The sequence below is a fragment of the Amblyraja radiata genome, chromosome 38 (genome assembly GCF_010909765.2).
Source record: "Amblyraja radiata isolate CabotCenter1 chromosome 38, sAmbRad1.1.pri, whole genome shotgun sequence".
In the NCBI taxonomy this organism is placed as follows: domain Eukaryota; kingdom Metazoa; phylum Chordata; class Chondrichthyes; order Rajiformes; family Rajidae; genus Amblyraja; species Amblyraja radiata.
In genome coordinates, this window is record NC_045993.1 from 9,690,229 (window position 1) to 9,761,706 (window position 71,478).

A 71,478-nucleotide genomic window follows, 5' to 3' on the forward strand; every position below is an offset into this window, starting at 1 on the left:
TCAAGATTGAGCCACTTGATTGTAATCATGTACAGTCTTTCCACTGACTGTATTGCACGCAACAAAAAAGCCTTTCACTGTAATAAACTACACTAGTCTGTCAAACGTTGGGCAACACAGTGGTGCAGCTTGTCAACAGACAGCTCCATGGACTCATTTTAAATCTGTGAACCTGCCCACGCCCGTTTTCCATTTTATAATCAGAGCCCCGTTCCCATTTCAGATTCCAAGGAGAGCGGGGAGACGGAAATCAAAGTGCTGGGATCCAGAGATGATGACGGTGGGTGGACCCGTGTGTCTGGGGATTGTTGGTCGGGCCGCTGTTGAACCGATGTCCTCTGGTCCTCCATGCCCCTACTCTGGGCAAAAAGATTGTGCGTCTACACGACTGTTGAATTGAGGAGTAGCTTTGTCACACAGAGGGTGGTGGGTGTGTGGGACGAGGTGCCAGAGGAGGTCATTGAGGCTGGGACTATAATAACATTGAAATTACACTTGGACTGGTGCGTGGATAAGGCAGGTTTGGAGGGATATGGGCCAAACACAGGCAGGTGGGACTAGTGTAGATGGGGCATATTGGTCGGGATAGATCCCGGGTCTCTGGCGCTGTGAGGCAGCAACTCTACCGCTGCGCCACCTTAGTTAGAATCTACCTGGCGTAGTCACCTGTCCTTATCCTGAGTGTGTGGGGGTTCGGACGGAGTTTGGGATCTTGCTGTGCCCTTTCGGTAACTGACCATGTGGTCGGCAAACTGAAACCCTCTTCCTTCTGTTTCAGACTCAGCGGAGAACGAGAGTGGGCCCGATACTAAAGGTAGTTCTCCTGATCTTTTTAACCTTTAGAGATACAGCGCGGAAACAGGCCCTTCGGCCCACCGAGTCCGTGCCGACCAACGATCGCCCCGTACACTAGCACTATCCTACACACTAGGGACAATTTAAAAATATACAGAAGCCAATTAACTTACAGCCCTGCACGTCTTTGGAGCGTGGGAGGAAACCGGAGCACCCGGAGAAAACACAAGCTGTCACTGGGAGAAGGTGCAAATTCCGTAGAGATTGAACCCGGGTGCCTGGCGCTGTGAGGCAGCAACTCTACTTCTGCTCCACCGTGCTGCCCTAGTGTAATCATGTATTCTCTTTCCACTGACTGGATAGCACGCAACAAAAAAGCTTTTCACTGTACCATAGAGAATAGGTGCAGGGAGTAGGCCATTCGGCCCTTCGAGCCAGCACCTCAGTACACGTGACAATAAACTGAACCAAACGAAAACAACCTAAACCCAACCACACTAAACTAGACTAGCAAAACTCAACTGGAGTGGTGATTCTGTCAAACGTTGGGCAACACAGTGGTGCAGCTTGTGAACAGACAGCTCCATCGACTCATTTTAAATCTGTGAACCTGCCCACGCCCGTTTTCCATTTTATAATCAGAGCCCCGTTCCCATTTCAGATTCCAAGGAGAGCGGGGAGACGGAAATCAAAGTGCTGGGATCCAGAGATGATGACGGTGGGTGGACCTGTGTGTCTGGGGATTGTTGGTCGGGAGCTGGGTCTGTGAGGATGAACAAAGTGAAGGGTCTTGACCCGAATTGTAACTGTGCGTTTACCCGATTGTTGTGTTGAGCGGTGACGTTTTCACACAGGCGGTGGTGGGTGTACGGTATACGTTGCTGGAGGGGGAAGTTGGTGCAGGTAGTTGCTGCGTGGATAGGCCAGGTTTGGTGGGATATGGGCCAAATGCAGGCAGGTGGGACTAGTGTAGATGGGGCATATTGGTCGGGATCAAACCCAGGTCTCTGGCGCTGTGAGGCAGCAACTCTACCGCTGCACCACCTTAGTTAGAATCTCCCTGGCGTAGTCACCTGTCCTTATCCTGAGTGTGTGGGGGTTCGGACGGAGTTTGGGATCTTGCTGTGCCCTTTCGGTAACTGACCATGTGGTCGGCAAACTGAAACCCTCTTCCTTCTGTTTCAGACTCAGCGGAGAACGAGAGTGGGCCCGATACTAAAGGTAGTTCTCCTGATCTTTTTAACCTTTAGAGATACAGCGCGGAAAATTATAAAAGGACTGCACAAGCTAGATGCAGGAAAAATGTTGGGCGAGTCCAGAACCAGGGGCCACAGCCTTAGAATAAAGGGGAGGCCATTTAAAGCGGAGGTGAAAAAAAACTTTTTCACCCAGAGAGTTGTGAATTTGTGGAATTCCCTGCCACAGAGGGCAGTGGAGGCCAAGTCACTGGATGGATTTAAGAGAGAGTTAGATGGAGCTCTAGGGGCTAGTGGAGTCAAGGGATATGGGGAGAAGGCAGGCATGAGTTATTGATTGGGGACGATCAGTCATGATCACAATGAATGGCGGTGCTGGCTCGAAGGGCCGAATGGTCTCCTCCTGCAACTATTTTTTATGTTTCTATGTTTCTAACAGGCCCTTCGGCCCACCGAGTCCGCGCCGACCAACGATCACCCCGTACGCTAGTACTATCCTACACACTAGGAACAATTTTAAAATATACAGAAGCCAATTAACTTACAGCTCTGTACGTCTTTGGAGTGTGGGAGGAAACCAGAGCACCCGGAGAAAACACAAGCAGTCACTGTGTGAACATGCAAACTCCGTAGAGACAGCACCCGTAGTCAGGATGGAACCCGGGTCTCTGGCGCTGTGAGGCAGCAACTATACCGCTGTGCCACCGTGTAATTCAACTCTTTTTTTAATTCCAGATTCTGCAGAAAAGGAGAGTCACTCTGCTGCTCGAGGTACCGAGATTTTTGTTTACTGATTTTAAAAATATCCATCCATGTAAAATTAGTGAACGGATTGAAAGCAGTTGGCAGATGAACCATGAGTAGTCCTTAATACCGCAATATGCAGCCAGGGGCCTATAAGGTCACCAGGTCATCAGATCATAGGTCATAAGGAATAGGAGTAGAATTAGGCCATTTGGCCCAGCAAGTCTACTCCGCCATTCAATCATGGCTGATCTATCTCTCCCTCCTAACCCCATTCTCCTGCCTTCTCCCCATAACCTATGACACCCGTACTAATCAAGAATTTATCTATATCTGCCTTAAATATATCCACTGACTTGGCCTCCACAGCCATCTGTGGCAAAGAATTCCAGATTCACCGCCCTCTGACGAAACAAATTCCTCCTCATCTCCTTCCTAAAAGAACGTCATTTAATTCTGAGGCTGTGACCTCTAGTTCCAGACACGTCCTCTCCACATCCAGTTCTGGAATGTTCTTAGGGGGTTGGACAGGCTAGATGCAGGAAGATTGTTCCCGATGTTGGGGAAGTCCAGGATACTGAGTTGGATGATCAGCCATGATCATATTGAATGGCGGTGCAGGCTCGAAGGGCCGAATGGCCTACTCCTGCACCTATTTTCTATGTTTCTATGTTCTGGAACAGACAGACTAGACCAACTGGAGTAACCAAATCATGCCGGGATGAGAGGAAAGAGTTCTTTGACAATCATTCTGCTAGCTGCACAAGAAACTAAAGTTATTTCCCTTCTGTTTCAGACTCCGCGGAGAACGAGAGTGGGCCGGATACTAAAGGTAGTTCTGATCTGTGCGTCATCGGGATAGAGTGAACTGTATTAAAATGGGAGGGAGAGTTTAGAATCCATTGCAACAACACGGCAAAGAGGATTTATTAATCAAAATTATTTTGTTTAATTTCCAGATTCGGCTGAGAAAGAGTCTCACTCTGCAGAAGGAGGTAGAGGTTGTTTTGTTTATTACAATGCTTAAGTGAATGACTCTTTTTAAAAAAAACATTGGCGGCATGTTAGTGCAGCGGTAGAGTTGCTGCCTCACAGCGCCAGAGATCTGGGTTCGATCCTGACTACGGGTGCTGTCTGTATGGAGTTTGCACGTTCTCCCCGTGACCGCGTGGGTTTTCTCCGAGATCTTCGGTTTCCTCCCACACTCCAAAGACGTGCAGGTTTGTAGGTTGATTGGCTTTCTACAAGTGTAAATTGTCCTTAGTGTGTGTAGGATAGTGTTAGTGTGCGGGGATCGCTGGTCGGCGCGGACTCGGTGAGCCGAAGCTTCTGTTTCTGCGCTGTATCTCTAGACTAAACTAGACTAAACTAAATATCTCTAAGCTAAAAAAAAACTAAAAAGGCTCGGGCTTCTAATAGCGTCTGGTTTGGGTCTGAGAGTCAACATCTGGTCCCCAGCTGTTGGTACCTTGGCTACAAAGGCCCAAAAACATCGATAGGAGGAAAGTCGGCCAAGCAGGATCTTTCATCCATAACGAGAGAGCGAAGAGTAGACGAGGGAAGAGAACGACATTGTCTGCTACATTGCAGCTAACCTGACCACCAAATCAGAAGCCTAAGGCCTACACTTGGTTGCAGTCTGTCCAAGTAGCGGGAGAATAGCCAGGCCCAGGAGAGTCATGGTGTCATTCGGCACGGAAACAGGCCCTTCGACCCAACTTGCCCATGCCGACCATCGTGCCTCACCTGCACTAGTCCCACCTGCCCGCTTTCAGCCCATTTCACCCTAACTCTAAGAGAGACACAAAATGCTGGAGTAACTCAGCGGCTCAGACAACATCTCTGGAGAGAAGGAACAGGTGACGTTTCAGGTCGAGACCCTTCTGCAGACCTCAACCTATCAGACTAACTTTAAAATGTTGTCATGTACCAGCCTCAACTGCCTCCTCTGGCAGCTCGTTCCGTATACCCACTGTATGTGCCACCCTGTGTGGAACAAGTTACCCCTCGGGTCCCTGTTAAATCTTCCTCCTAAAGGGCCTGTCCCACTTTCACGACCTCTGCCGAGTTTGCCCTTGACTCATACCCGCAGCATGGTCGTCACGAGGTCATAGGCAGGCCGTGATGCTAGTCGTAGGTACTCGTGGCATCAAGTAGGCCGGGGCGTTTTTCTAGCCTGATGAAAAATGTCCACGAGTAAAAAAGGTCATGAATTATGTTGTGGAAGTGGGACAGGCCCTTAAGTCTATCCATCTCACTTCATTCCAGGTCCCTTCCTTGGGAAGCAGAAATCCGACTCCGTCGTGAAGAGGCCCGGACGATCAATTCGGGAATTTTATGAGAGGTGAGAGGCCCAGATTCCGCCATTTTGTTTTCATTACCTTCTGGAGAACGGGTCGACTGGGCTTATATTCACTGGAATTTAGAAGCATGAGAGGGGATCTTATAGAAACATATAGAATTCTTAAGGGATTGGACAGGCTAAATGTTCCCTATGTTGGGGGAGTCCAGAACCCGGGGTCACAGTTTAAGAAGAAGGGGCAGGCCATTTAGGACTGAGTTGAGGAAAAACTTTTCACCCAGAGAGTTGTGAATCTGTGGAATTCTCAGCCACAGAAGGCAGTGGAGGCCAATTCATTGGATGTTTTCGAGAGGGAGTTCAATATAGCTATTCGGGCTAACGGAATCAAGGGGTATGGGGAGAAATCAAGAATGGGGCACTGGTTTTGGATGATCAGCCATGATCATATTGAATGGCGGTGCTGGCTCGAAGGGCTGAATGGCCTACTCCTGCACCTATTGTCTATGTTTCCAGCAGCTGCCGTTCACTGCCCCAAATAGTGAAAGGCGTGGATAGTGTGTAAATTGTCTCTAGTGTGTAGCGCTCGTGTACGGGGTGATCTCTGGTCAGCACGGACTCACGAAGGGCCTGTTCCCGTGCTGTATCGCTGACGTCGTAGAAATCACCTATTCCGTTTCCCCCAGATATGCTGCCTGGCCCGCTGAGTTACTCCAACATTATGTGCCCATCTTTGGTACAAACTAGCATCTGCAGTTCTTTATTTCTACGACTGCAAGGTTGAATTTGGTCCATTGGTGGACAAACCAACACTTCCTCCATTCCTCCCTCCCTCCCTCCCTCCCCATCCCAGTTCTCAGACGTCTCACTGTCTCCAACTACATTTTATCTCTGTTTGCTTTTGTTGTTACCTTCTCCCAACTACCAATGATCCATTCTACATTTTCCTTGAACTCCATTCCCTTTGTCCTATTTTCACACCTTACACCTCCTTATCTCTGTATCTCCCTCTCCCCTGACTCTCAGTCTGAAGAAGGGTCTCGGCCCGAAACGTCATCCGTTCCTTCTCTCCAGAGATGCTGCCTGTCCCGCTGAGTTACTCCAGCATTCGTCCTAGCCCCCACACCATCCACCCCTCGCACTGAAACCGCAGTTTTTGGCCACCGTGTTATAGGAAAGATGTTGTCAAGCTTGAAAGGGTTCAGAGAAGATTTACCAGGATGTTGCCAGCACTCGAGGGCCTGAGCTACAGGGAGAGGTTGAGCAGGTTGAGCTTTATTCCTTGGAGCGCAGGAGGATGAGGAGAGATCTTATAGAGGTGTACAAAATCATGATCGGGTAAACGCACGGTCTTTTGCCCAGAGAAGGGGAATCGAGAACCAGAGGACAAAGGCTTAAGGCGAAGGGGGAAAGATTTAACAGGAACCTGAAGTAAAACTTTTTCACAAAGGGTAGTAGGTGTATGGAACGAGCTTCTAGGGGAGGTGGTAGAGGCTGGTACTATCGCAACCTTTAAGAAACATGTTGACAGGTACATGGATAAGACAGGTTTAGAGGGATATGGGCCAAACTAGTGTAGATGGGGCATGTTGGTCGGCTTGGGCAAGTTTCTATGAACATTTAGATGGGTGGGCTAGGTTTAGAGAGATTTGCAATTAAAGGCAAGTAGGTAGGTGTGACTAGTGTAGATGGGGCATGTTGGTCGGCGTGGGCAAGTTAGGCCGAAGGGCCTGTTTCCACACTGTAAAACTTGTCTATATAAGGTCCCGCAGTTGACAGTGCTTGTTAGAGCAAAAACCAAGCCATAAAGATGAAGAAATAGTCTGTAAACCTCCAAGACAGGATTGTGTCGAGACACAGATCCTCTACACACACTACTCATAATAAAAAAAGCAAAAATGGGTGTTTAGAAATTTTTGCAAATTAAAAAGAAATAACTGAGATATCACATTTGCTTAAGTATTCAGACCCTTTGCTATGCCACTCAAAATTGAGCTTTATGCATCCTGTTTCCATTGACTATCCTTGAGATGTTTCTACAATTTGATTGGAGTCCACCAGTGGTAAATTAAATTGATTGGACATGATTTGGAAAGGTACACACCTGTCTATATAAGGTCCCGCAGTTGACAGTGCATGTCAGAGCAAAAACCAGGTTTAACCAGGGACTAGTATAGATGGTACACAAAAAAAAAAGCTGGAGAAACTCAGCGGGTGCAGCAGCATCTATGGAGCGAAGGAAAAAGGCAACGTTTCGGCACGAAACGTTGCCTTTTTCCTTCGCTCCATAGATGCTGCTGCACCCGCTGAGTTTCTCCAGCTTTTTTTTTTGTGTACCTTCGATTTTCCAGCATCTGCAGTTCCTTCTTAAACAGTAGTGTAGATGGGGCATGTTGGTCGGTGTGGGATGGGGAGTTGGGCCGAAGGGTTGTTTCCACGCTGTATCTATGACTGGCAAACCTCAGATCAAAGGAGGCAATTCTTAACACGAGTCTACCTTAATTCCAGACACCGCGAGCATTACTACAAGACACCTTCGGAGCGTCGCAAAGGACTATGCGAGTCCTTCTCCCCATGCCACCACCTGGCCAACAGGGTTGGATACCAGAACGCCTATCAACAATACTTTGGAAACCTTTATCAATAGACTGGAGCCCAAATATCAGTAACGTCGCAGTACTTTATATCACACACAATGCCTAACGTAGAGGATTAGACCTCGTTCATTGAAATGCCACAAATGGTTTCCATCAGAGTATTTGAACCTAGTTCTGCTGGTCACAACTTTGCCCATTAAGGGTCCTTCGCTGAGCCCATTGTCCCATTAACCTGTGCAAGGATCCTCCTGGCAATCTTCTCTTCTTTCAAATGTTGTCTGAAGAAGGGTTTCGGCCCGAAACGTTGCCTATTTCCTTCGCTCCATAGATGCTGCCGCACCCGCTGAGTTTCTCCAGCACTTTTGTCTACTTTCAAATGTTGTCGTTGTCCGTCCTGAAAGGGGACGCAGGCTTCCGGCGACACTCAGTGGGAAGCCATCACTTGTCGCAATAGATGATGGTGGCAGCAAGTTCAGCTTGGGGTACCTCCAGTTCCCAGCCCCACGATGTGGACGCTTCTCCTGTGGGGCCTCCTGGTAATAATGTGTAGGAAAGAACTGCAGGTCGACACAAGATGCCGAGTAACTCAACGGGTCGGGCAGCATCTCTGGAGATGTTTCGGGTCGAGACCCTTCTTCAGACCTGCTGATTTACTCCAGCATTTTGTGACTCGTTTAAACCAGCATCTGCACGTCCTTCCTTCAGAAAGAACTGCAGATGTCGGCCATTTTGAGTCCTCTTAGTAATAATTTGAACACAAGAGGTAGAAGGAAGGGGGGTGCTTCCGAATGAACCAATCCCTTCTTCCACACTGTTGTATTCGGGGGCACTAGATCCCCCCTGGGACCCTCCCTGAGGAAACCTTCATTTGGAGACAGAGCCCTCTAGTCATGACTGCAGGACACAACACACACATCAACAAACTGAGTTTCCAGCCGTAAACAATGAACCGATTTTGCCCAAATCTTTTCCATATCTCTCCAGAATAAATCAGTTTATTTTCTCCCTACCCCTCTCCCTCAATAGTCACTCCTTTTTCCATTTAAGCTGCTATTTTTTTCAAATGGATTAAATGTTCCTAAGTGAACATGGGAGTTTTGTAATCTTGGTTGAACTTCACCTGAATGTATCTGCACTCGTTGCCCTTTTAAAGAAAGAGGGAGAGAGAGGGGGCGGGGGGAAGATACATGTTACATGGTGTAAAGATTTCTTTCCCAAAAATATGATGTTGCGCAGCGGTAGAGTTGCTGCCTTTCAGGGTTTACAACGCCAGAGACCCGGGTTCGAACGTTCTCCCCGTGACCCGCGTGGGTTTTCTCCGGGTGCTCCGGTTTCCTCCCGCACTCCAGGTCTGGGAACTTCGGTAAAATTGTAAATTGTCCCTAGTGCGTGTGGGATTGCGGGGATCGCTGGTCGGCGCGGACTCTGCGGAGGGAGGGCCTGTTTCCCCGCTGTATCTCGAAACTAAACTAAACTAGATTATGATTCCTCCTCCCCCCCCCCCCCCCCCCACCCCATTTCCAGATAAATCTGGCAGATTTGGAGAGCGGTGTTCCAGATCGGAATCTTAAACACACTGGTCCCGGCCAAGCAAGGCTGGTGAAGTATTTGCCCGAGGCTACAATGGGCTATGTATTATTGTCCCTGATCTGCCCCCAACTTTCCCTGCCGCAGAGCAGTTGATGTTGGAGGTGAAGGCGTTGTGTGCGGTTGGCCGGGTGTGTTATTGAGGGTAGATATAGAGTCATTGTGTGACTCACTCCTCTCACCCCTGCAAATGCCCGCTGCCAACACTGAATGGCCGGAAAGGAGAGAGTTCCCCTGCCAACTAAAACAGCTTTCAACTTCAACACGTCCACCAGACGGTTTAATGACTGCTTGCTTTTCTCACTCAAACCTTTCTTCGGTTTAAAAATAAAAAATAAAATGATCTGCGGCACAGCCAATGTCAAACTCACAATGTCAAACTCACAGCGGGGGGGGGGGTGGATTAAATAAGGCGACACAATGGGCAAGAGAAGGTCTCCACTTCCCCTCAGTTAACAGTGATCCATTCCACTGAAGATAGACACACAAAATGCTGGAGTAACTCAGCGGGGCAGGCAGCATCTCTGGAGAGGAGGGATGGGTGACATTTCAGGTCGACTCAATCCTTCTCTCCGGAGATGCTGCCTGTCCCGCTGAGTTACTCCAGCTTTTTGTGGCTATCTTCGGTTTAAACCAGCATCAGTGGTTTTCCTGCCCAAACAATGATCCATTCCACATCTTCCTTGGACTTCTTCCCTTTTGATCTCTCATCTTCACACCTCGCCCTTCCATATCTCCACGTCTTCCCCCCCCCCCCCCCCCCCCCCCCCCCCCCGACTGTCAGTGTCAGTCTCGACCTCGAAACGTTGCCCGTTCCTTCTCTCCAGGGATGCTGCCTGTCCCCCGCTGGGTTACTCCAGTATTTCGTGTCTCCGCCCACATATCAAAGCAAAAGACAAATTATTGCTTTGAAAAAAGACAAAAGACAAATTGAAAAAAGCAAAAGACAAATTAGTGCTTTGAAAAAAACCAGGCAGGTCAAATGACAGCGGAAGCATTGTGTGTGGTATAACTGTGTGATGTTATAAGCAAGTGGGTTACTAGTCAACACTAGAGATTAGGGAAACATATACTCTGGTATATAATGCTGCACTACACTACTGCACCGGAGATATTATAAGCATCTGTGTAGGAAAGAACTGCAGATGCTGAAGAAAACTGAAGATAGACACAAATAGCTGGAGGAACTCAGCGGGTCAGGCAGCATCTCTGGACAAAAGGAACAGGTGACCTTTCAGTTCGAGACCTTTCTTCGGACTGAAGGTCGGGGGAGGTTCAGAACAAATCAGACGGCCAAAGAGCTCACAATGGTCCATTGTTGGCTGTCGTCAGAGGTAATAACAAAGGGATGTATGGATGTATGACCCGCTGAGTTGCTGTTTCTATCTTCACGTTATAAGCATCTGTTGGCTGCTTCGTGGAAACGGGTAACCCCTTCCCACCATCGCAGTCAAGTGATCTATATACTAGCAATTTGTGCGGTTGCAGCATGCCAAGTTGACGTATAATACTGTATCTTCAACACGGGACATTTCCCCAAAGGTCGAGGTTATGTGCAATATAATGCAGACCAATATTTAGTCTAATACTCAGAAGTAGTGCACTTTGCTTCAGCTGGGTCTTGTGCTGAGACCTTTATATATTTTAAGCACCAATGTTTACTTCAATGTCTTAAGGCACAAATGTACCATAATTTAAACATCGGAAGACCCTTGGTCACCCTTCCCCCAACAAGCCCGAATACTACTGTACAGTTAGTTGTACATAGCTGAAACAGATGGCGTTAAAAGGATTTGTAAATTATTTGTTTAGACCAACGCCGTAAATTGGCTCCACAGTGTGGAACAGAATTGGAAAAGTTGCTTGAGGGCAGGAAGGGGACAATTATTTCAGAGCAAACTGTTTGGCTGACTTTCAATTAATTCTGTGTTGATATAAAAGTTTAGCGGGAAATAAAATGTTTAGAGATCGGAGCTGCTTCCTCTCAAAAAAACCCCACCTTGAGCCCCAAAGACATTCGGCCACTCCATCTTTCAGAGCAAACAAACTCGGGCGGCGCGGTGGTACAGTCGCTGCCTCACAGCTCCGCAGACCCGGGTTCGATCCTGGCCACGTGCGCTGTCGGTGTGGAGTTCGCACGTTCTCCCCGTGACCGCCTGGGTTTTCTCCGGGTGCTCCGGTTTCCACCCACACTCCAAAGACGTGCAGGTTCGCAGGTTAATTGGCTTGGGTAAAAATTGTAAATGGTCCCGGAGTGTGTGTGTGTGTGTGTGTGTGTGTAGGATAGTGTTAATGTGCGGAGATTATTGCAGGTCGGTGTGGATTCAAGGGCCTGTTTCCGCTCAGTATCTCTAATCTAAACTGGGCTAAAAAGAAAGGGGATTAATCTTGTGTTGAGTAAACCGTGAGTTAGGACCGATTCCCAACAGGTTTGCAAGAGTTCAGATGAGATAATAGACTAGAACAAACACAAAAGACAATACCTTGATTTGAAACAAAAACATTCCAGCAAAATCTTCGGTTTCCTCTCACTCCAAAGACGTACAGGTTTGCAGGTTAATTGGCTTGGTATAAAATTGTCCCTAGTGTGTGTAGGATAGTGTTAGGTGTGCGTGGATCGCTGGTCGGCGCGGACTCGGTGGGCTGAAGGGCCTGTTTCCCCGCTGTATCTCTAAACTAAACTGCTCCGGGGTTGAAGGACGACTAGTGGTGTCTTCCATTAGATGTTTTACAATCTTTCACTGCTTTATTGCACAAGCTGAAAATATGCACACTTAAATTCATTGCATTGTATTTTCTTATTTTAATTCAGCTGAAATCCTATAGTTTGATGTCTGCATTTTATGAATATAATAATAAATATTAAATTAATCATATTTGGTTGTGTCTTAGTAAAAGAGTGATTCTTCAGAGTTCTTCGTATCCCGACTGTCTCTAATCAAACAGAAGGTTGTGGAGGCCAAGTCAATGGATATTCTTAAGGCAGAGATAGATTCTTGATTAGTACGGGCATCAGGGGTTATGGGGAGAAGGCAGGAGAATGGGGTTAGGAGGGAGAGATAGATCAGCCATGATTGAATGGCGGAGTAGACTTGATGATAAATCATGTAGATAAATGCGAGGTTATTCACTTTGGCGGCAGGAACAAGGAGGCAGACTATTACAGACTATTATCTCAATGGTGTCAGATTAGGAAAAAGAGACCTGGGTGTCCATGTACACCAGTCACTGAAAGTCGGGGAGACTAAGCGTAGGTTGGGCGATCGTTTCGCCGAACACCTCCGCTCAGTCCGCAATAACCTACCTGAACTCCCGGTGGCTCAGCACTTCAACTCCCCCTCCCATTCCCAATCCGACCTCTCTGTCCTGGGTCTCCTCCATTGCCAGAGTGAGCAACAGCGGAAATTGGAGGAACAGCACCTCATATTCCGTCTGGGGACCTTGCGTCCGGATGGCATTAACATTGAATTCTCCCAATTTTGCTAGCCCTTGCTGTCTCCTCCCCTTCCTTAACCCTCTAGCTGTCTTCTCCCACCCTACCATCCGCCCACCCTCGGGCTCCTCCTCCTCCTCCCTCCTCCCTTTTCCTTCCTTCTCCCCCCCCCCCCCACCCCCCATCAGTCTGAAGAAGGGTTTCGGCCCGAAACGTCGCCTATTTCCTTCGCTCCATAGATGCTGCTGCACCCGCTGAGTTTCCCCAGCAATTTTGTGTACCTTCGATATTCCAGCATCTGCAATTCCTTTTTGAACACTGAAAGTAAACATGCAGGTACTGCAGGCAGTGAAGAAAGCTAATGGCATGTTGGGCTTCATAACAGGATTTGAGGATAGGAGTAAAGAGGTTGTACAGGGCCCTGATGAGACAACATCTGGAGTATTGTGTGAAGTTTTGGTCTCCTAATTTGAGGAAGGACTTGAAGAAGTGTTTCAACCCGAAATGCTGCCTATTTCCTTCGCTCCAAAGATGCTGCCTCACCCTCTACCTTGAGGGACATCCTTGCTCTTGAGGCAATGCAGTGTAGGTTTACGAGGTTAATCCCCGGGATGGCGGCACTGTCATATGAGGAAAGATTGGAAAGACTGGGCTTGTGTTCACTGGAATTTAGAAGGATGAGGGGATATCTTATAGAAACATAAAAATGTTCCCAATGTTGGGGGAAGTCCAGAACCAGGGGCCACAGTCTAAGAATAAAGTGGAGGCCATTTAAAACTGAGATGAGAAAAAACTTTTCACACAGAGTTGTAAATTTGTGACATTTAAGCTTCTATATGAGTGGTGTCCATCAAGGGCTTTTTAAAAGGTATTTAGACCAGAGAATTTGGATTTTAGAGGTTCAGTGCAGAAACAGGCCCTTCGGCCCATCTTGATTGATGGGCGGGGGGCCTGACCCAGTGGGCCAGTCTCCATGCAATATCTTTAGGGGGGCATGGTGGCGCAGCGGAAGAGTTGCTGCCTTACAGTTGCAGAGACCTGGGTTCGATTCTGAGTCTGTACGTTCTCCCTGTGACCGCGTGGGTTTATCCGGGTGCTCCGGTTTCCTCCCACACTTCTGTAAATTGCAAATGGTCCCAAGTATGTGGGATAGTGCACAGGGTGAACGCTGGTCGTCAGGGACTCGGTGGGCTGGAGGGGGCCTGTTTCCACGGAGTACCTCTAATGTCCAAACCGTCTTTGTCACATTTCTGTTTTCGTGGGTGGTGCCCAAGTCCGGCAAGAAACAGAGACATAACAAGGCAAATGTTACCCATATCACGATGTGGCAACAAGATACAATGCAAATAGGTGGAAAATATAACCATGTTTATTCTGAGGCTTTGGCAGGCCCAGCTAACAGCTGCAATCCATCGCCTCCAACATCAGCTGGTCCTGACTGCAGATGCTGGTTTAAACCAAAGATAGACACAATATGCTGGCGAAACTTAGCGGGTCAGGCAGCATCTCCGGAGAAAAAGGAATATGCAACGTTTCGGGTAGCATCAGACTGAGAGTCAGGGGATAGGGAAACTAGAGGTATGAAAAGGTGCAGAAAGGCAGCCAGCATCGTCAGAGACCCACACCACCCCTGCCATCGGGAAGAAGGCACAGGAGCCTGAAAACTGGAACGTCCAGGATCAGGAGCAGTTTCTTCCGTCCAACCATCAGGCTATTAAACACCACAACCACCAAATAAGCTCTGACGCACATCGACTTGGATGCATTGGCTGTGTCGTTTTGCACCATTTGTGCGCGCGTAAGCGTGTGCACACGTGAATGTGTATAAATGCGTGTGCAAGTGCATGCATACGTGTTTCCACATCCCTGTGTCTGTGTGTGTCTCTGTGTGCGTGCGTATGTGTGTGCACACATGTATGTAAGTGTGTAAATGTGTATGCAAGCGCATGCATACATGTTTCCACATCCCTGTGCGTATATGTGGGTGCGCGCGTAAACGTGTGCACACATGTATGTAAGTGTGTATGCAAGTGCATGCATACGTGTTTCCACGTGCGTGTGGGTGTCTGTGCGTGTGCGCGCGTGTGCGTGTGTGCATCTGTGTGTGTGTGTGTCTATGTGCGTCTGTGCATGTGTGTCTGTGTGCGTGCGTGTGTGTGTGTGTGTGTGTGTGCAGAACTCTCCGTTTATTACACTGTTTACAGAGTACCAGGCTTATATATTCTGTTGTGCTGCTGCAAGAATGAGCTTGACTGCTGTGTTTGGGACAAATGCCAATAAAACACCCTTGACTAGAGGCGGTGGTTGCAGTGAAAGGAAGGAGCTGGGCCATAGAGGGAACACAAACATTTTTTTAAAAAATGCCGAATGCAGATGATTTCAAGACCCCATGGTTTCACGCCTACATGAATGTCACATCTAGCACACACCAAGCAGAAAAACCACAAAAACCATTCACGCCACGCATATAAACTTTCTGCTTTTACTTGAGAACACTCGGTTAATTGTGATGTAGCTTGAAACATTTCTCAAATAACACTCTCAAGTCAAAATTCTGGTTGAAACAACAACATAACTTTACAGATTTTTCTGCTCGGAAATGGCTGGAGAGAACATTGGGATGGGTTGCTTGGAGCGGGCGTGCAGCTCAACAATTGGCAGGTCTTCCTCCTCTTGATGAAGCAACAGTAAAGGCCTCACGGGAGACCCAAGTGAATAGATTGACTGGCACAAAATGCTGGGTTAACTCAGCGGGACAGGCGGCGTCTCTGGAGGGAAGGAATGGGTGGCGTTTCGTGTCGAGACCCTTCGTCAGACCAGCATCTGCAGTTCCTTCCTAAACACTGGTGCATTGCAGCTGCGGCTTGTATACAAAATATAAATATATAGTGTAGGGAGGAACCGCGGACACTGGTTTACGCCAAAGATACGACACAAAATGCTGGAGTAACTCAGCCGGGACGGGCAGCATCTCTGGAGCGAAGGATAGGGCGACACTTCGGGTCCAGACCATTCTTCAGACTGAGAGTCAGGGCAGGGGGAGACGAGAGATATGGAAGGGTAAGGTGTGAAAACGACAGATCAAATCTTCCATGTCTCTGGTGACTCTCAGTCTGAAGAAGGGTCTCGACCCGAAACATCACCCATTCCTTCTCTCCAGAGATGCGGCCTGTCCCGCTGAGTTACTCCAGCATTTTGTGTCCATCTTCAATATCATATCCAATCAGTTCACTATTTTCGAGGCACTGTCCACGGGTACTGAAGCTTAATGTGGCTTTTTCCTCCCTCTGCCTCCTACCACCTTTCTCCTGATGCCCAGCGACTGTTCCGTATCATCATCATCGTCGTGTCTCCGCTTCCTCTTGTCCCCTTGTTCTCTCAGCTCCTGGAGAAAGGGATCAACATCAATCGTTACAAAATTTCGGTGGCGCAGCGGTAGAGTTGCTGCATTAAGGGCCTGTCCCACTTTCACGACCTCTGCCGAGTTTGCCCTCGACTCATACTCGCAGCGTGGTCGTCACGAGGTCGTGATGCTGGTCGTAGGTACTCGTGGCATCAAGTAGGTCGGGGCGTTTTTCTAGCCTGATGAAAAATGTCCACGAGTAAAAAAGGTCGTGAAAGTGGGACACGCCCTTTACTCCGGGTGCTCCGGTTTCCTCCCACACTCCAAAGACGCACAGGTTTGTAGGTGAATTGGCTGTGTGCAAGTGTAAATTGTCCCCAGTGTGTGTCGGATAGTGTGAATGGTTCCGCGCTGTATCTCTAAACTAAACAAAACAGCCACCCGCGTAGGAAGGAACTGCAGATGCTGGTTTAAGCTTGAGTGACATTAAAAAAACTGGAGTAACTCAGCGGGTTAGACGGCGTCTCTGGAGAAACATCACCTATTCCTTTTCTCCAGAGATGCTGTCTGGCCCGCTGAGCTAAGCAGCCACTTGCTCCTTAATGCAACCGCTGGTTCTGACGCGAACCAGTTGGTGGATGATCGGCCACTTTGAGCTACCTGTGACGTGACCTCCTGCACGACCCGCAGGTATCACATCGTTTCGATCTGCAAGTGAAATTGTTGGGGTTCATTAATTAACATCGCTCAGCATGTCACAGTGGATTGTAATTTCAACCCTGGATCGAGTGGATGTGGAGAGGATGTTTCCACTCGTGGACCAGAGGGCACAGCCTCAGGATAAAAGGGCAAACCTTTAGAGAGATGAGGAGGAATTTCTCTAGTCAGAGGGTGGTGAATCTGTGGAGTTCATTGCCACAGACAGCTGTGGAGGCCAAGTCATAGGTATTTTTAAGGTGGGGAGTGATAAGATTCTTGATTAGTGCAGGTGTCAGGGGTTATGGGGAGAAGGCAGGAGAGTGGGGTTGAGAGGGGAAGATAGATCAGCCGTGATTGAATGGCGGAGTAGACTCGATGGGCCGAATGGCCTAATTCTGCTCCAACAACTTATGAAGGTATGGGGAGAAGGCAGGAACGGGGTATTGATTGGGGATGATCAGCCATGATCACAGTGAATGGTGGTGCTGGCTCGAAGGGCCGAATGGCCTACTCCTGCACCTATTGTCTATTGTATCTAATGATCACCGAACTGTTCCAGCTAACTACAGGCACGACACAGGCGGCTGATGTGGGGATAAACATATAAAATTCAGATAACAAAAAATCTTGTTATTAAACAGGCCCACGCAAGAAAAAAAAAAATCACCTTCCCTACGAACTCAGTGCCATTTAAAGTACTCAAACGTGAATCAACTCTTCTGATGGTTCCCTAAAAGGCAACCAATTCCATCAATACTCTACATAACTAGTGAAGAGATTTAATTAAAAACATTCTGTACAGCCACAAGCATGAATGGTACAAACAAGGGCTGAAAACATTCCTGCTCCTGCAGCACACATTGTACCTGTCCTGCCTCCTCTTGTCAGTATATATATAGCCAGAGCAGCCAAAACCTCCAGCTTTACGGACAAAAATACACACACACACACACAACTTGTCTTTCCACACACACACGTACTCTACCTCAAAACAGAAATACATTTCCTATCACTAAAATAAAAAAGCTTGTTTGCTTTCTTCATTTAAAATGGGGAAAATAGCTACCAGCTGGTGTTGCTGCCTTACGGCGCCAGAGATCACGGTTCGATCCCGACCTCTGTTGCTGTCTCCGTGGGCTGTGGACGCTCTCCCCGCGAGGTTTCCTCTGGGTGCTACGGTTCCCTCTGGGTGCTACGGTTCCTCCCACATCACAAAGGGTTAATTGGTTTCTGCAAATTCGCCCCTCGTGTGTACGGGGGGGAGGGGAGGGGAAAGTGGGGTGACGTAGAACTGGTGTGACCATGTGATCGATGGACTTTGGACTTTAGATACAGCGCGGAAACAGGCCCATCGGCCCACCGAGTCCGTGCCGACTGGCGATCACCCCGTGCACTGGCACCATTCTATACACGAGGGACAATTTACAAATTATAGAAGCCAATTCCTCTCTAAACCTGTATGTCTTTGGAGCGCGGGGGGAAATCGGAGCGCCCGGAGAAAACCCACGCAGGTCAGGGGGAGAACATACAAACTCCGTACAGACAGCACCCGACGCCGGGATCCAACCTGGGTCTCCGGCGCTGTAAGGCAGCAACTCTACCACTGCGCCATCGTGCCTCCCTTGGTGGGCCGAAGGAGCTTGTGTCCGAGCCGTGACTCAAAACTAAACTTCAACCGCTTCTCGTAAGGGCACAAAATGCTGGAGTAACTTAAGGGCCTGTCCCACTTTCACGACCTCTGCCGAGTTTCCCCTTGACTCGTACTCGCAGCATGGTTGTCACAAGGTTGTAGGGAGCTCGTAGGTAGGTTGTGATGCTAGTCGTAGGTACTCGTGGCATTAAGTAGGTCGGGTCGCTTTCCTAGCCGGATGAAAAATGTCCATGAGTAAAAAAGGTCGTGAATTAGGTCGTGAAAGTGGGACAGGCCCTTTAGCGGGACAGGCAGCCTCTCTGGAGAGAAGGAATGGGTGACGTTTCGGGTCGGGAGCCTTCTTCAGATTCGACCCGAAACGTCACCCATTCCTTCTCTCCAGAGATGCTGCCTGTCCCGCTGAGTTACTCCAGCTTTTTGCGTCGATCTTCGGTTTAAACCGGCATCTGCCGTTCCTTTCCTTACACGCATCTCGTATTCCTTCACAGAGTATAAAGAATCACTGGCAACACTGAAGTTCATTCCTCAGTTGCCTGAATTGAGTGGATAATTGGAACAATTTAAACGTTGTCGGGGAGGGAATTAAAATTAGAAAACGAGTTGTCAAAACAAGGAGAGTTAATCAGTGAGCAACAACTACTCGACCCACACCGACGTGATGTCAGAGCCCCACTTCTGGCCACTGTGGGGAGGCTCATGTCTCGGTTGATAGAGAATTCACCAGCATGTTTTTCAGTCAACACGAGCAGGAGAATCGAGTTACATAACGGGCACAGTGTCTGCACTTTGTCCCCGAATGAACTTGTGCAGGAGAAGCAAACCCCCAAAAATGTTGTTTTGGACCCAGTTGGGAATGTGGCAAAGCCCCAAGCAGCAGGCGTGGGCGCACTGATCCATCCCAGCAATCTGGGCTGCTGCTCCCGGGCTTGGCACCGGATTACAGCCATGGAGTGACACAGCGTGGAATCAGGCCCTTCGGCCCAACTTGTCCACACCGCCCAACATGTCTAACATGTAAATACTGATTCTGTTCTGTCGTTTTTGCACAATCCGCAGGCATTGCCACTTTCATTTCACTGCACATCTTGTATGTGTATGTGACAAATAAACTTGACGATGTCCCGGCTCCATCGCCATCAAACCTGTCCTACCCATGTACCCGTGTAACTGATCCTTCAACGTTGGGATAGTCCCAGCCTCAACTACCTCCTCTGGCAGCTTGTTCCACACACCCACCACCCTGTGAGTGAAAAAGTTACCCCTCAGATTCCTATTACATTTTTTCCCCTTCACCTCAAGCCTTTGTCCTCTGGTCCTCGATTCCCCGACTCTGGGCAAGAGATTCAGTGCACCTGTGAATTGTTTAGTTTAGAGATACAAAATGCAGGAAGATTGTTCCCGATGTTGGGGAAGTCCAGAGCAAGGGATCACAGTTTAAGGATAAGAGGGAAATCCTTTAGGACCGAGATGAGGAAAACATTTTTCACACAGAGAGTGGTGAATCTCTGGAATTCTCTGCCACAGAAGGTAGTTGAGGCCACAGTTCATTGGCTGTATTTAAGAGGGAGTTAGATGTGGCCCTTGTGGCTAAAGGGATCAGGGGGTATGGAGAGAAGGCAGGTACGGGATACTGAGTTGGATGATCAGCCATGATCATATTGAATGGCGGTGCAGGATCGAAGGGCCGAATGGCCTACTCCTGCACCTATTTTCTATGTTTCTATGTAAAAGCCGATTAACCTACAAACCTGCACGTCTTTGGAACGTGGGAGGAAACCCACGCGGTCACGGGGAGAACGTGCAAGCTCAGTACAGGCAGCACCCGTTGTAAGGATCGAGCTCGGGTCTCTGGTGCTGTGAGGCAGCAACTCTACCGCTGCGCCGCCCGCCAAATCTTTGGTCCCCTAAGGCCGTGCCGACCAGCGATCACCTGTTAACGCTAGTTCTCCCCTACACACGTTACAGAAGCCAATTAACCTGTAAAACCTACATTGCTTCGGAATGTGGGAGGAAATCCACACAGTCATAGGGAGAACGTGCAAACACCGTACAGACAGCACCTATAGTCAGACTCAAACCCAGGTCTCAGGCGCTGTGAGGCAGCATCTTTAGTGTAGTTGAGTTTAGAGATACAGCGTGAAAACTGGCCCTTTGCCGAAGCCAATTAGGCTACAATCCTGCACGTCTTTGGGATGTGGAAGGAAACCGGAGCACCCGGAGAAAACCCTCGAGGGTCACGGAAAGGACGTACAAATGGCGTACAGACAGCACCCGTGGTTAGGATGGAACCCGGGTCTCTGACGCTGTGAGGCAGCAACTCTCCCGCTGCGCCACCTACAGTTGCACGGGTCAGCGATTCCACTCTTCAGGCCCCTCAGCTTTTCACCACCTGAGGCTGTTAATAGAGGGGACCTGGCGTTGGGGGGGGGGGGGGGTTGCCAAGAATGAAAGAGGCCCTATTGTGTAGCTTTTGTTAATTCAATCTCAGATTGGTATGTCGCCCAGCGCAGGCTATGTAAGCTGGCAACATCAACTTGGCATCGATCCTGTTTGGACGGGCACTGAATACCAGGATGACGATCGCTTCACTCAAGCTGCCATTGTGACCACTGGCACCTTTCCCCACACAAAGTGGCTGCACAGGTTCAGAATGTGTAGGAAGGAACTGCAGAGGCCGGTTTAAACCGCAGATAGGCACAAAAAGCTGGAGTAACTCAGAAGGACAGGCAGCATCTCTGGAGAAAAGGAATGGGTGACGTTTCGTGTCGACACTCTTCTTCAGACCGAGTCTAATTCTGCTCCTATCACTTGTGAACAGACTGAGTATGAAGAAGGGATTTGAGGAAGGGCACCCTAATTTGAGGAAGAACAGCCTTGTGATTGAGGCAGTGCAGGGGTGGAAGATTGCAACCTTCACGTGGTCCGCCCTGTTTCGACTAATGCAATCAACTCGACGTGCACAAACGGAAGATCAAATAGAACAAGTTGTCCAACAACTTTAGGCTGTGCACGCCACACAAAAGAAGAAGAAGAGGCAGTGCAGCGTAGGTTCACCAGATTGATCCCTGGGATGGCGGGACTGTCATATGAGGAAAGATTGAAAAGACTAGGCTTGTATTCACTGGAGTTTAGAAGGATTAGGGATGATCTTATAGAAAAATAAAAAATTATAAAAGGACTGGACAAGCTAGATGCAGGAAAAATGTTCCCAATGTTGGGCGAGTCCAGAACCAGGGGCCACAGTCTCCAGAACCAGGGGCCACAGTCTTAGAATAAAGGGGAGGCCATTTAAGACTGAGGTGAGAAAAAAACTTTTTCACCGAGAAAGTTGTGAATTTGTGAAATTCCCTGCCACAGAGGGCAGTGGAGGCCAAATCACTGGGTGGATTTAAGAGAGAGTTAGATAGAGCTCTAGGGGCTAGTGGAATCAAGGGATATGGGGAGAAGGCAGGCACGGGTTATTGATTGGGGACGATCAGCCATGATCACAATAAATGGCGGTGCTGGCTCAAAGGGCCGAAAGGCCTCCTCCTGCATCTATTTTCTATGTAAGGGCCTCCAAAACTGAGCCTCTGAAGTCTAAAAGTAGACAGAAATGCTGGAGAAACTCAGCGGGTGAGGCAGCATCTATAGAGCGAAGGAACGTCACCCATTCCTTCGCTCCATAGATGCTGCCTCACCCGCTGAGTTTCTCCAGTTTTTTTTAATCTTCCTCCGATTTTTCCAGCATCTGCAGTTCTTTCTTAAGCATCTCTAAAGTCGAAATGTGTGTGTGTGGTATCCCTTGTTGCATCACTGGATGTTATCCCAAAGATCGGGTAGTCATGTTATGAAGATCAAATCTCCCACCTTGTAATATGGGCCAATGCCCGAGTGCCCCACGTACCAGCCGTGCAAATCTCTGTGCTTCCGACACGCGCTCCGCCAACAGCATCACCTCCTCGTCTGGCGTGGGGTACGCCGGGAGCTTCTTCCCGATCAGATGCTCGATCCTCTGGAACAACTCCACGTCATATCTGAAATCCGTGAGAACAATAAAAGCCGCCGGTTTTACAGTGTTAAATAATCGTGGCACTTTCAACAACCATCCATTTGGTGCAACAATACTTTAAAAAAAGAAATGGTGTCAGGATCTGGTAAGGGGGGCGATGAAAAATACCAAGTTGGTATATCCCTTTTTGCGCGGTTTTCATAATAGAGCTTAAAAATGAAGGGGTACAATAAATGTAATAAGATATATGTGGCTTGTACTACTGTAACTTACTGTAATTCTAATAATTAAAAAATTTAAAATTTAAAATTTAAAAAAAATAACCATCCATTTATTTTTTTAAACCATTTCTCTCTCCCCTCACTCTCTGCTCGGGGGCTATTAGCCACAACTTATTGCTATCAAAGTAAATTACGTGCAAAACAACTTTACCATATGTATTTAATCATTTAAACATTTGTGTTCCTTGCATGCAAAAGTCCCATGTAAAGTTTGATCTTAATTTTGCCGCCATGAATTTTCAACTGCCAAACGCGGACTGTCTTCTCTCGTTGAGGGGAGACCGGTGGCTTGGTGGCGCAGTGGTAGAGTTGCTGCCTTACAGCGCCGGAGACCCGGGTTCTATCCCGACTATGGGTGCTGTCTGTACGGAGTTTGTACGTTCTCCCTGTGACCGGTGTGGGTTTTCTCCGGGATCTTCGGTTTCCTCCCACACGCCAAAGACGTACAGGTATGTACATTAATTGGCTTGGTGTATGTGTAAAATTGTCCTTAGTGTGTGTAGGATAGTGCGAATGTGCGGGGATCGCAGACTCGGTTGGCCAAAGTTCCCACACTGCATCTCTCTAAACCTGATTAGAAGTATATACATTTTGAGAGGCATAGATAGAGGCAGACAGTCAGGATCATTTTCTACCAATGGACGGCATGGTGGCACAGTGGTAGAGTTGCTGCCTTGCAGCGCCAGAGACTTGGGTTCGATCCTGACTACGGGTGCTGTCAGAATGGACCCCTCAGCCCCGATAACCCATGTGGTCACAGGGAGAACGTGCAAACTCCGTACAGACAGCACCCGTAGTCGGGATCGAACCCGGGTCTCTGGCGCTGTGAGGCAGCGACTCTACCTCTGCGTCACCGTGTTGCCATTGGGTTCTGGAGCCAGTGATACTCTGGTATCAGGTGAAGGATAGGGTGGGGTAGCGCACAATTGTGTCAATATAGTTGGGATGTGAACTCAGCTCACTATTGAGCACAAGAGAAGCACTCATACGTTCTAGCAGCAAAATTAGGCCATTCGGCCCATCAGGTCTATTCTGCCATTCAATTACGGCTGATCTATCTCTCCCTCCCTAACCCATTCTCCTGCCTTCTCCCCATAACCCCTGTACTAATCAACAATCTGTCAATCTCTGCCATAAAAATACCCAAAGGCGGCCTCCACAGCTGTCTGTGGCAATGAATTCCACAGATTCACCATCCTCTGGCTAAAGTAATTCCTCCTCATCTCCTTCTTAAAGGTACGTCCTTTAATTCCCTCTGGTCCTAGACTCTCCCACTAGTGGAAACATCCTCTCCACATCCACTCTATCCAGCCCCTTCACTATTCGGTAAATTTCAATGATCTTCCCCTTCATCCATCTAAACTTCAGTCATAGATTCAGAGTGATACAGCGTGGAAACAGGACCTTCGGCCCAACTTGCCCACACCGGCCAACATGTCCCACCTGCACTAGTCCCACCTGCCTGCGTTTGTCCCATATCCCTCCAAACCTGTCCTATCCATGTACCTGTCTAACTGTTTCTTAAACGTTGGGATAGTCCCAGCCTCAACTACCTCCTCCGGCAGCTTGTTCCATACACCCACCACCCTTTGTGTGAAAAAGTTACCCCTCAGATTCCTATTAAATCTTTTCCCCTTCACCTTAAACCTATATCCTCTGGTTCTTGATTCATCAACTCTGGGCACGAGACTCTGTGCATCTATGTTTGGTTTGATTTTAAAGGGTTTAAATACCCGAGCTATTCCTCTCATGATTTTATACACCTCTATAATATCACCCCTCATCCTCCTGCGCTCCAACGAATAGAGTCCCAGCCTGCTCAACCTCTCCCTATAGCTCACACCCTCGAGTCCTGGTGACAAGTTCAGTCGTTCAGTCCCAAGCACCGCACAAGCTTTGTCGCTCAGCTGCCTTCCAGCGAGGCTGATCGTCCATGACCCTGGGTAACCCGGTCTCAAAGAAACCAGACTACATTTGTTCTGGCCTCATTATCTTCCAGACTGGTGTCCGTTTCAAAAGAAACAAAAGCCCTGGGAACACGAGACCACTTGTACTGTGGCCGATTACCAGCTTCGACAAACACCAGGTCAAACTGGAGCTGGAGCTACTTTGAAAACAAGTCTGTTTTTGATCCGCTCTCGCTGCCCCGGGGCAAAGGCACTGATCAAAACCACCAGCGCCAATTTGTTGGCGCTGAGTTGATATTATCCTTTGCTGATTATTGTGGAGAGAAGGGGGGCGTGCAATCTAGGGTTTCCATCTTTGAGCTCGGCCAGGACATCAAAGGGAAGTCCAAGATGAGGAGACATAACAGTGCAGCCTCTTGCCAAGTCACAAGCGCACTGAGCAAGACTCTGAAACTCTTCAACCTGCAGCGTGTGGTGGAAACAGGGCGGCGTCAAACAGACAGGAACCCAAAACCAGCTGCTCAACGTCACGGCACAGACAACATCCTCACAGTTGTCAATCTGTGGAATTCTCTGCCACAGAAGGCAGTGGTGGCCAATTCACTGGATGTTTTCAAGAGAGAGTTATGTGCGGGTAGATGCACAGTCTCGTGCCCAGAGTAGGGGAATCGAGGACCAGAGGACATAGGTTCAAGGTGAAGGGGAAAAGATTTAATAGGAATCTGAGGGGTAACTTTTAAAGACAAGTTGGGCCGAAGGGCCTGTTTCCACACAGTATCACTCTATGAGAGAGTTAGATTTAGCTCTTAGGGCTAAAGGAATCAAGGGATATGGGGAGAAAGCAGGAACGGGGTACTGATTGTGGATGATCAGCCATGATCATGTTGAATGGCGGTGCTGTTTCATTTAGCGATATTATTGGTATAGAACACCTGGAAAATCTCTCTCTGCTCTGATTCAGAGTGGTTCCCTGGGATCTTTCATCTCCATCTGATAAAACAAGCTTTGTTTCAATACCCCATTATGAAGGTGGCCTCTTTTCTCGCCCCTCCTCTGTCCCCTAAGTCAGACAAAGCGAGGCCCCTTTGTATGGGCACTGAGTGTTCAGAGCCCAGGGCATTGTATGGGTCCAGAGCAGGCGATTCCCACACATATTCAGAGCAACACCATTAAATTTCCCCATTGACTATTCTTCCCCCGTGTCCAAGACCATTCTTCCCCCCCGTGTCCAAGACCATTCTTCCCCCTCGTGTCCAAGACCATTCTTCCCCCTCGTGTCCAAGACCATTCTTCCCCCTCGTGTCCACGACTATCCTTCCCCCTCGTGTCCACGACTATTCTACCCCAGTGTCCACGACCATTCTTCCCCCCCGTGTCCAAGACTATTCTACCCCAGTGTCCAAGACCATTCTTCCCCCCCGTGTCCACGACTATCCTTCCCCCCGTGTCCAAGACCATTCTTCCCCCCCCGTGTCCACGACTATTCTACGCCAGTGTCCACGACTATTCTTCCCCCAGTGTCCAAGACTATTCTTCCCCCAGTGTCCAAGACTATTCTTCCCCCAGTGTCCAAGACTATTCTTCCCCCAGTGTCCAAGACTATTCCTCCCCCCGTGTGTCCAAGACTATTCTTCATCTGTGTCCAAGGCTATTCTTCCCCCAGTGTCCAAGACTATTCCTCCCCCCGTGTGTCCAAGACTATTCTTCATCTGTGTCCAAGACTATTCTTCCCCCCGTGTCCACAACTATTCTTCCCCCAGTGTCCACGACTATTCTTCCCCCAGTGTCCACGACTATTCTTCCCTCTGTGCCCATTCCATGCCTGATGCTCCGCTCTGGTAGCTAGTTGAACAAGGGAGGGAAAAGGGAATGAAGTGCACAGAGATGCTGTATTTGAACAAGAAAGACTCACTGGGTTACAAACGTGATGGACTTCCCCGAGCGGCCCGCTCTGGCCGTGCGACCCACCCGATGAATGTAATCCTGCAAGGTAAACATCAGGCCGTGTTAGAGCAGTGCATCGGATCACACAGGCAAGTTCACATGAATCTCGGATCGAGGAAACGGCAGCAAGGAATCGGTAGTAAAGAAGGCAAATTCAATGGTAGCATTTATATCAAGAGGATAGACAAAAATGCTGGAGTAACTGGAGTAACTCAGCGGGACAGGTAGCATCTCTGGAGAGAGGGAATAGGTGACGTTTTGGATCAAGACCCCTTCTTCAGACTCAATGCTGAGGTTCTATAAGGCACTGGTCAGGCCGCATTTGGCGTACCGTGAGCAAATTTGGGTCCCATATCTGAGGAAGGATGTGCTGGCTCTGGAGAGGGTCCAGAGGAGGTTTACAAGAATGATTCCAGGAATGAGTGGGTCAACCTATGATGAGCGTTTGACAGCACTGGGCCTGTACTCGCTGGAGTTTAGAAGGTTGAGGGGGGGGGACCCCATTGAAACTTACAGAATCATGAGAGGCACAGATAGAGTGGATGTGGAGAGGATGTTTCCACTGGTGGGAGAGTCTAGGACCAGAGGTCATAGCCTCAGAATTAAAGGGCACTCTTTTGGAAAGGAGGTGAGGAGGAACTTCTTCAGTCAGAGGGTAGTTAACCTGTGGCTCTCATCGCCACAGAGTTGCTGTGGAGGCCAAGTCAGTGGATATTTCTTTTAAGGCAAAGATAGGCAAATTCTTGATTAGAACAGGTGTCAATGGTTATGGGGAGAAGGCTGGAAAATGGGATTAGGAGGCAGAGATCAGCCTTGATTGAATGGCGGAGTGGACTCGATGGGCCGAATGGCCTAATTCTACTCCGATAACTTGTGAACGTTTGAAACATGACAGGCAGCAGTGACGGAATAAGCAGTGTGACAGTGGCAGGGGTATGGGGTCAGTGGAGGAACGAGAGTTCATAAGTCGCCCTTAGTTTATCCTTCAGAATATAGGCTAACGGGACGTTTAATAAACATTTGGACAGGTACATGGATAGGATGGGTTTAGAGGGATATGGGTCAATCGCAGGCAGGTGGGACTAGCGTAGTGGGACATGTTGGTCGGTGTGGGCAAGTTGGGCCGAAGGGCCTGTTTCCACTCCGTATGCCTCAATAACTCTAAAACCTTCAAGCTCAACTTATTTTTGCAGATCAAAGGTGACATCTCTTACCATTAATTTATCTTAATCCTAGACATCGTATCACTACAAACATCATATATGACTCTAGTGCACGGCGGTCCACAATTGTGTGACAAGGACACAGAGTGCTGGAGGAACTCAGCGGGTCAGGCAGCATCTCTGGAGAACATGGATAGGTGACGCTTAGGACCTCAACCTCAGACGTCACCCCATCAAAGATCTCAACCCGAATTGTCATCTATCCTTGTTCTCCAGAGATGCTGTCTGACCCACTGAGTTACTCCAGCACACTGTGTCGCTCTGATGTATCAGCCAGCATCTGCAGTTCTTAGCTTCCACAATTGTACCGGCTGATTTCTACACAACAGCATCCCTGGAGAAAACACGGAGGGATGACGCTTCGGGTCGGGATCCTTCTGATAGGCGACGTTTCAAGTCGAGGCCCTGAGTGAGTGTCTGGAACGTGCTGCCAACGGTAGTGGAGGTCTGAAGAAGGGTCTCGACCCGAAACGTCAGCCATTCCTTCTCTCCTGCGGTGCAGCCTGTCCTGCTGAGTTGCTCCAACACTGAATCCAACTTTTGTGAAGGTTCTTTGTTTCCACAATCGAGCGGCGGCTATTTTCTATCGCGCGGCCCCAGCCTTACCTTAGAATGCGTGGGGATATCGAAGTTTATAACCACATCCACGTGGGGGATATCCAGACCCCGACTTGCCACATCCGTCGCCAGCAAGACCGACCGAGACTTGGCCTTGAACTTGTTCAAAGCACCCAACCGTTTGTTCTGCCAGTTAAAAATAAAACCCAAGGAGACAGGGTTGTAAAGGAATATAAAATTAGGTCAGAAAGTTATGGGACATCTTATAGTTTAGTTTAGAAGGAAACAGGCCCTTTGGCCCACTGAGTCCACTCAGACCAGCGATCCCCGTACACTACCACTATCCTACACACACTATTAACCCGACATTTCGTTCAGACTGAAAGGTCTGAATGACAAATAAAGGATCTAATCTAATCTAAAAATACTAGGGACAATTTACAATTTTTACCAAGCCAATTAACCTGCAATAGACAATAGGTGCAGGAGTAGGCCATTCGGCCCTTCGAGCCAGCACCGTATTCAATGTGATCACACAAAGGTTTAAAGGTTCATTTATTGTTACATACACCAATTGGTGTAGTGAAATTCAAGTTGCCATTGCAGCACATTAATAATACAACATAACATTTTAAAGAAATGTAACATAAAACATAAAAACATCCCCCCACAATGGTTCCCACTGTGAGGGAAGGCACAAAGTCCAGTCGACATCCCCTTGTCCACCCATAGTCGGGCCTATTGAGGCCTCCGCAGTCGCCGCTACGGGGACTTTGGAGTGTGGGAGGAAACCGGAGCCACTGGGGAATAAAGACGCAGGTCACGGGGAGAACGTACAAACTCCGTACAGAGAGCGCCCGTAGTCAGGATCGAATCTGGGGATCTGGCGCTTTAAGGCAGCAACTCTACCGCTGCGCCATCGTGCCGCCTGTTCAGCAGCCACGGGGGTTGACATGAGCTCTTGTGTCTGTCGGAGATGCACGATTTACAACTGTTGCAAATGTTCTGGAGACAGAAGAAATGCTGAAGTGCCTGTGTGAAATCTGTCAGGTTAATAGTGTCAACAGCAACAACGGACGACAGCGGTAGAGTTGCTGCCTCACAGCGCCAGAGACCCGAGACCGAGCCCGACTACGGGCGCTGTCTGTGCGGAGTTTGTATGTTCACCCTGTGACCCCCCGTGGGGTTTTCCCCGGGTGCTCCGGTTTCCCCCACACTCCAAAGACATGCAGGTTTGTAGGTTAATTGGCTTCAGTGAAGATTGTAAATCGTCCAGAGCGTGCAGCATAGTGCCCGTGTATGAGGTTCGCTGGACTCTTAAAGATAGCGGAGTCAGGGGATATGGGGAGAAGGCAGGAACGGGGTACTGATTGGGGATGATCAGCCATGATCATATTGAATGGCGGTGCTGGCTCGAAGGGTTGAATGGCCTACTCCTGCACCTATTGTCTATTGTCTTACGTGGGCCAAAGTGCCTGTTTCTGTGCAGTATCTCTGAAACTAAAACTAAAGTGAAAACTGTATTAATATCACATTAATCTTTGTTCAGGGAACAGTCTAGTTTGACGGTTCCCAAAGGCCCTTGTATTTGACGCCCTTAAATAAACCCTTGATCGCCTTGTCCGATCTTTGTGGTGCGTTTTGAAGTTTTCTTCAACAGATTTAATCTCCGACTGGAACAGATTTAAGCCTCCAACTGGAGGTCCGTGCAGAGAGTGGTGATGATGGCTGAAAAAAATCATCGGGACTTCTCTTCCTTCAATCAGGGACATTGCGTGCAAACGTTGCTTGTCCAAGGCCAGCAGCATTATAAAAGACCCCACACATCTCCATCATGGACTGTTCACTCTGCTGCCCTCAGGCAAAAGGTATCGCAGTATAAGGAGCAGAACGGCCAGGTTTTGCAACAGCTTCTTCCCCCGAGCCATCAGACTCTTGAATTCCATGTAATGTGCCGCCACTATTATCTATTTTATCTATTGTTATTTTATGTTGCACGGAGAGCCAGATGCAACGAAATTTCATTCCGACTTGCATCTGTTGGTGTATTTTTGAATGACAATAAAGTCTTTGATTGATTGGAACGCTTCTGTGTCATAGACACATGGAGAATAGGTGCAGGAGTAGGCCATTCGGCCCTTCGAGCCAGTATAGCCATTCAATATGAACATCCAAAATCAGTACCCCGTTCCTGCTTTCCCCCTTATATCCCTCGATTCCGTTAGCCCTAAGAGCTAAATGTAACTCTCTCTTGAAAACGAGTCCCGGGTCAATCTCTACAATGTGACAGGGTGAAGAGGAAGATGCGCAGCCCACCTGGTTCATCTGCCCGTGTAGGGGAATGGCGGAAAAGCCCAGGTTGCGAAGGAGCAGCGCGGTGCGCTGGGTGTTGTTACACGTGCTGCAGAAGATGATGAAGGAGTTGCCAGCAAGCTCGTTGAGAATGTAGACCAGGTAACAGTCCTGAAGGAAAGAAAAAAAGAACTAGTTTAGAAATGCAGGCCCACAGTAGTCCACGCCGACCGACAATCTCCCGTACGTTCGTGCTATCCTAAACAATTTACAGAAGCCGATTAACCTACAATCCTGTACGTCTTTGGAGTGTGGGTGGAAACCGCAGCACCCGGAGAAAGGGCAGGAAGATGGTACAAAACTCCGTACAGACGGCACCCGGTGGTCAGGATCGAACCCGGGGCACTGGTGCTGCAAGGCAACTCTACCGCTGCGCCACTCGACACAATACTCCAAGAAATCTTGAACACAATCAATGCACAAACCTTCCCCCGTGTGCCTGGTACACTGGAGAGAGTACAGAGATGATTGACGAGGATGTTGCCAGGGATCCAGGGCCTGAAGGCCTGAATTAGAGGTGTTTAAGAAGGAACTGCAGATGCTGGAAAATCGAAGGTAGACAAAAGTGCTGGAGAAACTCAGCGGGTGCAGCAGCATCTATGGAGCGAAGGGAATAGGCAACGTTTCGGGCCGAAACCCTTCGTCAGACTGATGTTTGTACGTCCTCTGAAGAACAGTCTGAAGAAGGGTTTCGGCCCGAAACGTTGCCTATTTCCTTCGCTCCATAGATGCTGCTGCACCCGCTGAGTTTCTCCAGCACTTTTGTCTACTCTGAATTAGAGGGATGGGCGAAGTCCTTATTCTTTGGTGCCCAGGACGCTGAGGGGGTAGTCTTGTGTAAAAACATGAGAGGGAATAGATAGGACAAACGCACAGAGTCTTTCAACCAGGGTAGGGGGAAATCAAGAACCAGAGGACATGGGTGTAAGGTTAGTGGGAACAGAGTTTATAGAAACCCAAGGGGTAACTATTTCACTCAGAGGGTGGTGGGTGTACAGAATGAGTTGCCAGATGAGGCAGGTACTGCAGCAGCTTTTCAAAGGCACTTGAACAGTACGTGGATATGAAAAGTTTAAATTAAATTATTTTTTTAAATTTCTTTATTTATATAGCACATTTTTAGTCAACTTGCATTGACCCCAAAGTGCTTCACATAATTACATTCACACACACAGGCAAAGATGGGTGAAGTGTCTTGCCCAAGGACACACACAGGCAAAGATGGGTGAAGTGTCTTGCCCAAGGACACAACGACAGTATGCACTCCAAGCGGGATTCGAACCAGCTACCTTCCGGTTGCCAGCCGAACACTTAGCCCATTGTGCCATCTGCCATAGGCATGGGCACTAGAGGAATATGGGCCATACTCAGGCAAATGGGACAAACTCAGATGGGACATATGGGTTTAGCATGAACCCCCCTACCCTGGTTAACAGACTCTGTGCAGTCATCCTGTCTATTCCCCTCATGATCTTACACATCGCTATGTGATTACTCCACAGCCACCTGCATACCGTGGAATATAGACCTAACCTGTATAAATCAGGACAATAACTTCAATCATTTTGTGTCCCCCTTCTTAGGCCCCCCTCGGTCGTGGCTGACCATGGGTGTCTCCAGGGTGCTACTCCCTATGTGGAGGACGCCTGTGCGTGACTTTGTTTAACGTGGGGAGACTGGTGCACAGACAGCCACCCCACGGTCCTTGACAGATCTGGGTCAGGATCCAGTGGCATGGAGTCCAAGACAACCAGAGACCCTTTTCTACCGCAGCCTTCATCCGCCTTCCCAGCCGTTGTGACGCTCCACTAAGGTCACCCACCGTCCTCCGCCCGTTCCACCGTTGAGGTCTTGTGTCCCCCCACAGCTAACAGTACTCATTGAAATGGCATCGTGCCTTGTAAAATGGAGGTTGAGAGGCTGCAGGATAAACGTTCTCTGTCAACACCCCAGAGATCGAAAGAGTCTGGCAATCATTAGATCAGAGGTAGACTGTTAAAAATGTACAAGCAATTGCTGTACCAGTGTCCCCCTCTTCTCCCCTCTGCCAAGAGGTACAGAAGTGTGAAAACGCACACCTCCAGATTCGGGGACAGTTTTACCCCGCTGTTGTCAGGCAACTGAACTATTCGACCAACTAAAGAGCAGTCCAGACCAAAGATCCTATAGCAAGCAAGATCACTCGACGAAAAAGACGTAGTACGGTCATGGGCAGATTAATGGGTAATTTTCGGCCCCATTTCCGTAACCGGCTTCCGTCTCCGCACCAAAGATCCCATAGCGGAGCGAAGATAACTAGTGCGGAGACGGAAGCCGGTTACGGAAACATCCTCGTAAAAATAAAAGTTCTTTGGTAAAAATCTTCTCCTCATTTTCAGAATTATAATTTATTAACACAAACTGTTCCTCCGCAACGTTGATTACACTGCGAGTCGGGTCGGGTCGGGTTACAGAAATGGATGAAAAAAAGGCCCACGTTCCGCTCCGTACTACACGTCAGCCCATTGCATTTAGCAGGAGTGGTCTATTTTGCTTGCTATAGGATCTTTGGTCCTGACCTCCCATCTACCTCAGTGGAGACCTATCTTCAATCGGACTTTATCTTGCACTAAATTGTGTGCCCTTTATCTGTACACTGTGGGAAGCTTGATTGTGATCATGTCTAGCCGTTTCTATCACTGGTCTAGCACGCACCACTTACACTTGTCCACGTGACAATAATAAACTAAACTAAGGTAGACTCCTTCAGTCTGGAGACCCGAAACGTCGCCAATTCCTTCTCTCCATAGATGCTGCCTCACCCACTGAGTTTCTCCAGCATTTTTTGCCCAGTCGATTTTTTCGGCATCTGCAGTTCTTTCTTAAACATAAACAACACTAAACTGCTCTGCCGCGAATGGACTGAAAGTGCTGGAGTAACACAGCGATTCAGACAGCATTTCCGGAGAAAAAGGATAGGCAATGTTTCAGGGCGAGAGCCTCCTTCAAACCCGACCTTGAAACGTCACCCATCCTTTTTCTCCAGAGATGTGCAGCCTGACCTGCTGAGTTACTCCAGCACTTGGTGTCTATCTTCGGTCTTCTTCCTTTTCTTGCGTATGGCGTGCAGAGCCTAAAGTTGGAGGACAACTTGTTCTATTTGATCGCGTTTGATTGTGCACGCCGGGTTGATTGCATTCGTTGAAACAGAGCAGTCTCCCCACCCCTTGGTCTGAACCAGCATCTGCAGTTCTTTGTTTCTACTGCTTCACCTTGAACTTGGAGGGAACGAACACATAATGCTGCTGCAGCTTCTCCACCGTCTGATACTTGGTCGACACGGCACATTTCACCGGGTTCTTCAATGCAGCCCGCTGCAGCTTTTGCACCTGGGCAAAGGAGGGACAGAGAGGTAGAGATGAGACTGAGACAAAGCATACACTAACACGTGAGGAGTGCGTAGATGCAGCTGCACGAGGCACATGCAGAGACGTGGGTTTAGCAAACACATGGTTCATACGTAATAGGAGCAGAATTAGGCCCATCAAGTCTACTCCGCCGTTCAATCATGGCTGATCTACCTCTCCCTCTCAACCCCATTAGAGACATAGACATAGAAAATAGGTGCAGGAGGCCATTCGGCCCTTCGAGCCAGCACCGCCAATCATTGTGATCATGGCTGATCGTCCCCTATCAATAACCCGTGCCTGCCTTCTCCCCATATCCCTTGACTCCACTAGCCCCATGAGCTCTATCGAACATTCTCCTGCCTTCTCCGCGTAACCCCTGACACCCGTACTAATCAAAAATCTATCCATCTCTGCCTTAGAAATATCCACTGACTTGGCCTCCACAGCCTTCTGTGGCAATGAGTTCCACAGATTCACCACCCTCGGTCAAAATAAATTCCTCATCTCTTTCCTAAAGGAACGTCCTTTTATCCTGCGGCTGTGACCTCTGCTCCTAGACTCTGCCACTTGCAGCGCTGGAGCGCTATTGCGGAGCGGGCGATGCCTTTCCTGGGTCGCCGCGCTGGGACTCCAGTATGCTGGGACCGCCGAGAAAAACATCGTGGAGCCGCCAGCTGCGGAGCGGCCGGCTGCGACGTTTGAACTTTTTTGAACTTACATCTCGCCGAGATCACCAGTGTACGGAGCTCCGTCTGGCGTGGTCTGTTGGCTTGGAAGCCGCAGGCTCCGGTGGGAAGGCGGTCGTTCCTGGCACCCCAAGCTGCTGGGGGTTCTCCCGACGCCGGCGTACCATCACCCGGCGAGAACATCGGGCGCCGTGGCGGCGACTGTGGAGGCCTCAATAGGCCCAAGGTGGACAAGAGGATGGGGACTGGACTTTGTGCCTTCCCCCACAGTGGGAATCACTGTGGGGGGATGTTTTGGTGTTGAATTCTTTTATGAATACTGTGTTGTATTTTTTATTAGTGTGCTGCATGGACATCAGAATTTCCCCTGAATAAGGGGATTAATAAAGTATTTATCTATCTATCTATCTATCTATCTATCTATCCATCTAAACTCCAGCAAATACAGGCCCATTGCCGTCAAACGCTCATCCCACTAGCTTTCAATATCACAGCTAGTTTACTGGAGTTTAGTCTATAGTCACGCGTACTGAGGTACAGTGAAAAGCTTTTTGTTGCATGCTATCCAGTCAGCGGAAAGACAATATATATATGATTACAATTATGTCGTCCACTGTGTACAGATACAGGATAAAGGGAATATCGTTTTGTGTAAGATATAGCAAAGTCTGATTAAAAATAGTCTGATTCCGATAGTCTGAATGCGATTCCTCCTAATGGATAAATCAGACCAATTCATAACGAGTTGGTCTCCATTCGTCGTTTTTTTGGAATCATATGGTGCAACACAATTGTAAAAAAATAACTGTTTCAGGACTGGACGAGGAGGGTTGGTCAAGATTATAAATAATGATCTCCTTTTCTTTTTTATTTTATTTTATTTTCTCTATTTTCTCTCTCAACTTTCTTCATTTACTCGTTTTCTTTTTTCACACACTATATATTTCACATCTTTCTATCCTTTACTATCTAACTTCTTTTTCTTATTCTAATTAAAAAATAAATAAATAAATAAAATAAAATAAAAAGATTAAAAAAATTAAAAATAGTTTGAGGGTCCACATGAGGTAGATGGTAGCTCAGGATCGCTCTCCAGTTGGTGATAGGATGGTTCAGTTGCCTGATAACAGCTGGGAAGTAACTGTCCCTGAATCTGGAGGTGTGTGTTTTTACACTTCTGTATCTGCAGCCTGATGGGAGAGGGAAGAGCAGAGCAGAGAGTGTCCAGGGTGAGACTGGTCCTTGATTATGCTGGTAGCCTTACTGGGGCAGCGTGAAGTGTAGATGGAGTCAATGGAAGGGAGGTTGGATCGGGTGACGGTCTGGGCTGCGTCCACAACACTTTTGCAACTTCCAGCGGTCTGGGATGGAGCTGCTCCCAGTGCATGCTGCGAGGCACCCCGACAAGCTGCTTGCTGCGGCCCACCTCTAAAGGTTGGTGAGGGTTGTCGGGGACATGCCGAACTTCCTCCGCCTTCGAAAGGTAGAGGCATGAGAGGACGAAAATGCTGGAGAAACTCAGCGGGTGAGGCAGCATCTATGGAGCGAAGGAATAGGCGACGTTTCGGGTCGAGACCCTACTTCAGACTGACGTGGAGACGGGGGAGGTGGGAAGAAGAAAGGAAGAGGCGAAGACAGTGGGCTGTGGGAGAGCTGGGGAGGGGAGGGGAAGGAGGGAGAAAGCAGGGACTACCTGAAATTGGAGAAGTCAATGTTCATACCGCTGGGGTGTAAACTGCCCAAGCAAAATATGAGTTGCTGCTCCTCCAATTTGCGGTGCTTTTTTGACCAGTACGTCGATATGGCTAGTCCAGGGCAAGATGCTCGTGATATTTAGACTTTGAACCAAACTTTTGTTGGTTTCTGAAGCTCTCCCCTTGGAAGAGGGGTTGTCCATTAATTACAGACCCCTCGTCAATACACCCCCTCCTCTACATTTTTCTTAAATCCCCCCACGCTCTGCACCATCACCATCTCTGTCGATGTTTTCCCCCAGGGACATGCACAGCGATAACGTGAAATAAAAACTCTAGCAGCACATCCTTACCTTCTTGGTCATCGTTGCTGAGTAGAGATAGGTGTTCCGGTCTCGAGGAATCACTTTGAGAATTTTATCGACCTACGGAAGAAATTAGATTAGATTAGATTCGTTTATTGTCAATCAGACCTTTCGGTCTGACGAAATTTCTTTTCCCTGCAGTCATACATATAATAAAAAATGACAAAAACACACAATCAACACAAATTTAACATCCACCACAGTGAGTTCACCAAATCTGGGGTCAATGGAATCTATTGAAACTTGACAAGAACATAACAGTGGTTCTTAACCTTGGGGGTGGTTTGGGGCTTTGCCTGGGGTCATGAAGGGGACACAAATAACATGTCAATTTGTTGAGCCCATGTTTAGGAACCTAACAAAGGTACACACCACAAACAGTATTTTGTACGCGTATGCGCGTACTGGTGGCAAAATGGTTAAGAGCCACTGAGTCATAGAAGGTAGCAGATATACCCGCCATCGAAGGGATTCCGTGTGAGGAGTTGCCTCAAGAAGGCAGGCTGCAAAGATCAATGCCTAAGATAGGCAGAACGTGCTGGCGTAACTCAGGTCAGTTTAGTTTATTGTCACGTTATTGCCGAGATACAATGAAAAGCCAGGCAGCTTCTCTGGAGAACATGGATAGGTGACGTTTCGGGTCGGGACCCTTCTTCAGACTAGTAGGTGGGGGGGGGGGGGGGGGGGGGTAAAGAGCTGGAGGCGAGAAGAGACCAGGACCAAGCAGGCCTGACAACAAGTGACCTCAGGCAGGGTGGTGCCCTGGTGAGCTCATTGATGGCCAGGGGAAGGTGTGATCTCAAGCAAAGATCCTATAGCGGAGCAAGATAGACCACTCCTAAATGCAATGGGCTGACGTGTAGTACGCAACGGAGCGGAACGTGGGCTTTTTTTCCATCCATTTCAGTAACCCGACTCGCAGTGTAATCGACGTTGCGGGGGAACAGTTTGTGTTAATAAATCATAATTCTGAAAATGAGGAGAAGATTTTTCCCAAAGAGCTTTTATTTTTACGAGGATGTTTCCGTAACCGGCTTCCGTCTCCGCACTAGTATCTTTGCTCCGCTACGGGATCTTTGGTGCGGAGACGGAAGCCGGTTACGGAAATGGGGCCGAAAATTACCCATGAATCTGCCCATGACCGTACTACGTCTTTTTCGTCGAGTGATCTATCTTGCTCGCTATAGGATCTTTGGAGATGAGGACCAAACTGGGCTGACAACAAATGACCTCAGGCAGGGTGGTGCCCTGGTGGGCACGTTGATGGCCTGGGGAAGGTGTGATCTCAAGAGGGATACAATGTGGAGAGCTGTGGAACTGGTTAAACGACGAGGGTGGAGGAAGGGGGCAATGGCGGGGGGAAAGAGGAGGGGAGTGTCAGTAGAGGTTACGAAAAATTAGAGAATTCAACATTCATACTGCTGTCCTACCGCACCCCCGAGCTCGAATGTGGGAGTCTCCCTCCCACCCGGATCACAAAGGTGGGTGGCGGGCAAGGAGAGGGACGTCGGTTCGCTGGACGATCAACACGGTCAAGGAATGCGACGGCTGGAGGCCGTGCAGCAGCCTGGGGCTCGCCTGGATCGGGCACCGCTCATAACAACTGGACTTGGAAAATGGCGTCTCTTGCACACGGGCTCAGCAGGCTATTTCTGTACACTTTGTTAATCGGTGACGTGCTTAGGTATGGAGATACGTCACTGGACCGCTTGCAAGAAAAGAATTTCACTCTGCCTTTCCTCTTCGCACAGGTGACAATAAAGCACCATTGACACGGAACTGCAGATGCTGGTTTACAAAAAAAAGACACAAAGTGCTGGAGGACTCAGCAAGTCAGGCAGCACCTCTGGAGAACATGGTTACGTGATGTTTCGGGTTGGGACCAGTCTGAAGAAGGGTCCCAATGAGTTACTCTAGCGCTTTGTGTCTTTCAAAGAGCGGTGCTGTTCCCCACAACTAACCTCTATTTAAAATACATCTGCTCCTTGCTCTGCTCACCAATCATCTATGGAATTACAGTACTCTAATGAACAGGAGGAATGAAAGCGCAATATTACGGTGGTGCAGTGGTAGAGCTGCTGCCTCACAGCACCAGAGACCCAGGTTCAATCCAGACCACGGGTGCTGTCCGTACGGAGTTTGCACGTTTCCCCCGTGACCGCGTGGGTTTTCTCGGGGCGCTCCGGTTTCCTCCCACACTCCAGGTTTGTAGATTAATTGGCTTCGGTAAAATTGTAAATTGTCCCAGGTGTGTAAAATAGCGCTAGTATAAGGGTTGATCGCTGGTCAGCATGAACTCAGTGGGCCGAAGGGCCTGTTTCCACGCTGTATCTCGAAAACCTAAAAGCTTCCTGCAGTCCCGTGGACAATACCGCCATCTCCTGGCCGGCAGACAGCTTGCAGTTTAATTCCCCAATGCAAAAGGAGGAGCAATGCTGCAACCTGTTACAGTATAAAATTGCACAAGAACTCAACGCTGCAGAATATTGCGACGCTAGTTACTTGGCGTCGTCCTCAAATAACTGACACGTGCACTGAAATAAATCTATTCTCTAGAGTTTAGAAGAACGAGGGGAGATCTCATCAAAATATAGACAGTCGCTAAGGTGTCGGAACAAACAATTGCCGCTGCTGACATACCAAAGGCAGAGACAAAGTGCTAGAGTAACTCAGCGGGCCAGACAGCATCCCTGGAATAAATGGTCCCTGTTGGAGGGGGTGGGGGACAGTAGGACCCAGGAGAGTTAGACCACATGGTGTTGGAGCCAACAGTGTGGAGGTCTTGATAGGGTAGAGAGGCCTGTGTCCACGCTGTATCTCTAAACTTAACCATTGCATTCACTGAAGGTACAGTTTAAAAGGGAATCAAGGGATATTGGGATAATGCTGGAAAATAATATTATGGTAGATCAGCTGTGATCAGCACGGTGGCGCAGCGGTAGAGCTGCTGCCTTACAGCGCCAGAGCCCCCGGTTCAATCCTGACTATGGGTGCTGTCTGTATGGAGTTTGTACGTTCTCCCCGTGACCTGCGTGGGTTTTCTCCGCGCTTTTCTGTTTCCTCCCGCACTCCAAAGCAGTACAGATTTGTAGGTTAATTGGCTTCGATAAAGATTGTAAATTGTCCCAAGTGTGCGTAGGATAGTGTTAATGTGCGGGGATCGCTGATCAGTGCGGACTCGGTGGGCCGAAGGACCTGTTTCCGCGCTGTATCTCTAAAACTAAAACTGAAGCAAAGGGTCACAGGATCCTACATCTCTTGAATCTAAAGGAAAGCAGGAGAAATGATGATGATGAATGGGATTTATATAGCGCCTTTCTAATACTCAAGGCGCTTTACATCGCATTATTCATTCACTCCTCAGTCACACTCGGTGGTGGTAAGCTACTTCTGTAGCCACAGCTGCCCTGGGGCAGACTGACGGAAGCGTGGCTGCCAATCTGCGCCTACGGCCCCTCCGACCACCACCAATCACTCACACACATTCACACACAGGCAAAGGTGGGTGAAGTGTCTTGCCCAAGGACACAACGACAGTATGCACTCCAAGCGGGATTCGAACCGGCTACCTTCCGGTTGCCAGCCGAACACTTAGCCCATTGTGCCATCTGTCGTCCCGATGTGAAATGGTGAGTTTAAAGTTCACTCACTTCGGTTTCAAAGTCCATGTTCAGAATCCTGTCGGCCTCGTCCATCACCAGGAACTTGAGCGCTCGCAGATTGAAGCCCTTGGTGTTCTCCAGGTGATCGATCAGACGGCCTGGGGTGGCTAGAAGAAATCAGACACTTTCAGGGACGCCCTCCAGAAAACAAAATCACAGATTAAGCCGAGCGGCCCGGCTAGAGAAACTTCCAGCCCACAGGCCCAGCTGTGAGTAGACTTTAGAGATACAGCGTGGAAACAGGCCCTTTGGCCAACAGAGTCCAACGATCACCCTGTACACCAGCACTATCCTACACCTTAAGGATAAGTTGCAATGTTTACCGAAGACAGTACGGCAGTGCAGCGGTAGAGTTGCTGCCTCACAACGCCAGAGACCCCAGTTCAATCCTGACTACGGGTGCTGTCTGTTCGGAGTTTGTACGTTCTCCCTGTGAGCATGTGGGTTTTCGCCAGGTGCTCCGGTTTCCTCCCACTGTCCCAAATCGCGCAGGTCTGTAGGTTAATTCTACTTCAACCGCTGGCTCGGCGTGGACTTACCATCAGGAGCGGGGTCCCTTGCCGGAGACCCCTGGAGGGGAGCTCTGACCGCCGGCCCCGCTGTCTGCGGTGCTTCTGGCTGCGGCGCGGCGGGGACTTTAAATCTTTGACCGCCGGCCTACGTCCTATACCAACCTGAAGCCGCGGTCTCCAGTGGGGAAGAGCCGATTCTGGACTTATACCTGTCTGTACATCTGTACGCCCACAGCGACGGCTGCAGAGGGTTGAGCTCCCGGCCACAGGGGAAAATGGAGGAGGACTGGGCAAATGTTGTGCCTTCCACCACAGTGATGAATGCTGTGGTGGATGTTTGTGTTCAATTTTTATTGTATATTGTGTGTTCTTTATCATTGTACCGCTGCTGGCAAATTAATTTCACTTGCATTTTATGTGCAATGTGACGAATAAAACTGATTGTATTGTATTGTAATTGGCTTTGGTAAAAATTGTCTTGCATGTGCGTGTGTAGGATAGTGCTAGCGTACATAGGGCATTCCTGGCCGGCGTGGACTCAATGCCACAAAGGGCCTGTTTCCACGCTGCATCTCCAAAGGCTAAAGTTAAGAAGAGGAGCACAGGTGTAGAGGCCGTCAAAACTCACCGATGACCACATGAGGTTTCTTTGCCAAAGCAAGACTCTGCGACATCATATCGATTCCACCCACAATCACCGCTGCAAGGGAAATGGCAGACTCATTAGAATAGGAGAAGGAGAAGCCCTCACCATAACACACACCAAAACCACAAACTAGCTGGTATCCGAAGAGATGGCCTTTAGCACTCGGGCAGCGGCATTCAGGTGGGAAGGTGAAGATAAGGTCATAAGTGATAGGAGTAGAGTTAGGCTATTCGGCCCATCAAGTCCACTCCGCCATTCAATCATGGCTGATCTATATCTCCCTCCTAACCCCATTCTCCTACCTTCTCCCCATAACATCCGACACCCGCACTAATCAAGAATGTATCTATCTCTGCCTTAAAAATATCCACTGACGTGGCCTCCACAGCCTTCTGTGGCAAAGAATTCCACATTCACCACCCTCTGACTAAAGCAATTCCTCATCTCCTTCCTAAAAGTAAGTCCTTTAATTCTGAGGCGATTACCTCGAGTCGTAGACTCTCCCATGAGTGGAGACATCCTCTCCACATCCACTCTATCCAAGCCTTTCTCTACGTTTCAATGAGGTTCCCCCCCCCCGCCCCTCCTTCTAAACCCCAGTGAATATTACAGGCTCAGTGCCGTTCATCAAATGTTAACCTACTCATACCTGGGATCATTATCCCAAGTCCCATATCAATGCCCATACCTCACCTCATTCGCTTTCTTCCCCTCTCCAACCGCCCACTCTGCCCTTTCCCACCGCAGCTCCGCTCCCCATCCCGCAGAGCGATCGCATACTCACCCGACTTCACCCCGATCGAGGAACCCAGCGCCTCAAACTGCTCGGAGATCTGGAATGCCAGCTCCCGGGTTGGCGTCAGGACGAGCGCAAAGAGGCGCTGGGGTCTCTCCAGCAAGGCCTGCAGGATGGGCAGGGCAAAGGCGCCCGTCTTTCCAGAGCCAGTCTCCGCCAGGCCAATAATGTCCCGCCCTGAAAAGGCAGACGAAGACATCGTCAGATGCGAGCAGAACGAGATGCGAATACCCATAAAAACCCTGAGACACACGCTCAGGAGGCACACATCTGTCTCGGTGGCGCAGCGGTAGAGTTGCTGCCTTACAGCGCCGGAGACCCGGGTTCGATCCAGACCACGGATTCTGTTTGTACGGAGTTTGTACGTTCACCCCCGTGACCGCATGGGTTTTCTCCCAGATCTTCGATTGCCTCCCACACTCAAAAGACGAACAGGTATGTAGGTTAATTGGCTTGATGTAAGTGTAAATTGTCCCCAGTGTGTGAAGGATAGTGTTAATGTATGGGGATCGCTGGTCGGTGCGGACTCGGTGGGCTGAAGGGCTGTATCTCTAAACTAAACTGAACATCTGCTCGTAACTTAGGTTTAGGTCCATTATGCTGGAGTAACTCAGTGGGACTGACAGCATCTCTGGGGAGAAGGAATGGGTGAAGTTTCGCTTTGAAGAAGTTCTCCTTTCTCCGACGAAAGTTCAGCAACATCTTCTCTCACTGCTCCCCCTCTGTGATTCCTCCTTCCCTCCAAAAAGGAAGAAGGGTTTTGACCCGAAATATCACCCATTCCTTCTCTCCAAAGATGCTGCCTGTCCCACTGAGTTACTCCAGCATTTTGTATCTATCTTCTATTTAAACCTGCATCTCCAGTTCTTTCCAACATATGTGTCGGAAGGAACTGCAGATGCTGGTTTAAACCGAAGGTAGACACAAATAGCCAGAGTAACTCCGCAGATCAGGCAGCGTCTCTGAAGAGAAGGAATAGGTGACGTTTCGGGTCTGAAGAAGGGTCTCGACCCAAAACGTCACCTATTCCTTTTCTCCAGAGATGCTGTCTGAGCCACTGAGTTACTCCAGCATTTTGTGTCTATCAGAGAACAGACAATACAATCGAGCCATTTGCAGTGTATAGATACATGATAGGGGAATAAGGCAAGGCGAGTATAGTCAGATCAAAGATAGTCTGAGGGTCACCAATGAGGTAGATAGTTGTTCAAGACTGCTCGTACCTTGCAGGGCCACAGGCAAGGCTTCCATCTGAATGTTGGTTGGAGTTTTCCATCCCAGTTGCTCACACGCCTCACACAATACCTCAGTCACGCCCTTTAATACAAGCGATCAGGAGAATTCAAGACTGAACAACATCAACACATCTGTAGAAGAACCCCTCCAACTACCTGGGCAGGATAGGACAGCGAAGGAGGGCGTTGGGAAGGGGAAGGGAGAGGTTGAGAGAAGGTAGTTGGTTTCCAGGGCATTGGGGGCTGGAGGAAAACCAGGGAACGGCAGGAGCAGGGGCAGCCCCCCCACCCCTCCACCCTCCTCCTTGGGGGGAGACCCGAGGAGGATGGGACAGGAGGGGTCTTCTACACAAGCATCCATCTTACCTCCACTTCCTCATCTGACCTCTATTCCTCTCCCTCACCCCTTCCTCTCCTCTCCCTCAACTCCACCCCTTTCCCTCATCTCTTCACCTAACCCTCCTCCTCCACTGCCCTACTCTCCCTCGCTCCCTCCTCTCCTCACCACTCCTCCTCAATCTCCCCTCCTCTTCCCTCCTCTCCTCTCCTCTCCTCTCCTCTCCTCTCCTCTCCTCTCCTCTCCTCTCCTCTCCTCTCCTCTCCTCTCCTCTCCTCTCCTCTCCTCTCCTCTCCTCATATCCATCCCCTCCTTCCCCTTCCTCTCCTCTCCATGTGCCTCGGGGTCCAGCTCCACTCCCCGACCCTCCGCTTTCCCGGCATCGCCATTTACCAAATCCTTGAAACTCTGCGGCTCCGGCAACCTCCCTGCCGCGGCCCCGGGGCTCCCCGACTCCGGCCCCGACTCCGGCCCCGACTCCGGCCCCGACCCCGGGCTGTCGTCCCCGCTCCCCGGCTCCAGCTCCTCACCCACCGCGTCCGCCATCTTGCCTCTGCTGGCTCTCATTGGGCATGCGCGAGTCCCGGTGCCTGCTGGGAGTTGTAGTCCCCCATGTAGTTTCTATGTAGTTTTTTTTGGCTGTTGGCAAACAACTTTTTAGTGCATTACCGCCACCAACTGGTATGGAGTGTGGATCAAATAACATTATAACTTATATACTAATAACCTATATCTTTCCAAACAAATTGGTTACCCTGAGAAAAAGCAATAGGATTTGATAGCACTTATATGAATTCTTTTGTAAAATATCTATTAAATCAAATTGTACTTTTTCTTTTCTGAATCGTTCACTCATTTGTTTTCTTTCTTCCTCATACCTCTCACAATGTATAATGACATGCTCTATTGTCTCTTCTTGCCCACAGTATTCACATCTGCCTGTATTATGCTTGCCTAATGCTGCGGCGCGGCGGGAACTTTAAACTTTAAATCTTCGACCGCCGGCCTGCGGCCTACACCAACTTAAAGCTGCGGTCTCCGGTGGGGAAGAGCCGATCCTGGACTTACCTGGACTTGTACCTTGTCCTTTTACCATCTGGACGCCCGCAGCAACGGCTGCGGAGGGTTGAGGCCCCGACCACGGGGGAAAATGGAGGAGGACTGGCCAAATTGTGTGCCTTCCACCACAGTGATGAATGCTGTGGTGGATGTTTGTGTTAAATTTTTATTGTGTTTTTGTGTGTGTTCTTTATCATTGTATCGCTGCTGACATATTCATTTCACTTGCACTTATGTGCAATGTGACAAATAAACCGTATTGTATTGTATTATAAAAAAGTGTACTGTTCAGACCAGTGTGTCCAAATCTGATTCTTGAAATTACTGTCTCCTCTTTTCTGTTTTTTCCTGCACATCTCATTTCTCCCACTTTCCTCTGGACTCTGTAGAACCACCGTCCTTTCCGCTCTTCCTCCCATTGCTTTTGCCATCTTTCCTTCAGTCTTTGCTTAATAATGTCTTTGATTTCAGTTTTACCTATGTTAATACTTAAATCAATCTTACTTCTTTTTGTTACCTCTTTTGCTACCTTATCTGCCATTTTGTTTCCTCTAATGCCAATGTGTGCTGGTACCCATAAAAATATGACTGTAAGCCCCATCATTTGAATTCTGAATAGTGTTTGTTGTATTTCAATCAAAATGTCTGGTCTACTGTCTGAATGGCTGTGCTGTAAACTCTTTATTGCTAAACTTGAATCTGAACAAATAACTGTCCTTAAAGGCCTGGTATCCTCGACCCACTGTACCGCTAACAATATTGCAATCATTTCACCTGTGTATACTGAGACCTCATTATTGATCCTCTTCCCTAGTAGTCCCCCATGGCCGAGGCTGTAAAGAGGAGTCATAAACACACTGTGTCTTTACTACTATTTATTGATAATACACAAACGTTGCTGCTCTAGCTGTATGTGGTCTGTCACAGGAGCTAGAGAGGGATCAATGGGTGGGGAGGTTGCAATTATACTTCTGATATGGGGAGTGGTTAGTAGTGGTGAGGTCACTATATTAAAGGTACATGCACATGTCATCTACATCCTTCCCCTTGGAAACAAAAAGCAATACAGTAGTGACGGGGCGACCACGTCTCATACGCTACGAGCAGGTAAGCAAACAGTTAAACAAACAGTTGAGCAAACAGCTAAGCAAATTCACCATAGCGGACAGGCGGCTTAACCAGTCGCCCGGACCAGGTACGCAGCTCGCCATCTCCCCGCTCTGCAGGAAGAGCAGGGGCCGGAGCGGGAGCGGGTGACCGAACCGGGGACCCTGGAGGAGGCGGAGGCCGAGGAGGGGATGCAGGCGCAGCAGCGGGTGGACGGGCAGGCGAGCGAGGGCTGGCTGGTGGAGAGCGGGGCTGGAAGAGCTGAGATGGCAGGGTCCGAGGCATGCGTGGGGCGGCAGGCAGTGTGGCGGACAACGGAGGGGAGAAAGGGTCGGCAGGCGGTGGTGGGGGCTCGTTGACAAGCCGCAGATGTTGGCGGGACCGGCGGTAGATGGTACCGTCGTGGTCGACCAGGTAGGACCGCGGCGAACCAGCATTACCGACGACAGTGGCAAGCTTGGAGTGACCGGAGGGGGACTGCATCCGGACGACTTGGCCGGGGAACAGGCAGCGAAACCCCGAAACTCGTGAACTGGTGAACTGGCTGCCGTTGTCAGATTGGAAGCTCGCCGGGGAGCCGAAAGTGGCAAAGTGGCGGCGCAGCTTCCCGATGACGGCCGAAGAGGTGAGGGAGTGCAGCTGGTCGACCTCGAACCAGCTGGAATAAGAGTCAACAAGGACCAGGAAGTGCTTGCCACGCCACTCGAAAATGTCAGTGGCGACCACCATCCAGGGCAGTTCAGGGGCAGGCTGTTGCAGAAGCGGCTGGCGTTGCTGATGGGGAGCGAGGCTGTTGCAGGTAGAGCAGGCGGAGACCCTCTCCCGGATGTCTTGGGCCATGCCAGGCCAGTAGAACTGACTCTAGGCGTGGGACAGAGTGGCCTCGGCCCCAGGATGACCGTGGTGGGCGGACTGGAAATAGTGGTCCCGCAGCGCAGCGGGCACAACCACCTTGTGTCCTTTCACCACCATGCCGTCGTGCAGGACGAGCTCGTCACGGACCAGGAAGTAGGGCACGGCACCGGCCGGCAAGGATGACGTCGGTCTGGCCAGCCCTGCCGGATGACGTCGGCAAGCTGCTGCAGGGCAGGATCCTTGGCAGTGTGCTTGACCAGGGACTGCATCTGCTGTGAGGGCACAATGTTAACGTTAAGTACCATCAGGTCAGACGATTCGTATGGGTGGCGATCAGTGGACGATAGTGGCGCGCGGGACAGCGTGTCGGCCACGAACATGTCCTTGCCCTTGCGGTACACAATTTTAAAAGTGAAGCGCTGGTGGTGCAGCATCATGCGCTGCAGCCGGGAAGAGGCAACGTGGATTGGCTTGTTTAGGATGGTGACCAACGGCTGGTGGTCGGTCTCGATCGTGAAGTTGTTGCCCAGAATGTAGTCCTTGAACTTGGAGCAAGCAAATACCACGGCAAGCAGTTCCTTCTCAATCTGAGCGTAGCGCTGCTCGGCAGGGGTCATGGTGCGGGACGCATAGGAAACGGGCAGCTGCAGGCCATCGTGGAGCTGCAGGCAGGCGGCACCAAGACCGAATTTGGAAGCGTCGCAGGTGAGAACGATGGGACGCTGTAGATCAAAGAATTTAAGAGTGGGGGTACTGACTAGTCTAGACTTCAGGACGTCAAAAGCATTTTGGTGATGCGGGAACCAGGCCCAGGCAGTGTCCTTCTTGATTAGCTCCCTCAGGGGCGCACTCAGCTCGCTGAGGTCGGGGATGAACTTCCCCAGGTAATTGACCATGCCCAGGAAACGCTGCAGGCTGGGCACGTCGGTGGGTGAGGACATCCCGGAGACAGCAGCCGTTTTTTGCGGGTCAGGCTTCAGCCCCGAGGCAGTAAAAACGTGGCCCACGTAAGTGACCTCCGGGACACGGAAGCGGCACTTCTTTGGGTTGAGCTTGAGGTTGATTTCACGGGCCCGGTCCAGGACTTGACGGAGGTGGAGGTCGTGCTCAGCCACGTCCTTACCGTAGACCAGGATGTCGTCAACGATGATAGCACACGGCAGACCGGCAAACAGCTGTTCCATCGTTCGCTGGAACACCTCGCTGGCAGAGTTGATCCCGAACGGCATGCGGAGCAATCGAAACCTTCCGAAAGGCGTGCTGAAGGTAGTCAGGTAGGAGGACCACTCGTCCAGCGGTATCTGCCAGAAAGAGCTCTTGGCATCAAGGACCGAAAAGACAGTGGCCGGACCGACCTGTGCAGCGACGTCCTCCACTGTTCGCATTGGGTAGTGCGGGCGTTTTATGGCCAGGTTCAGGTCCTTGGGGTTGATGCAAATGCGAATTTCACTTTTGTCCTTTTTCGCGGCAACAACCATGGTGGAGACCCACCGGGTGGGATCGCTCACCTCTTTCAGGATGCCCATGGTGACCATGTCGAGCAGCGTCGATTCCACCTTGTCCTTCATGGCGAAGGATCACAGGAGCTAGAGAGGGATCAATGGGTGGGGAGGTTGCAATTATACTTCTGATATGGGGAGTGATTAGGAGTGGTTAGTAGTGGTGAGGTCACTATATTAAAGGTACATGCACATGTCATCTACAGAGCCTAAGCGCCAAAGATTATAGAGGAGCAAGATAGACCACTCCTCGAAAAACGCGTAGTATGACGTGTGTGATTGTCGACGCCATTTCATAGGGCTGCCCGCATACTGTCATGGCGTCCACATCTACAGTTCAGTATAAATTGCTCTAATCGACCATGTTGACAACTCAACCTGTCTTTCTTCAGGTTCCCCAACATCAAAGAAAAGTGAGGAAATATTATTGTTTTCTGTCGACATTATTTTGTCCTGAAAATGTTATTTTTTTGTTCCCCATATCAACACTCATTCGGATACTAGGGTTGTTGGTAACATTAGAAAGTTAATAGATTCTTTTTTAATAGATCTAAAATTACCACAATAATAAAGTCAGCAATTTTTGTTCTTCTGTACATTTAGTTTTTGTTTCTGTACGGCAGGAGTCTCCAAAATATGGTCCTGAGGGGGGGAGAGAGAGAGAGAGAGAAGGGGCAGTGAGAGAGATGGGGAGACCCATCACAAGTTTTTAACCTCAGATTCGAGTCGGGGACCCGGGGCTGCTCTTAGTGTAGTTACCGATTAGATCCCTCGAACTGTCAGAGCCGAGACATCACTGGGCCGCTGTGAAGAAGGGTGCGGGGTTCAGCGGCTGTCAGAATGGGGCAGCTGTGCGTTATAACGTGCCATCGTTCCTCTCTCTCCCCCCTTCTCTCTCCCCATCTCTCTGCCCCTTCTATCTCTCTCTCTCCCTGTCTCTCTCTCTCCCAGTCTCTCTCTCTCCCTGTCTCTCTCTGCCCCTTCTCTCTCTCTCCTCTCTCCCTGTCTCTCTCTATCTCAGTCTCTGCCCCATCTGCCTTTCACTCTCTTCCTCCCCTCTCTCTCAGTCTGTCTCTGCCTGAGAGTTGGCAGCCCTGCTAGTGTCATAGGTCCAAAAGAGGATAGAAAGAAAATTCCTTAAATGGTCTACATGAGAAGTTTTAAATAAGCTCTTCTACATTGAAGGTAAATTGACATATTAGTGGCAAAATGCATCTTCAATATACAGGTATCTCCCCACAACTGAACAATTGCACTTAAATGATATATCATTCATTCTGCAGATATGTAGTTATAACTACATTTTTTCCTTCTTAGTTAATCCAATATGAGATTTTCTGTAATTTCAGCGGGTCCAGAATACTCGTTGACAAGATCTCCTCCACCAAAGTCTGGTGTACTTGTCAACCACCTGCCGTCTTTGTTCTGAACACTGAACTTGACTAGTTTTCCAACAGGCAGACCAATGAGAGGCTAAATTGCAATGCAGTTCCAACGCTATTTGACATCCCGAACACGCCGAAATTCTGTTTTCCCAACGCCGGTTACTCAAGAGGAAGTATGAGACCCTCCCGTTAGCCACACAAAATTGTGCAAATGACGATTTATTTATTATTGTATATAAATTGGAAATTTTGTTCTTTGGGGTAACCATATAACCATATAACCATATAACAATTACAGCACGGAAACAGGCCATCTCGACCCTTCTAGTCCGTGCCGAACACATAATCTCCCCTAGTCCCATATACCTGCGCTCAGACCATAACCCTCCATTCCTTTCCCATCCATATAACTATCCAATTTATTTTTAAATGATAAAAACGAACCTGCCTCCACCACCTTCACTGGAAGCTCATTCCACACAGCTACCACTCTCTGAGTAAAGAAGTTCCCCCTCATGTTACCCCTAAACTTCAGTCCCTTAATTCTCAAGTCATGTCCCCTTGTTTGAATCTTCCCTACTCTCAGTGGGAAAAGCTTTTCCACGTCAACTCTGTCTATCCCTCTCATCATTTTAAAAACCTCTATCAAGTCCCCCCTTAACCTTCTGCGCTCCAGAAGGTAAGGAAGGGGTGGGGCTATCATTGTCTGAAATATGTTGAATTTTACATCACTTTCAAAACACTGCAACCCCCTGTACATGTCGTGCACAAAATGATGTGAATTATGTAAATATTACCATAAATGGCGGAAATAAAAAGAGTTTTCCTTGTTTATAAAGTTCAATTTAGAGTTATTTGAAATTGTGGGGGTTGGTACAATATACGGCTGACCCACAAATGTGTCATTATGAGACATTCACATTTAAAAAATCCATGTCTCAAAAAAAAGCAAGATGGTCCAGGCCACTACACTGGTGACCCCGCGTCGTTCATCACGCATCGTGATGGATAATAACGCCGTTGCGTTGAAGCTCCCAACTCTGTGGACCGAAGAACCCAAAACCTGGTTCCAGCTGGCAGAGGCACAGTTTGCTGTGAGAGGTATCACGTCGGGGTCACCAGTGTAGTGGCCTGGTCAAGATCAGGAAAAGACCGGACACCAGGCGGATTCAAAAGAAGCTTTTTTAATTCCAGCAGTCCGAGTACACACACCACGACACCCTTATCACTACCCCTAGGGAGTCGTCAGGAAACCCCGTGGCAGACCAACGCCCCTGTCCCTCAATCGGCGAGGGGGATGATCCAAAGGAGTGGCCTACCCCCCAGGGACCTCCACATGACCAACTTATCGACTGAATTTAAATGTGTAGGTATGTATGCACTACATTGTGTTACGCTAATATAGAATGGAAAAATATTTCGACATTGTGTTCATGGATGTTTTATTCCCAATATTAGGATTTCATATATATTTTATATATATATATATGTGTGTATATATGTGTGTGCATACAAATATGTATGTATATGTATATACACATATATTGTGATATATATGTATATGTGTGTATATATATATATGTGTGTGTGTATATGTGTATATATATATATATATATACAGTGGCTTGCAAATGTTTTCATACCCCTTGAACTTTTCCACATTTTGTCACGTTACAACCACAAACGTAAATGCATTTTATTGGGATTTTATGTGATAGACCAACACAAAGTGGTGCATAATTGTGAAGTGGAAGGAAAATGATACATGGTTTTCAAACATTTTTACAAATAAAAACTGAAAAGTGTGGCGTGCAAAAGTATTCAGCCCCCCTGAGTCAATACTTTGTAGAACCACCTTTCGCTGCAATTACAGCTGCAAGTCTTTTGGGGTATGTCTCTACCAGCTTTGCACATCTAGAGACTGAAATGTTTGCCCATTCTTTGCAAAATAGCTCAAGCTCAGTCAGATTGGATGGAGAGTGTCTGTGAACAGCAATTTTCAAGTCTTGCCAGAGATTCTCAATTGGATTTAGGTCTGGACTTTGACGGGGCCATTTTAACACATGAATATGCTTCTCTGATCAATGCTCTCCTTGCCCGGCCTGTCAGTTTAGGTGGAGGGCCATGTCTTGGTAGGTTTGCAGTTGTGCCATACTCTTTCCATTTTCGGATGATGGATTGAACAGTGCTCTGTGAAAAGTTCAAAGCTTGGGATATTTTTTTATAACCTAACCCTGCTTTAAACTTCTCCACAACTTTATCCCTGACCTGTCTGGTGTGTTCGTTGGGGTTCATGATGCTGTTTGTTCACTAATGTTCTCTAACAAACCTCTGAGGCCTTCACAGAACAGCTGTATTTATACTGAGATTAGATTACACACGTGGACTCTATTTACTAATTAGGTGACTTCTGAAGGCAATTGGTTGCACTGGATTTTATTTAGGGGTATCAGAGTAAAGGGGGCTGAATACTTTTGCACGCCACACTTTTCAGTTTTTTATTTGTAAAAAAATTTGAAAACCATGTATCATTTTCCTTCCACTTCACAATTATGCACCACTTTGTGTTGGTCTATCACATAAAATCCCAATAAAATACTTTTACGATTGTGGTTGTAACGTGACAAAATGTGGAAAAGTTCAAGGGGTATGAAAACCTTTGCAAGCCACTGTATATATATATGTGTGTGTGTGTGTGTGTATATATATATGTGTGTGTGTGTATATATATATATATATTTTTCCCAATCTTTGTGTATGTATATGTGTGTATATATACATACACACACAGAGATTGAAAAGAAAAAATTATATATATATATTTTTTTCTTTTCAATCTGTGTGTGTGTGTATCAGAGGAGGAGCCATCTTGGGGAACGGCTGCTAGCCAGCAGCCGTCCGTTTTAATTCGCTTTTTAAAAAGTTTTTAGTGAGTCCTGTTTTTTGTTCGTTGGAGATATGGACTTTTTAATGTGGGGGTTAGGGGTTAATTTTACTTCTAGGTCTCTACCTGGTCGGTGAGGCAGCTTTTTCTCCGGGCTGCCCGTCGACCCGTCCTCGTGGCCTACCAGCGGGCGTGGAGCGCCGTTTCCTGGCGGGGACCGCCCAGCACCTCGGCTTCGGCTGGAGCGCTATCGCGGAGCGGAGCGGGCGATGCCTTGCCTGGGTCGCCGCGCTGGATCGACACGCTGGAGCTCCGGTGAGCTGTGACTGCCGTGTTCAACACCTCCGGGCTGCGGGTCTGCGGAGCGGAGCGGGCGGCGCCGATTTCAACATCGGGAGCCTGGGAGCTCCAAACCGGCGCGGCCTTGTCGGCTTCGGAAGCCGCGGTCTCCGGCAAGATAGCGGCCGTTCCAGTTGGCCCAGCCGCTGAGAGGACTCTCCCGACGCCGGGGCAAGACCACCCGGTGAGAACGGCCAGGAACATCGGGCCTCCGTAGAGGCAATTGCGGTGGCCTCAATAGGCCTGACTTTGGGGTGAACTTGGGATAGGGACTGGACATTGTGCCTTCCCCCACAATGGTGTCCATTGGGGGGGGATGATTTTTTGTCTGTAAGGTAATCCTGTTAGTCTTTGTCCAAGATGGCTGCCGTGAAGAGAGAGTGGACGCTGGCGCGCTTTAGCTGCCGCTACTCTCTCTTCACATTGTGTTTTTGATTTTTGTTTTTGGACTGAATTCTGTTTTTAATTTGTGTTTCTGTGATGTCTTTATTATTTATTTTATTCTGATTATATGTTTATATTCCTGTTAATCTCTGTAAGGTGTCCTTGAGATGTCTGAAAGGCGCCCAATAAATAAAATTTATTATTATTATTATTATTATTATATGTATGTATGTGTGTGTGTGTGTGTGTGTATATATATACACACACACACACACACACACACACACACAGATTGAAAGAAAAAGGTTGCTAAACAAATTAGAGGAAATCTGAAGAAAGAAACTAGAGAAATATGTCAAGTCGTCCCTTTTATTTATATAGCAGTGAAAGATTTTTCAAGCGACCATTTGCTGATGGGACAGACCCTTAACTTTCCTCTCACACACAGGCACACACATTCATATAAATATATATATAAGTTAAATTTAATTTTGTGCACAGTGTGTGTTAAAGCAATAGAAGGGAAACTGCACAATACAATGCAAGTGAAACTACGCAAAGGTGGCGGCTGGGTAGGAAAGATGGGAGGGAAATGGGGGAACAGGGGGAAAACATTGACAATAATATTAACTAAAATATGTGATGTGATAGATGCGCTAAATCAAACACTGTTCCCATCAGCACTGATTACACCAGACGATAGAGCGGATTGCACAGCGGGAGGCATAAACAAATGGCGGCCGTGACGTTTCACCACGTACTACACGCCAGCCCACTGGATTTCGGAGGAGTGGTCTATCTTGCTCCTCTATAATCTTTGCTCACCACCTCCTGAAGATAGACACAAAGTACTGGAGTCACTCAGCAAGGTCAGGCAGCATCTGTGGAGAATATGGGTAGACTGAGAGTCAGGGGAGAGGAAAACAAGAGAGGCGAAGAGGTACAAAGAAGTTATGCAGAAGGACAAATCAAAGTCAGATTCAGATTCAGATTCAATCTTTATTGTCATTGTACAGTGTACAGTACAGAGACAACGAAATGCAGTCAGCATCTCACCCAGAAGAGCGAACATAGAATAATGGAACAGTAACATATATATAGGGGGGTTGCATGTAAGGTCACTGGGTCATAGGGCACGGAGCCGCTCAATCCATCTGGAGGACATCCGTCACTTCCGGTATATGTTATTAATGCAAGAAACGCGTACTTTCCTACCTGTTAAAAACCGCCAAAATGGTGAATTTTTGCGCTGAAAAGAATTGTGGAAGTCGGGGTAAGTGTGAGAGACATGTACCCAACTTTAGAATTCCAAAAGTGAAGCGAAATGTAGGTAAATAGAAGCGAGAGCTGAAGGGACAACAGCAGCTAAAGTTCTTGGTAAACATTGGCTGTGCAAGATATCGGAATTGAAAATATTGGGAATTATCGCATTTGCTCACTGTATTTCATCAACAGTAAGGCATTATTTGTGTTTTTTCTTGATTCCTTTGGAATCTAAAAAGTCTCAGAAGTGATAAATCTGGCTGTAAATTTTTATTCAGATGCATTTTCAATTTGTATGTAAAAACCCACTTGAGAACCATGGGAGATTTAAAAAATTTCCCGGAGAAAACCCACGCAAGTCGCGGGGAGAAACATATAAGATTATTAAGGGTTTGGACACGCTAGCGGCAGGAAGCATGTTCCTGATGTCGCCTAAATGGGACAGGCCCATTAAGTGTGCGTGGATTGCTGGTCGGCCAGGTCTCGTTGGGCCGAAGGACCTGTTTCCACGTTGTATCTGTAAAAAACTGCCGGGGAGGCACCTTCACTGTCATGAGGAGTTCCCGCATTCCGGGAGTTAGTCGCGACCTCATTATGTCGCCAGAATGAAGCCGCCATGGAGAGTAGCGAGAATTCTCGTGGCGTAGGTGCAGTGGTAGTGGGTTGCCAGGAGGTCGAAGGTTGTCGTAGGTTTTCGTATATGTTGTAGCCGGTGCTGACCGGTGAATTTCATTTGCTCATTGGGGAAAAAAAAATGTATGCAGTAATTTTCAGAACCAAGGATAATCGACCAGTAATGTTAATGTCCGCTGAGCTTCAGAGCCGTGTATCTCTGGATTCTTAAAAGTTGTCTCCACTTCTTCTCCACCCTTCTCCCTCCCTCCCCCCCCCCTCCCCCCTCTTTTAAAGGACTTACATGACACTTCCCGCACACTGTGCTTTCACCGTCTTAATTACAGCGCCAACCTTCCTGTTCATCGCGGTGTGTGTCTGTATCACCTTGGCTTTGCACCATGTGAATTTCACTCAGACAGTGCTCTCCCCACTTGCCCTGTCCCCCGCCTACATAACGGGCTGGTGAAGGAAGCGATTTGTGTGTGTGTGTTCCACTCTCACAGTCGCCTGAAAATTTCCATAAGTGGGACATAACACTATCCTACATACACTAGGGACAAATTACACATACACCAAGCCAATTAATCTAAGTAACTGCACGTCTTTGGAGTGTGGGAGGAGACCGAAGATCTCGGAGAAAACCCTCGCAAGTCACGGGGAGAACGTGCAAACTCTGTACAGACAGCACCTATAGTCGGGATTGAACCCGGGTCCCTGGCGCTGCAAGCACTGTAAGGCAGCAACTCTATAGCTGCACCACTGTGCCGCCGTTCCATGTTCTCGGCATCTCTTCCCCCCCCCACTGTCTCCCTTTGTTCCCAGCAGTGCGGCCACCCCATCTCCCCTCAGATGGAATGAAAGTGTCACACCAAGTGATTTAAAGGAATCAGACAAGACAGACCACAAACTGAATACATTTTTATTTGCATTACAAGCGTAAAGCGAGTCATTCTTGAGTTTGCCATCTTGGTGTCATTTGATTTGGAAGATAAGCCCCAGCAATAGCATAGAATAAATGATCAAACTGGGGGAAGAGGCAGCCTGGGTAAATCAGTGAGGTCCAGAACGACTAGGAATTGGGCAGATTTAGTCTCAGTTCTCTCCCAGACACCTCGTGAGAGGGGGAACAAATCGATGTTCTGCAATCCATGTAGGAGCAACCTCAACCCCATTCCTTAAAAGGAGAGTTCTGGGTGGGAAAAGTTCCTTATTCTCAGCTTTGGGCAGCACAGGTACAGAGTGAATCTCCCTCTACACTGCCCCATCACACACTGGGAAGGTGCTACACCCTATATCGGGGCAAGGGATTTTTGTTTTAGAGATACAGTGCGGAAACAGGCCCTTCGGCCCACCGTGTCCACGCCGACCAGTGATCCCCCACACTAACTAGGGACATTTTTTTTTTTAATTTACCCTTTACATCAAGCTAATTAACCTACAAACCTGTACATCTTTGGAATGTGAGAGGAAAGTGGAGATCTCAGAGAAAACCCACGCAGTCCTGGCTCACTAGACTGAAAATCTCTTGTGTGGCCATGGGAAGCAATTTTATTATTCCCCTAATTGGGGAAGATGGGTGGGTGGTAATTGGTGGGGCCAAATATAAGATCGTAAGACAAAGGAGCAGAATTAGGCCATTCAGCCCATTGAGTCTGCTCCACCATATGATCATGGCTGATCTATCTCTCCCCCTCAACCCCACTCCTGCCTTCTCCCCGTAAACCCTTGACGCCCGGACTAATCAAGAATCTGTCAATCTCTGATTATAAAATACCCAATGACTTGGCCTCCACTATCGCCTGTGGCAATGCCAGATTCACACTGCCGAAAGAAATCTCCATCCGAATTATATGTTTTTTCCCCCGCCCTTCCTCCCCCACCCCCCCCCCCCCCCTCACCCTCCCCTCGAGGCTGTCCCCTCTAGTTCTAAACTCTCCCACAAGTGGAAACATCCTTTCCACATCCACTCTAGCCCGTTCACTATTCGGTAAGTTGCAGTGAGATACCCACCCTCATCCTTCTAATCCCCAGCGAGTACAGGCCCAGAGCCGTCAAACGGTCCTCCTTCGTTCACCCAATCATCCTCGGGATCATTTCTCGCAAACCACCTCTGGACCCTCTCCAATGCCTGGTGGGTTAAATGTTTGGAACAGCCACTCCCGGTGAGACTAGCCCAGAAAGTGGAATAACAAAGGCAGTGAAAGCCACGGGCCCAGAGAAGAATAGTTTGGGGAGTAAAGCCAGAGTTGAGAGAATAGTAAAGCCGGGAGATGCATCAATGCCTCACACTGACTGGAGCGATGCACTGCCTCTGTAGATGTACAGGAAGGAACTGCACATCTACAGAGGCAGACACAAACAACTGGAGTAACTTGGCGGGACAGGCAGCATCTCTGGAGAGAAGGAATGGGTGACATTACGGGTTCAAATTGGAGGAACAGCACCTCAATTCAACACCATTCCTTCTCTCCAGAGATGCTTCCTGTCCCTCTGAATTACTCCAGTATTTTGTGTCTAACTTTGGTGTAAACCAGCATCTGCGTTCCTTCCTATACCTGAGCGATACCGCCTTCTTCTGTCTGTCTCTGTAGATGCCCAGTCTGACCTCTTCCCGTGTAGCAACAGGGCAGTAAAGGTGGAAACAGCTCCACACCCAGCCCATGGACAAGCAAAGAGTTCCAATAATTGACACAAAATATTCAGCGAAAAAGCCCCTTCATTACATAAGCCCATGTTTACTTTCTACTGCTTCCCCCAAACCAAATGCAGGAAATGTTAATCCATCCCTCCCCTGCGTTTAAAGACCTAACGTCCTATACAATTCCTTCAGTTAGTCAATTTGATGAGCTGCAGGTCGACATTTCCGTTCACCGTTAGGTAGTTTAACACGTTTTTATCAGGCCGGTTGGGAAATGTCACGTGATGAGTATCCTGGGAGACGATATGAAATTTATCTCCGTCGAAATTGATGAGAACCTATCAAAGAAAAAATGGGAAACAAATTAGGGGTGGCACAGTGGCGCAGTGGTAGAGTTGCTGCCTCACAGCGCCAGAGACCCGGGTTCGATCCTGACTACGGGGGCTGTCTGTACAGAGTTTTACTTTCTCACCGTGACCTGCGTGGGTTTTTCTGGAATCTCCGGTTCCTTCCCGCACTCCAGAGACATACAGGTTTGTAGGCTAATTGGCTTGGTATAATTGTAAATTGTCCCTAGTGTGTGCAGGATAGTGTTAGTGTGCGGGGGTCGCTGGTCAGCGGGAACTCGGTGGGCCGAAGGGCCTGTTTCTCTAAACTAAACTGGAAGTAGGAACTGAAGGAATGGATGAATGATGCTTTATTGTCACAAGTCACAGTGATATTCATTGTTTTGCGAACCCAAGGGTATGCAAAGTGTTTCCACATAAAGGGCACCGACAAAGTTACAAACTTCCATTATACAAAAACCAATTTAAACACATTCCATTTGTGGTCCCTCTTAGTTCTTGGTGGTCCCCACCATGCCGGGCCCCCCTTTGTTCTCTCACCAGGACCACAACATCCGAGCAACACAGACGTGGATTAGGAGGCAGAATATGAAATGCAGGAACAAACTGAGTTTCTATAGACCCTGACCATATCCTGTTGTTGATAACAAGATCCTCATTAGGTCCCTTCCTGCTTTATCCACAAACTACGGGCGCTGTCTGTGTGGAGTTTGCACACTCCCATGTGACCATGTGCGTTTCCTCCGGGTGCTCTGGAGATGTGCAGGTTTGTATGTTACATGGCTTCTGTGAACTGACCCTAGTGTGTAGGATAGGAATAGTGTACTGGGTGCTCGCTGGTTGGCGTTGGAGTCAATGGGCCTGTTTCCAGGCTGTAGCTCTAATGGTGGCACAGTGGCGCAGCGGCAGAGTTGTCATTTCACAGCGCCAGAGACCCGGGTTCGATCCTGACTACGGGCGCTGTCTGTATGGAGTGTGTACTTTCTGCCCGTGACCTGCATGGGTTTTTCTCCAGGTGCTCCGGTTTCCTCCCACACTCCAAAGAAATACAGGTTTGTAGGCTAATTGGCTTCTGTAAAATTGTTCCTCGTGTGGAGGGAGTGAGCAACAAACCGGGTTGGCGTAGAGTCAATGGGCCTGTTTCCGCACTGTAGTTTAGTCACATTGTAAACTGTCCCTAGTGTGTGTACAGGATGGTGTTAGTGTGAGGGGATCGCTGGTTGGTGCAGACCCGGTGGGCCGAAGGGCCTGTTTCGACACTGTATCCCTAAACTAAACTGAAACTAAAACCCATTCACATCAAAACCCACTCTTACCTTTAAATCATCAGACTCCTGAAACGGAAAGTCAAAATTAATGATCTCATCATCCCATTTGCCCTGATGTCGGCTGTTCATGGCTAGAGTAGGTGGGACGTCATCAAACCGAGGTTTAAAATGCAGAGCGAGGTTATCAGCATCCTGTCCAATATTAATTTCAAATTTGCACCTAAAGTAGATCAGACTTCATTAACCACCTCCTCCACACAACACAAGAACTTTGGCTCAACCATTATCCGAAAAGCTCCAAGAACAGCGTTGCGGTGGCGCAGCGGTAGAGCTGCTGCCTCACAGCGTCACAGGTGCTGTCAAGCTACGGGCGGGAAGCATACAAATTAGCCAGAAAAAGCAGCCTACCCGAGGACTGGGAGAAATTCAGAGTCCAGCAGAGGAGGACAAAGGGCTTAATTAGGAAAGGGAAAATAGATTATGAAAGAAAACTGGTAGGGAACATAAAAACTGACTGCAAAAGTTTTTATAGATATGTGAAGAGAAAAAGATTAGTTAAAACAAATGTAGGTCCCTTGCAGTCAAACAGGTGAATTGATCATGGGGAACAAGGACATGGCAGACCAATTGAATAACTACTTTGGTTCTGTCTTCACTAAGGAAGACAAATAATCTGCCGGAAATAGCAGGGGACCGGGGGTCAAATGAGATGGAGGAACTGAGTGAAATCCAGGTTAGTCGGGAAGTGGTGTTAGGTAAATTGAATGGATTAAAGGCCGATAAATCCCCAGGGCCAGATAGGCTGCATCCCAGAGTACTTAAGGAAGTAGCCCCAGAAATAGTGGATGCATTAGTGATAATTTTTCAAAGCTCTTTAGATTCTGGAGTAGTTCCTGAGGATTGGAGAGTAGCTAATGTAACCCCACTTTTTAAAAAGGGAGGGAGAGAGAAAACGGGGAATTACAGACCAGTTAGTCTAACATCGGTAGTGGGGAAAATGCTAGAGTCAGTTATTAAAGATGGGATAGCAGCACATTTGGAAAGTGGTGAAATCATTGGACAAATTCAGCATGGATTTATGAAAGGTAAATCATGTCTGACGAATCTTATAGAATTTTTCGAGGATGTAACTAGTAGAGTAGATAAGGGAGAACCAGTGGATGTATTATATCTGGACTTTCAGAAGGCTTTCGACAAGGTCCAAATAAGAGATTAGTATGCAAATTTAGAGCACACGGTATCCACGGATGTGGATAGAGAACTGGCTGGCAGACAGGAAGCAAACAGTAGGAGTAAACGGGTCCTTTTCAGAATGGCAGGCAGTGACTAGTGGGGTACCGCAAGGCTCAGTGCTGGGACCCCAGCTATCTATATTACTAAAAGTCTGATCTTGACCGCTTTTGGCTCGCTGTGGTGTGATTTCCGAGAGAACGCCGCCACGTACGGCCGTCATTTTTGGCCTCCTCGCTCAGATCCCCCCTCCGCCTTCCGGGACCGGAGGATGTTTCCCATCGATGAAAATCAGAGATATATTAATGTTTAAAAAAAAATCTCCATTCTCTCTGCTGCCCCCGTTGGTGGCAGGGGGGAGGGACTATAAAACCCGGAAGTGTAGTCCCTCACTCAGTCTCTGCCGGACCCAGGAAGCGAGAGGGTCACGGCTCTCTGAGCTGCGAATAACACTGAACGCACGTCTACTCCACGGTGAGTCCCCTCGATGCGGCTGTAAGACTCCACGGTGAGTCCCCTCGATGCGGCTGTAAGGTGGCTGCTGCCTAATTGTTTGCCTCGCCTTTTTAACGAGTTTGTGTTCATAAAATGAATTTTGGTTGTCAGGTGGCTGCTGCTCAATTGTTTGCCTCGCCTTTTAAAAAAGTTTGTGTTCACAAAATGAATTTTGGTTGTCGGGTGGCTACAGCCAAATTGTTTGCATTGGCTTGGCTTTTAAAATCGTTGCAAAAGTTGGCTGCCAGCCCAAGAATCCATTCGGCCCACAATGTCCATACTAGCACTCTGGAAACCAGTACCTTCGGCCCGCAACACTCATACTAGCGCAACAGAATGCCCCCCCCCCCCCCCCACCACTGGCGAGCAATATTGGAATTGGTGGAGAGGTGGAATATTGCGTTGGTGATCAGCCCTCCCGTGTGATGCTGGGACCCAATGGGTCCCACTTAGTCTAGTTTACAATATATATTAATGATTTGGACGAGGGAATGGAATGCAACATCTCCAAGTTTGCGGATGACACGAAGCTGGGGTAGTGTTAGCTGTGAGGAGGATGCTAGGAGGCTGCAAGGTGACTTTGATAGATTGGGTGAGAGGGCAAATGCAATGTGAGATTATCCACTTTGGTGGCAAAAACAGGAAAGTAGGCTATTATCTGAACGGTGGCCGATTAGGAAAAGGGGAGATGCACAAGACCTGGGTGTCATGGTACATGGTACATCAGTCATTGAAAGTAGGCATGCAGGTACAGCAGGCAGTGAAGAAAGCGAATGGTATGTTAGCATTCATAGCAAACCCTCTCGTGCTCAAGGATTTGAGTATAGGAGCAGAGAGGTTCTACTGCAGTTGTACAGGGCCTTGGTGAGACCACACCTGGAGTGTTGCGTACAGTTTTGGTCTCCTAATCTGAGGAAAGGCATTCTTGCCATTGAGGGAGTACAGAGAAGGTTCACCAGACTGATTCCTGGGATGGCAGGACTTTCATATGAAGAAAGACTGGATAGACTCGGCTTGTACTCGCTAGAATTTAGAAGATTGAGGGGGGATCTTATAGAAACTTACAAAATTCTTAAGGGGTTGTACAGGCTAGATAGGAAAATTGTTCCCGATGTTGGGGAAGTCCAGAACAAGGGGTCACAGTTTAAGGATAAGGGGGAAGTCTTTTAGGACCGAGATGAGAAAATTCTTTTTCACACAGAGAGTGGTGAATCTGTGGAATTCTATGCTACAGAAAGTAGTTGGGGTCAGTTCATTGGCTATATTTAAGAGGGAGTTAGATGTGGCCCTTGTGGCTAAAGGGATCAGAGGGAATGGAGAGAAGGCAGGTACAGGATACTGAGTTGGATGATCAGCCATGATCATATTGAATGGCGGTGCAGGCTCGAAAGGCCGAATAGCCTACTCCTGCACCTATTTTCTATGTTTCTATGTCCTGCCAACATCCTCGTAAATCTTTTTTGTACCTCTCCAGCTTGACAACATCTTTCCTATAACACAGCGCCCAGTACAGAACACAATGCTCTAAATGCGGCCTCACCAACTACGTTGCAGAAATTTGCCCGGACAGAATTCATAAATCTACTCAAAAACAGAGGGACAAAACAGAAGTCGCTCTCACTGAATTATGTGAGAAGAAAATCCACATTTAAAAATGTTAATTAATTTTTCCCTTCGCCCGTGTTCATTGGCACTCGTGCAGAAGGTGCGATGTCACGTTGCAAAAAGTCGAGACTTTCCTTTTGGACGCAATGCCCAACACGAGGGGTCACATGTATCGTAGGGGAAGGTTTAGTTTGGCTTAGTTTAGAGATACAGCATGGAAACAGGCCCTTCAGCCACCGACTCCGCGTAGACCGCCGATCCCCGCACACACTCAACACTATCCTACGCACACTAGGGACAATTTTTTAAAACCAAATCCAATTAACCTACAAACCTGCACGTCTTTGGAGTGCGGGAGGAAACCGGAGCACCCGGAGAAAACCCACGCAGGTCGCGGCGAGAACGTACAAACTCCAAACCGACGGTACCCCATAGTCAGGATCGAACCCGGAACCCTGGCGCCGTATAGTACTTCCGGTGGCGCTGGTGCCAGCAGCCTCCACCTTCAGCCTCCACCTCCATCTTTTTTATTTTTTAGTTATGTTAAAGCGTGTTTTTTTAAATGTCTTTATGTGGGGGAAGAGGGCACGGTAAGGGGGATACCGTCCTTCGGTCGCTTCCTGGAGAGGACGCGACTATTATTCGAGTCGCGTCCTCACCCCCCCAGCGGCCTACCTACTGGATTGGCGCGGCCTTTCCTGCCGGGATCGACCAGAGCTCCAGCAGCGGCGGGACAGCGCTGTAACATCGCGGGGCTGGCGATGCCTTACCGGGGATCGCCGTCCGGAGTGCTGGACCTGCTGCACCGACATCCTGGAGCTGCGGTTTGCGGAGCTCCCAACGCGGGCGGCGCTGATCAACAACGCGGGGTCCTGCGACTCTGCCCGGCTCGGCCTGCGGACTCGGGAGCTGCGGACGGCGGCTGATCAGGAGGTCCGGGCCGCTGAGGAGGAGGATGTTCACCATCGGGGATCGGCGTCGGCGTTCCACCAGCCCGGCGTGAGGGCCTGAACATCGGGCCGCCCGGTGCGGCGACTGCGGGTGCTCGGAAGGCCCAGACCACGGGTGAACATCTGGGAAGATCGGAGGGGAGGCTGGCTGGACTATGGTGCCTTCCTCACCTTGGTGCCACTGTGTTATGTTGTGTCGTGGACTTTCTGTGTTTGTGCTTTTCTTTTTTTAATTCAATTTTTTTAATTCAATTTTATTTTTAATATGTTTTATTATTTATTTATTTTTATGATACTGCCTGTAAGGAAAATTCATTTCGTTGTCTCTAATTGAGACAATGACAATAAATTTGAATACAATACAAGTGAGGCTGCGACTGTTCCACTGGGCCACCGTTCAGAGGAGAATTGGTCAGGGCAAGGGTAGAGATGGATGCCACAGGTATCTGCTGTGGGTGCGGGGGAGGGGGTGTAGGCATCGGATGCCTGGCAGTGCTGGAGTTGGCAGGACGGGGAGGGACAAACATAGAAAATAGGTGCACGAGTAGGCCATTTAGCCCTTCGAGCCAGCACTGACATTCTATATTCAATATGATCATGGCTGATCATCCAAAATCAATACTCCGTTCCTGCTTTCACCTCATATTCTTTCATTCCTTTAGCTCTGAGCTAACTCATGGGGAACATTTTTCCTACATCTAGCCTGTCCAAGGAGGAAAACAGAACGATGATTCATCTATTACCTCTCCGATAGATCTCTGGCCTTTACACGGATTTCTAGAGAACCACGAGGTACCAGTACCATTTCCAGTATTGTCAGCTCCTGTGGGAAAGGAAAAACTTCCTGAGATGGCAATATTAACATAGAAACATAGAAATTAGGTGCAGGTGTAGGCCATTCGGCCCATCGAACCAGCACCCCCATTCAATATCATCGTGGCTGATCATCCAAAATCAGTACGCACGCTCCCACAGCTGTCGTTGCCTTCGTTTTTTCAACCTGCTCTCATGTGTCTCAGTCCCAGCTATAACTACAATGTGTTTCACTTTAGGAATTCTGTTTCTTAAGAAGAAGAATGTCAAGCAAGCATTATTTCTATGATTGTTATTAACTTACAGCTACAAGAAAGTTGTGATTTGGGGGCTACACCCTTTCCATTAAGAAACCATTTGAAATCGAACATTAGCAAGCACAAATGTAGACCTAACGAAACAAATTGTAAATGTAGACTTCACAACTGAACCTGCTACCAGCAATCGAACTCAATGAACACAGTCAGCCTCTAATTTTTATTTTATTTTATTTTACAGTAATAGAATAGTCAGAAAATGAATAAATCATAATATTATGACAATATTATATAATGCATTTTACTTACATGTCTCAGTGCATCGAACAGTGTCACTCATTTTTCACTTGCTGCTTCCAGACGCCTGACATCTCTTGGCTTCAACCGTAAGCCCCCCTCGGTCATGACTTACCATGGGTGATGCATCCTAGTTGTTGGCTGCTTGCTCCAAACCTCGGCTAGAGCAGCGTCGCTTGTGGCTGTCATCATTGTCCAGACATTCCAATTTCCCAGTTTTAGAGCTGGTCTCTTCTGTTGTCATGTGCGAATGTCGCGATCTGCTGTTCGGATGGTTCCTAATCCCGGTGCACCCAGTGAGGATAGCAGACCGTGGCGGGACAGTAGCTTATTAGCTGGCGGCTGCCCAGCTTGAGGTGAGTGGTAGCTGTTCAGTGAGATCTGAAAATCCCCCCCACCGTCGGGAGCAACCCGACGCCTCGCTTTACGCCAATCTAGCGATGACTTGTAACCAGTAACTGTTGCTCCCCGTGTTATGGCGAAGCTGGAGTGTCCGTAGGTGCAGGTTTGCAGGTGAGTGATGTGTGGTCGGATGCAAGCCTGGGCGATCGATGTCATATGGAGGACAGACAGGCTGTTGCCCATGCAGCACGTCCCCCCCCTCTCCACGTCGCTGATCGATCCAAAGGAACAGCAGGGCCGTTACAGTTTGGCACCAGCGCCGTCGCAGGAGCTGCCAGAGCGAGGTTGTAGACAACGACAAACTGCCTTAGGGGCTCCGACTCCGGATTTTCTTGAGGTTTACTCCAGAAGCCTTTTCCATGACTGGATATGGCCACAAGGCAGTGGAGGTTTTAAATCTGAGTTTTCCCTCTCCTAGATGGACCAGCTTCCCAGGCTGACGAGCCCCATCTACCCGAGACTCGTGGGGGCGGGAACGTCTACCTTCCCGTGCAGGTCTATAGCACCTGCCCACTGCACAACCAGCTTTAACCAGCCTGTCAACATCAGGGACCAGTTTCTGGACAATTGTGATTATCATAATGTCATTTACATGTCTGTGTGTCAGCTGCGAGCTCAGTTTGCATTTCTTAATGTTTATTATGGGGAGGTGTCTGGTCTGGGGACTGTCTGGAATGGGGGGAGGGGGTGTCTGGTCGGTGGAGCTGTCTGGTCTGGGGGGGGGGTATCTGGTCTGGGGAGCTGTCTGGTCTGGGGGGGTGTCTGGTCTGGGGGAAGGGTGTGTCTGGTTTGGAGGGGAGGGGAGTGCCTGTCTGGGAGGGTGAGCGGGTGTCTAGTCTGGGGGAAGGGGGGTGCTGGTCTGGCGGGGTGTCTGGCCTAGGGGGGGGGGGTGTCAGGTCTGTGGGAGGTGTCTGGCCTGGGGAGGTGGGGGAGGGATCAGTGCTGGGGGGAGGGTGCGTCTGGTTTGGAGGGGAGGGAGTGCCTGTCTGGGGGGGTGAGTGGGTGTCTGGTCTGGGGAAGTGTCGGGTCTGGAATGTGTCTGGTCTGGGGGGTGTCTGGTCTGGGGAGGAGGGGATGTCTGGTCTGTGGGGGAGGGGATGTCTGGTCTGCGGGGGGGGGGTGTCTGGTCTGCGGGGGGGGGGGTGTCTGGTCTGCGGGGGGGGGGTGTCTGGTCTGCGGGGGGGGGGTGTCTGGTCTGCGGGGGGGGGGGTGTCTGGTCTGCGGGGGGGGGGGGGGTGTCTGGTCTGCGGGGGGGGGTGTCTGGTCTTGCGGGGGGGGGGTGTCTGGTCTGCGGGGGGGGGTGTCTGGTCTGAGGGGGGGTGCGGGGCTGCGGGGGGGTGGTCTGGTCTGCGGGGGGGGGGGTGTCCTGGTCTGAGGGGGGGGGGTGTCTGGTCTGCGGGGGGGGGTGTCTGGTCTGCGGGGGAGGGGATGTCTGGTCTGCGGGGGGGGGTGTCTGGTCTGCGGGGGGGGGGGATGTCTGGTCTGCGGGGGGGGGTGTCTGGTCTGCGGGGGGGGGGATGTCTGGTCTGCGGGGGAGGGGATGTCTGGTCTGCGGGGGGGGGTGTCTGGTCTGCGGGGGAGGGGATGTCTGGTCTGCGGGGGGGGGGGATGTCTGGTCTGCGGGGGGGGGTGTCTGGTCTGCGGGGGGGGGGTGTCTGGTCTGGGGCGACGCGTCGGGTGGTCGTCAAATCCTGGCGACGCCTCACCTGCCAGTATGCGGTGTCCAGAGGGACATTGTGCTCCGTCCTGAGGGCCGGGAGCAGCCGACATCAGCGCAGTGAAGAGGCGGCCGCTGATGGTGATGATGAGCCGGGGTGCTGGTAGCGTCCATGCAGCGCCAGGGGAAAGGGGGTGGGGGGGAACTGGGCCTCTGCGCATCCCTCTGCAATTGGATCCTCGACTTCCTCATCCACAGACCACAGTCTGTTCGAATTGGAGGAACCATTTCATCCTCAGTAAAAATGAGTACAGGAGCACCTCAAGGCTGCGTCCTCGGCTCCCTGCTGTACTCACTCTATACTCATGACTGTGTAGCCGGTCATAGTGCAAACTCCATCATCAAGTTTGCCGACGACACCACTGTGGTTGGACGAATTACAGATGGGGACGAGTCAGAGTATAGAAGTGAGATCGACCGACTGACCAAATGGTGCCAGCACAACAACCTGGCTCTCAACATCAGTAAGACCAAGGAACTGATTGTGGACTTTGGTAATCGAAGGATGAGGACTCACAATCCTGTTTATATCAACGGGACGATAGTGGAAAGGGTCAATACCGTCAAATTCCTGGGCGTGCATATTTCCGAAGATCTTTCCTGGACCCTTTCACTGATGGAATTATAAAGAAGGCACATCAGCGACTCCTGAGAAGATTATGTAGATTCGGCATGTCGAAGAGGATTCTCCTAACCTTCTACAGGTGCATGGTAGAGAGCATTCTGACTAGTTGCATCGTGGCCTGGTTCGGCAACTTGAACGTCCAGGAGCAAAAAAGACTACAAAAAGTTGTGACCACCGCCCAGTCCATCACCGGCTTTGACCTCCCCACCATCGAAGGGATCTATTGTAGTCGCTGCCTCAAAAAGGCCACCAAAATCATCTAGGACCCATACCATCCTGGCCACACACTCATTTCACCATTGCCATCAGGAAGAAGGTACAGGAGCCTGAGGACTGTAACGTCCAGGTTCAGGAACAGCTTCTTCCCTACAGCCAACAACGAATAAGCTCTTAGCTCTGAACTGCAAAAGACTATATTATTATTTGTTATTTGCACTATATTTGTTACTTATTGATCTTTTTCTCTTTTTTCTCTTCCCCCATTATGTACTATGTTTACATATTCACATATTCTGTTGTGCTGCAGCAAGTAAGAATTGCATTGTCCCGCCTGGGACATATCACAATAAAACACTCTTGACTCTTCAGACTGATTCAGACACAGAAGAAGGTTCCCGACCCATAACGTTACCTATCCATGTTCTCCGGAGAGGAAGAAAAGTCTCGACTAGAAACACCACCGATTCCTGTGCTCCAGAAAGGCCTTCACGCAACCCAACAACCCTTCTATTGATTCCAATTATACCTCGCACTGCCTCGACAAGCCCAGCAGCATAATCATGGATGAGTCGCACCCTGGCTACTCCCTCTTCTCCCCTCTGCCATCAGGCTAAAAGTACGGAAGTGTGAAAATACACACCTCCACATTCAGGGACAGTTTCTTCCCAGCTGTTATCAGGCAACTGAACCATCCTACCACAACCAGAGAGCAGTGCTGAACTACTATCCACCTCTTTGATGTCCCTCAGACTATCCTTGACCGGACTTTGCTGGCTTTACCTTTGCATTAAACGTTATTCCCTTATCATGTATCTACAGTATTCAATGGATTGATTGTAATCATGTATTGCCTTTCCGCTGGCTGGCTGGCACGCAACAAAAAAGCTTTTCACTGTACCTCGGTACACGTGACAATAAACTAAACTGAAACTGAACTCTGATGTACATCAAGTTCTTTACCACGGATTGCCAGCACTGAGAGAGCTGCTGAGATAAAACATCTTCTGCAAGTTAAAAGCTTTGGATAAGAAGTTTAAAAAATGGGTTCAAGCGAGCTGGCGGATGCTTCAATGAGCCAATAATTCATCACAAGTTACAGCACAGTTGAATGAAGCTGGTGGGAACTCAATACTCACCATGTCCATGGTTGTAGCTGGATCCATCCTTCCTCCACGTTAGAAGAATAATCAGCTCCTGGATGTGAACCTGCAACAATAATCATGGTTTATAAAGACAATCTCGACCAATCTGGTTGACACTCAAAGAGGTCCAATCAATGGCTTCCGCTCATATCTCCCCACAATCTGGAGCTTCCAACCAAAGGTTAGACAAACTTTGGGCGGGCAAGGATTGTTAATATGTGTAGGAGGGAACTGCAGATGCTGGTTTAAACCAGAGATAGGCACAAATACTGGAGTAACTCAGCCGGTCAGGCAGCATCTCCGGAGAGAAGAAATGGGTGATATTTCGGACCGAAACCCTTCTTTGACCGAAAGTCAGGAGAATGGGAAATGAAAGGTGTAGATGGTGATATAGAGAGATATGGAACAAATGAATGAAAGATTTGCAAAAAAAGAACTATGATGGGAACAGGCCATTGATAGCTGTGGGCTAGGTGAAAACGGGTTACAAACAATGAGACAACTTTGAAACTAGTACAAAGACATGGGTGGGGGAGGGTCGGAGAGAGAGGGGATGTATATGTTTGATATTAATATGTCAAAGGTTGCTGGGTCAGTGAGTCACAATCGTTTTGTGGTGCCTGCAACATGCTGCCAGTGGAAGTCATAGTCATACAGCATGAAAACAGGCCCTTCAGCCCAGCTTGCTGACCAACATGGCCCATACATAGTAGTCCCACCTGCCCACATTTGGCCCGAATCCCTCTAAACCTTTCCTATTCATGCACCTGTCTAAAGGTTTTGAAAATGCGATAGTTGTTATAGTTTCTGCCTCAACTACCTCCTCCGGAAGCTCGTTCCATATACCCACCACCCTCTGTGTGAAAATGGTGCACCTCAAATTCCTATTAAATCATTCTCCTCTCACTTTCAACAATGTCCTGCGGTTCTTGATTCTAGACTCTGTGAATCTGCTCCTATCTGTTCTTCTCATGATTTTATACGCTTGTATAAGATCATCTCTCATTCTGCTACGGCCCAAGGAATACAGTCCCAGCCTGCCCAACCTCTCCCTATAGCCCAGGGTCTCAAGTCCTAGAAAGAGTTAGAAAAGTTGCAATAACAAATTTGAAGAGGTATTTAGACAGGCATGTGAAATGGGCAGGGAAGGAGGGATACAGAACATATGCAGGCAGATGGGATTAGTTATTAGGGCAACACGGTGGCGCAGCAGCAGAGCTGCCTTACACCACCTGATACCAGGGTTCGATCCAGACCACGGGTGCTGTCTGTACGGAGTTTGTACGTTCTCCCCGTGACCTGCCTGCATTTTCTCTGAGATCTTCGGTTTCCTCCCACACTCCAAAGACGTACAGGTTTTAATTGGCTTGGTATCAATGTACAATTGTCGCTAGCATGTATAGGATAGCGTTAATGTGTGGGGATCGCTGGTCGGCGCGGACTCGGTGGGCCAAAGGGACTGTTTTCGCGCTGTATCACTAAAATAAATTTTGTTGATGAAAGGACACAAAGTGTTGGAGTAACTCAGCTGACTGAATCAGTGTGAGGAAGGGTCCCGACGTCACCTATCCATGTTCTCCAGAGCTCCAGACGCGCTGAATTACTCCAGCACTTTGTGTCCTTTTGTCTATGAACCACGTCTGCAGTCTTCGTCTATGACCATTCTGCCCCGACATTGTTCATGAGCTTTGACACGGAGCGACGGGCCGTTTGTGTTTGTGTTTTGGGTGAGATAATAATTGAAGAACTGAAACTTCACCCCAGTGATGCTGCCTGTCCTGCTGAGTTGCTTCTGCTTTTTGTGTCTATCTTTGTTTTGTTTTTTTGTTTTTTTTTAAATTTATTAGAAGCAAGTGTACAAAAATATAACCAGCGGCATATGACATAATACAATTATTGTACAGCTTCAATTTTAATTTTTAGCTAAAGTTAAGAGAAAAGAAGAGAGAAAAAGCAAGAGAGAGAAAAAGTGGAATGTGACTTAGACTTAGATCCTTTATTTGTCATTCAGACCTTTCGGTCTGAACGAAATGTCGTTGCCTGCAGCCATACATGTAATAATAAACAACAAAACACACAATAAACACAAATTAACATCCACCACAGTGAATTCACCAGGCACCTCCTCACTGTGATGGAGACAAAAATCTTAGGGTTACTG

At 48.8% G+C, this 71,478-nt stretch overlaps 2 protein-coding genes across 2 annotated transcripts in view; one reads left to right on the forward strand and one right to left on the reverse strand.

Moving 5' to 3' along the window:
• LOC116966803 (caldesmon-like) overlaps positions 1–7,889 on the forward strand; it is an 88,680-nt gene extending 80,791 nt beyond the window's left edge. Inside the window, exons 69-77 of the mRNA XM_033013142.1 lie at positions 224–280; positions 779–814; positions 1,457–1,513; positions 1,981–2,016; positions 2,727–2,762; positions 3,532–3,567; positions 3,695–3,730; positions 5,004–5,079; positions 7,543–7,889. Coding sequence (XP_032869033.1) covers positions 224–280; positions 779–814; positions 1,457–1,513; positions 1,981–2,016; positions 2,727–2,762; positions 3,532–3,567; positions 3,695–3,730; positions 5,004–5,079; positions 7,543–7,681 — 509 coding nt within the window. The 3' untranslated portion in view covers positions 7,682–7,889. The remainder of the gene's footprint in view (positions 1–223; positions 281–778; positions 815–1,456; positions 1,514–1,980; positions 2,017–2,726; positions 2,763–3,531; positions 3,568–3,694; positions 3,731–5,003; positions 5,080–7,542) is intronic.
• A 7,861-nt stretch (positions 7,890–15,750) lies between these two features.
• On the reverse strand, positions 15,751–44,477 carry ddx47 (DEAD-box helicase 47). Its single transcript, XM_033013053.1, has 12 exons — positions 44,316–44,477; positions 43,574–43,667; positions 42,339–42,527; positions 41,537–41,608; positions 40,385–40,503; positions 36,723–36,794; positions 33,852–33,968; positions 30,565–30,711; positions 28,297–28,434; positions 26,436–26,506; positions 22,231–22,360; positions 15,751–16,036 (listed from the first exon to the last, which is right to left on the reverse strand). Exons 1-12 carry the CDS (start codon positions 44,466–44,468, stop codon positions 15,917–15,919), a joined length of 1,422 nt encoding a protein of 473 aa, XP_032868944.1. The 5' UTR covers positions 44,469–44,477; the 3' UTR covers positions 15,751–15,916.
• Between the last annotated feature and the right edge of the window lie 27,001 nt (positions 44,478–71,478).

Bases quoted from the DNA above. Each gene is read 5' to 3' on its own strand.
- ddx47 (XM_033013053.1), bottom strand. From the start codon at position 44,468: ATGGCGGACGCGGTGGGTGAGGAGCTGGAGCCGGGGAGCGGGGACGAC. The intron at 43,668-44,315 runs GTAAATGGCGAT...CTTGTATTAAAG, and splicing joins CGCAGAGTTTCAAGGATTTG to GGCGTGACTGAGGTATTGTG. The intron at 16,037-22,230 runs GTACGTGGGGCA...CCCTTTCTCCAG, and splicing joins CACAGAGATTTGCACGGCTG to GAGCTGAGAGAACAAGGGGA.